Here is a 72,089-nt window from a genome sequence, read left to right as displayed (position 1 = left end):
AAAAAGAGGAGGAACCAACAACAGGGACCACTTCCTCCCCTTAGTGGACAACCTGATTCAATAATGGGACTTAATGGACTTCAAGCCAAAAAAAGGGCTATACACCTAGACAAACAACAGAATAGGGGAGGAGCATATCTTAGCCAGGCTGGATGGGTTTATTATCCAGAGTTCCTTCCTCTCCGAGAAGATGATCATTTCCACAAAAATTTTGCCAAAGTGGAACTCAAGCCATAAGCCCAGCCTCCTTTTGATGGAAGAAGAAGAAAACCAGGGACCAATCCCCTTCTGGTTCAGCCCACTATGGGCAAACAGGGAAGGGTTTTTTGACACAGTGAACAAGGCCTAGTCCACTCCTGTTCAAGGATCACCCAGCTATGTTTGGGAGCAAAATATAAAAGCCACCAAAACAGCCCTGAAGCAATGGATAAAAAATCCCACAGTCTCCCCCACTACCCAAAGAAAATAGAGCACCAAGCAGCTGCTAGATCTTCAAATGGGCCTGGAGACACAAGACATAACTAGAGCATATATTCATAGGGAGCAAGAACACCAAATCAACACCCTCCGAACATTTAGAGAAGAGGAAGAATACTTGAGGCTCAAGTCACGCAATCTCTGGCTTGAGTCTGGAGACAAGAATACAGCCTTCTTCCAAAAGAAAATTCATACCCGCCTCTCTAGAAACCACATTGCTGAAATCACCTCGTCAGACGAGACTGTTCTTAAAGACACATCTCGGATAAAAGAGGCGGCAACCTCTCATTTTCAGCTGTTGTTCAAAGAAGAAGGCGTGGAGGATAATGAGGAAGAGCATGACTTCCTCAAGCATGTTCCAAGAATGGTTAACGAGGAGGACAATGAAACTCCCCTGAAGCCATTCACTCAAGAAGAAATCAACAATGTCATATGGAAGATGGAACCAGACAAAGCCCTAGGACTAGATGGATTCTCAATACACTTTTATAGACTCTGTTGGGATATCATCAAGGCTGATTTGCACCGAATGATCAAAGGATTCCTTTGGAAATCTAAAGTGGAAGGAATCACAAATTCCACCTTCCTAGCCCTAATTCCCAAAGAAGCCAACCCAGAGACTTTCAACAGGTTCAGACCAATCTCGCTTTGCAACGCATCCTACAAAATTCTCACCACGCTGATGGCCAATATAATAAAACCTCTGCTGGACAAACTCATCTCTCCCAATCAAGGAGGGTTTGTCAAAGGAAGGCATATCCTGGACAATGTGATCCTGGTGCAGGAAATCATCCATTCCAGCGACCAGCGCAAAGAGAAAGGTATGCTCATCAAACTGGATATGGCGAATGCCTTCGATAGGGTAAGACATTCCTTCCTTCTCCATGTTCTTTAGGCTTGTGGTTTCAGTGCTGAATTTGTTAAATTGATTAAAGCATGCATTGGAGAACCTTGGATAGCCCCTCTAGTAAACGGTAGTCCTGCAAACTACTTCAAAACTACAAGGGGAATTAGGCAAGGTTGCCCTCTATCCCCCTTCCAGTATATTATGATGGTAGACTCTCTAAGCCGAAATCTTTCTGATGAGAAACTCAACGAGACTCTTCCTGGCATCAGGGTGATACCAAGAACAACCCCATACAATCATGCCTTGTTCGAAGATGACTATATCCTTATGGGAGGAGCCTCTATTAAAATAGCAAGAGCCTTCAACGGAGTAATCCAGAGCTTCTATAGAGTCTCTGGAGCTATGGTCAATAATAGAAAAAGTGTAGTGTACGGCTGGGCTGTAGACCAGCAATCTATTCACACAATTTCCCAAGCCCTAGGCTTCATCAGATATGTAAGTTGGGATAAATTCAAGTACCTTGGCATGCCTTTAACCTTGGGCACTACTAAGGCCCCTCACTGGATGGAAACTATCAGCAAAATCAAGGAAAAAATGGCTGCTTCTGGAGGCAGTGGCTCACCACAGCCGAGAAGCTTATCCTGGTCAAGTCAGTCCTCTCATCCCTTCCTATCTATTAGGCATCCTTCCTCTTAGCTCCAAAAATGATCACCGATCAGTTAGCAAAGTTGATCCAAAAAAATTTATGGCAAAGAGGAAAGGGGAACAAAAAAAAAATCCATATAGTAAGCTAGGACATAGTGAAAAGTCCAATACCTGAAGCTGGTCTTCAAGTTAGAGATCCTGTGTTGGCCATATCTGGAAATGGGAGGGAAGATCCTTTGGAAAATATTCTCAAACCAAAGCCACCCTGTAAGTCAAGTTCTAATTAAAAATCTCTGCACAAACTCTCGATAAAGAATATGGATGAAGGAGCTTCTCACAAAGGAACCACGCTGTGGAAGTTGTGTAGCCAAGGCTGGAATTTCTTCAAAGAACAACTTTATAGAATACTAGGAAATGGGAAAATAATTAGACTATGGGAGGATAAGATCATGGGTCTCCAACCCCTAAGCCTAGCATTAGATATAGCTGACTTGCATAACTGGCTCTCCCAAAATGTTATTCACAAACTTGCTGACATTTGTACATGGGACTCAGAAGGGAACTGGAGTAACTGGGACCTTCATCGCCCTCCTGAATGGATGCTCCCACAATTTCATCAATTATTAGATAAACTCACGGGACTGGCTCATGTGCACCTGCATTCGAGGGACAAGTGGGGCTGGGGGAAAACCAGAACTGACTCAGCACGGTTGGGCTTTGCAGCTCTCTAAGAACATCATCAGATCCATACTACAAAGCTCTGGAACCATATATCGAACCCATTTGGACTCCCAAAAATCAACTTCTTTAGCGACTCTAGGGATAGAGACTCTAGGGGTAGATTTGTAGGACGAGGAAGAATTTTAATTCCCACAAATCCACTCACTCCACCACGATTTCGAGATTCCACACCACATACTCAAACCCGAATTCCATTTAGAGGTCGACAAAGACTTCTTGAAGTCTCAAGATCAGAAATTCAATCCAGAACTTCACCTACTTCTTCTATTGAAGCTATAATTGAAGAAAATCCTACATCCCCAACCATAGGAGTAATCTTTCTATCCCCCACTAGTGAACAAATTTTAGGAGAAGAATTAGAAATTCCTAGTGAAGAAGAGGAATTAGAAACTTATTTTAAACAACCATTGATAGAGGAACCAGAAAGATTAGAAGAACACTATCCTAGCTTCGAAGAATCTATCATGGCTGAAGAAGGGGAAGGAGAAGTACACAATGTCCATGGCGAAGAAGATAGGATTGGAGGTAGAGGAAGAGGAAGAGGTAGAGGTAGAGGAGGGGGTAGAGGCAAAGGAAATCAAGATCCTTCAGGATTCCCTATTCTTGATGAAGATACAACCCTCACAATGAAAAATATATCACCCTCGATTCTTCCTAATTTCCACGGGAAAAGAAACGAAAATCCAGAGACCATTATCTTCAAATTTGAAGTATTATGCAGATCATATGACTATCTACATGATGCTCAAAAGTTGAAATTGTTTCCTGCCACATTAAAAGACCCAACGTTAAAATGGTTCATGAGCCTAGGAGTGCATTCCATAACAACATGGGCACAGATGAAAGAGGCTTTCTTAGGAAAGTATAGAGATTATTGTATGCCTAGTAACCTTAAAGATGAAGTCTTCAAAATGACACAAAAAGAAGATGAGAATCTTGAAGACTTGGTAGAAAGGTTTGTTTATAATGTTAAAAGAGAAAAAATGGATAATTTGGATGAAGAAACCTTAAAATCTCTTTTACTCAGAGCCGTTAAAGATGAATGGATCGATCTCCTTAACCTAACTGGAAAAGGAGATATTTCCCAACTACCATTTGCAGATATTTGTGATTTATGTGTACATATCTCAAGGGGCAAAGCAAGAGTTGGAAAGAGTCCTAGAGACCCTCTCTTATCAAGAATAAACAAGTCTGCAGCTGGGACAGTTAGTAGGGAAGAAATAGGAAATCTGCTTGACACCTTTAAAACAGATATTTTAGGGAGCTTAAGTGAACAAATAGACACCCTTAAAATACAAAACAAGCAAAATTTTGAAAATGTTGCATTATCTATCTTCTGTCCCAAATGTCGAAAGAAAAATTATCTGAGAGAATGTCCCTTAGACTCAAAAGCCATAGAAACCTGTGTCATATGTGCAGATAATCATGATACAAAGGAATGTCCATCCTTACCAGGTCTTAAGGTTGTATTCAATGATGAAGGAATCTCAAAACCAGTAGACCCTCTCTACTTTATAGCCAAAAGACCATGGCAAAACCCCCAACCAAATCAATCACAAGGATTTAGACCACAACAATTTGCCCAGTCTTCACAAAGTAATTGGAATTCAGCTTGGCAGCCTTGGGCTCTGCCACAATCACAACCTTGGAATCAAGGATGGCAAAATCCTTATGGAGCCTATGCTCAATATCAACAATACTCGCCATCCTACCTTCCACCACAATTCTTAACCCTGTCCAATCAAATTCCTCAAGCTAATCAATTGCCACAAGTCCCAGTACAGAATCAAAACCTGCAACTTTCCCTACCATTTCCACAAAAATCAAATCAACTACCCGCTCAACCACTTCCAAATCCTAATAATAAGATACCACAACAACCAATATACAACATGGAGGGTTAGAATCCTCAAACTTATGTGATAACCCCACTAGACCTAAACAATGTCCAATTAAGGTCTGGAAGAGTATTACCAAAAAACCCTCCTGTTGTCATTCAAAAAACAAAATCTGATCTTCAAAAAAATAAAAATCAATCAGTAGGAGGGGAGACTTCTCTCCCTTAAAAAGAAACTAAACAAACAAAATAAATTCCAATAGATGCTCCTATCATAGAACAACCTTCAATATCAGTTAAACCACCTTTCCCAGAAAGGTTGAAAATCGATGAAGGAGTAGAGAAACAAATTATCTTGCCTAATTACAATATGATGGATGAATTGAGAAATGTTTGTATTAAGATTCCTTTATTACAAACCATAAAAGAAATACCAATTTTTGCAAAAACAATTAAGGAATTAAGTACACAACGACTAGGGAGAAGAACAAAAGATATAAAAAGAATTCAGTTAGTCGGAAAAATTGCAGACATTATGATGGGGAAGACGACAATTCAAAAATATTTAGACCTAGGAAGCTCCATTGTAAAAATTCACATCAATGGAACTGAAATACCAAACACACTGATTGACCTAGGAGCAGCCATAAACATAATGAGCAAACAAGTTATGGACACACTTAGGCTTCCTAACCTTCAATACACACCAACCTTATTGCAATTAGCAGATAGATCTATTATTAAACTAGATGGTGTGTTAGAGGATGTTTGTGTATCTTTAGATTCTTGGGAATATCCTGTTGATTTCATGGTCTTAACACCCAAGAACAATCTAGGAGGACATCCATTAATTCTAGGAAGGCCTTGGTTGGCTACAACAGACGCTTTTATTGGTTGTAGGTCAGGTGATATGTTTATCTTAGATGGAAATTCTACAAAGAAATTTACATTATACCCCCCTGCAAGAACAACAATAGATATAGAAACTGAAGAATGGATAGAAGATGGAGAAGATATACAACCTATTTTTGTCACTGAACAAGTAAAAGAGGAAGACAAACTTTTAAATTTACTAGAAAATAATGAATCTTCCTCACATTATGAGCGTAGTCGAAATGAATATCTCTCCTCTAAACAAGTATCATTGTTGTCCATGGAAAAATTTGGGAATTCCTCGATAGAAATCTTTCCAGGAAAAACCTTAAATGTCAATGAAAACTTGGAAGACATGCAAAAGAAACAATTGATAGAAATTTTATAGAAACATTCTTCTGCTTTTGCATGGGAATACACTGACATGAGAGGGATTGATCCTAAAACTTGCATACGCCATATCTACATTGAACAAAATGCAAGACTAGTTAGACAACCTGTTACAGGGAAAAGTGTCTATTTAGAACTACTCTATCCCACTAAGGTGTGACAGCTGCCCTAGAAGCAAACAGAGAAAAACTACTTTTGTATTTCCTTTATGAATTATAGATAGAGAGGAATAGAAAGAACCAACCTGTGTCTTGCGCTAACTCTTTGATCCAATCCCTCTCTCCTTTGATAGTCTCCAGCTACCTGCTCCCTTGCATGCCCAGCTTCACAAAGTACCTGCAAGATCACAGAAGAAGAGCACTATACAAAGACATGGATCTATATTCATAAACAACTTAGGATCAGATTTAAGTTAACCATACAAATGTAACAAGCATCAATGATACAAAAGCATGGAGGAGAACTCAAATAGTTTTTATTGATAAACAAGAAAAGATCCAGGAGGAGTTACAACCAGTGGTTCCGACCCAGCATCAACCTCCCAGCAAAGAAGCCCCTCTTCACCTCAAGCAAAGCATAAATCACCCAACAATCTGATGTTTGTCTCTAGAAACCAACAACAATTCCTTACAATATGCAAAATTCCAGCCTCCAACCTCTGGATCTCTGGGATGAGAGATCTATATATAGATATTTGCAGAGGTGTGAGTCAGCTTTGGGTTTTTTATTAGTGTCTTCTCTCTGATAGTTCTTGATGCCACTTGGAGATCTCATTGATCTCTTACTCATCCTTGGGCGATTTTGAGAGGCAAGTGTCCCAGGAGAAGTTTCTCAAAGATTCCATGATCATCCACCTCGCAAACTGTCTCTGCCACTTGTCTTTTCCCGTCCATCGCACCCCACAGAAGGGCTTTTTGAAATGCAATGCACTTCCCGTGTGTACAAGGTGCGATGCATCGCACCCTGGCCATGGAGCAAGTGCATTGATCCAGTTTTGACCAGTTCTGAGTAGTTTTTCATGGAGAACTTCTGGGAGAAGCTGTAATCAGTTGACCTTGTTCCTTTAGGGGTTAGAACAACACTTTTAGGGACTTAGGAGCCCTTGGTTTATGGACATTTCATGCTTGGGGTTGTAGGGCCCAAAAATGTCTATAACACAACCTCAGTGAAGAATGAACCCAAATCTAAAAGAAATTGTTAAGGAAGAATTGCAAAAATTATTAAATGTAAATTTCATCTATCCAATATCTGACAGTCAGTGGGTTTCACCCCTAGTAATCGTCCCTAAAAAGAATGGAAAATGGAGAGTATGCATCGATTACAGGGAGTTGAATAAAGCAACATTAAAAGACCACTTTCTATTACCTTTCATAGACCAGGTCTTAGATACTTTAGCAAGGAAAAAATATTTTTCCTTCTTGGATGGGTTCAGTGGATACAACCAGATTCAGGTGGCCCCTGAAGATCAGGATAAAACCACATTCACTTGTCCATGGGGAACTTATGCTTACCGGGTACTTCCCTTTGGGTTATGTAATGCTCCAACAACATTCCAAAGGGCAGTCCTTGGCATTTTCTCTAACCTTATCCATGATTGTGTGGAAGTGTACATGGATGATTTCACAGTCTATGGGGATTATTTCAATGAAGCACTAGAAAACCTAGAGAAAGTCTTAATAAGATGTCAAGAAACAAACCTCTCATTAAGCCATGAAAAATGTTTCATGATGTTTAACGAAGGAATTGTTTTAGGTCACCATATTTCTGGAGATGGAATTAAGGTAGACTCATCTAAGGTGGAAGTCATTTCCAAGTTATCAATGCCAAGTTGTCAAAAGGATGTTAGAAGTTTTCTCGGTTTTACCGGATACTATAGAAGATTTATAGAAAACTTCACAAAAATTGCATCCCCACTCTTTAAATTACTCACCAAAGACTGTGAATTCAGTTGGGATTCTGAATGCCAAGTTGCCTTTGAAACATTGAAAAAGAGAATTTCTGAAGCACCCATCTTAAAAGTACCTAACTGGAAATTGCCTTTCCATATCTCAACAGATGCTTCAGATTCAGCCTTAGGAGTTGTTTTAGGAAAAAAAGATCTCACTCCTTATGCCATTTATTATACTAGTAAAAATTTAACCCCTGCAGAGTTAAATTATATTATAACCGAGAAGGAGTTCTTAGCTATAATTCATGCCATTAATAAATTCAGACATTATATAACTGGCTATGAAACCTTTGTCCACATAGACCATTCTGCCATTAGATACCTAATGAATAAACCAATCACTAATGGAAGAATAACTAGATGGCTCCTACTTTTACAAGAATTCAACATAACCATTCTAGATAGGCTAGGAAAATAGAACACAATTGCCGATTTTCTATCTAGAATACAAAATGAAAACAATGATCGACCCGTAGAAGATAAATTTCCTGATGAATATCTTTTTTCAGTATCTACTAAATCACCTTGGTATGTAGATATTGCTAACTATTTGGCCACAGGAAAAATGCCATTTCATTTATCTCCTAGAGAAAAAAGAAAAATAGTCCACAATAGCACATCCTACTCATGGATAAATGAGGAATTATATAAGACAGGACCAGACCTCATCATCAGAAGATGTGTTTGGGAGGACAAAATACCAGAGATACTAAAAGCTTGTCACGATGAGCCATGTGGAGGACATTTTTCTCACAAGAGAACTGGTTACAAAACACTGGTTTTAGGATATTATTGGCATTCCATTTTCAGGGACACCAAGGAATATGTTAAAAGATGTGACGGTTGTCAGAGAATGGGCAAACCTACTCTTTCAAATGAGATGCCACTGCAACCACAGGTACTTATCAAACCATTTGAAAAAGTATATTCTGGTATGTACTGATTATGTCACTAAATGGGTAGAAGCTAAAGCACTTCCTTTTGCTACTGAAAATACTGTAGTTTCATTTCTTTTTTAGGATATTTTTACTCGTTTTGGTGTTCCAAGAGAAATTGTAACAGATCAAGGGACACAGTTCACATCCAGACTAGTGCAAAAGCTTATGGACCAATACAAGATAAAACATCAGAAGTCAACTCCATACCATCCACAAGCCAATGGACAAGTTGAGTCCACAAATAAGGTGATCGAGGCTATCCTTACAAAGACTATACATCTACACAGGAAAGACTGGGTGGAAAAGCTTCTAGAAGCCTTATGGGCCTATAGGACTACATGGAGGAATACTACAAGACATACTCCCTATGAACTTGTTTATGGGAAGCAAGTCTTACTTCCAATAGAGTTCCAGATCCAAACCTATAAGACAACAGTCCAGTTAGATCTTGACTTGTCAGAAGCCCAAAAGCAAAGGATGACACAATTAAATGAGCTCGATGAAATTAGACAAGAGGCCTTCCAGAGGACCAGCTTAGTGCAACAACAAAGGTCAAGATGGCATGATAAGTACATTAAAGAAAGGAAGTTTCATCTGGGAGATTGGGCATTGCTCTTTGATTCAAAATTCAAAAATTTTCAAGGGAAATTCCAAACCCATTGGCTTGGACCTTATGAGGTTGAGAATGTCTTTGACAATGGTGTAGTTAGAATCAGGACTATTGACGAAGAAAGAACTCCTCTATTAGTAAATGGACATCGACTCAAGCTTTACCAGAAACCATTAACAAGAGAGGAATTTGTTAAAATATTTCAGGATAATTCAGAACTGAAGATGGTCAAGAAGAATTCTTCTTCTTTTCCACCTTAGAAATTTTCATTTAGTTTGTTCTTAATATATGTATATATATATATAAAATAAAAATATAATAAATAAATTATATGGGTATATCGGTATATATATATATATAATATGAAAAAAAAAATGTATAAACATGAAAACCAACATGTTGATGGCATGTTTATACGGAAAATTTAAAGTGAAAACCAATTTGTTGGCACTTCAAATTTTCTTTTCAAAAGAAAAAAACAACAAAGTTCGTCTACTAAAAGCTTTATTTCTCTTAAGTTGCAGAAACAACAACTTTCCACAGCTTGGACAACTTTTCGCAGCTAAACAAATTTCTACAGCCTAATAATTTTGGAGTCTACAAGGATGCTTTGTGAGTTGCTGCAAAGAAGACAATGGTTGCAGTTCATTGAGAAATTTTACGGCTTCCACAAGGAGGTAACCAAGACATTTGCACGCTCATTCGATGGAATGGAGGCCGAAATTGGGGACATAAAACTCACAATAACGGAGTCTATGATTGTTGAGGCCACTGAGTTGCCAAGACATGGAGAAAAATGGTTTAAAAACAGAGGGATTGACAGTGAGGACTGGAAGGTTTTCCTCAAGAATCTAAACATGGACACCATGGTCTACAAAAAAGGTATTCCAAGCTCTGCTCTTAAAAACAAATGGAGAAACTTATTACTTGTGCTTCAGAATTTTATCACTTGTGAGGGTAGGTTTGGACAAATGTATTTTTATCATGTTAGAATGATGATGCACTTCCTTGAGGATCATCAGATGAACCTCCCCTATTTTCTCTTGAATAGCCTCAGGAAAATGGCTACAAATGTTCAAAAGAAAATTCAATGCATAGAAAACACCATGTATCATCATGGTCTGGTAAAAATATTGGTCGAATTTCACCTCCAAAGTATAGGGGATGACTGGGAGAGTTTCCTAATAAGGAACCATTTTGAGGAAAAATCCCCAGAAAAACCAAGTAGCAGCAGGGCCCTCAGAGGGAGAAAGAGAACCATAGAAATGATAAAGGAATATGCACCTCAAACTCAGACAAAGGTAACAGAAGAAGAGTTGCCTATAGTAAAAATTTTGCAGAGAATGAAGAGGGGAAACCCTAGAAGAAATAAATCCAACCCGAGTAAAGAAGAATTCTCACAAACCAAAACCTCTCCTCTAGAGGAAAAATCAGAAAATAAGAGGAGGAAAATGCAGAAAACACAAACCCCAGGGTTGAGAAGGAGCACGATTCCAAAAACAACCTCAAAAACTATAGAATACATTAACCTTGAGGAAAATGAGCCAAATGAAAAGGAGCCAACTGAAGAGGAGCCAACAGAGAACACTCCAACAAAGATTGAGCCAACAGAGGATGAGCCAATTGAAAGCCCTGGGAATTCTCCAAAAGGTCACCAAGATCATCACCACAACCTTACAGCTCACCTCTAGGAAGCCCGATACATAGTCCGGGAATTGACCCTGCATAGCAGGAAATATATGACTACATAGAGTCACTGGAAAGGAAGGCGACAACAATAAAGGAAACAATACAGAGCCCTGGAGAAGGAAGCAACCAGGTGAATGAACAATTGGCCTCAAACATCTTGAAGCAGGAAATCTTTGAACTAGAAACACTAAATCGGTATCTTAAAAATGAAAATCAAGCCCTGAAGACACAAAGTGAGATATAGATTGCCAAGAGTGACAATCTGATCCTACATCTAAGCTTGTGGTATAAGAAAAACAAGAAGCTGAAGAAAGAGAACAGAATTATGCAGAAAGAGATAATCAGTTTAAAGTACAAAATTCTAATGAGGAAGCCTAGAATGCTAATCTCTGCCAAAAAGAAGAAAACAATGAAACAAGGAGATGACAAACAAGAGGCACAAGCAAAAGACAAGGAAGAAGTGTATGAGGACATACAACATCTCCAGTCCGGGGGAATGTAGATTCTGAAGATTTTCCTTCCTTTTTGCCTAATGATCCTCTCTTTTTCATATATATTTATCACTTAAATAAAGCCATATCTACCAGGTTTTGATGAAGGTATGCAATAGTATGTTTTCTTGTTCATATTTAACTGTATACCCTATTGTTTTATTAAAGTTGCAATTGGCTACCGAATCAGCTTGTTTCTGCAGCTAATCCAGGTTTCTATAGTTGTCTTCATTGTTCGCAAGGTTCCAGAGTTCTAGGTCAACAGCGAAAGGTGCGGATGGATAGAGGATGGCTCCCTCATGGATACCTTCCTATCCACTCGAAATTGTTTGCTAAAAGAAGCACAGGAGATCGCAGTCAAACTCCAAGTCAACCGTCGGATTAACGCAAAACAGAACCCGAGATTAGTTGAAACCTTATTGTTTTGCTTTCGGAATAGCAAAACGACAGTTTAACGATATAAGTTTAGATAGGTTAGAGATATTAGGCTTAAAATCTTCGTACAATTATGCCAAGAGACCTGTTATAAAGCTAATGGTCACACTGTTATTTATGTGTGCGCCAAATGATATGTTTATGAATAGTTTGTGCATTTCGTGTGAATAGAATTGGTTTTTGTGTGCAAATGTTGTATTGATTTGAAGCTCTAAACTGCTATGTGGAGGGCCCCCTACAAACAATGGCAATTTTTAATCAAATACAATCTGATTTCCTTTAATTCTTCGATTTCTCTGTTTTGTGTGACAATGCTGCATAATGATCTCGCCAGCAAATTGTTATCTGCATAAGAACTTTAATTTGCTTTATACCTAGCTTAGACTGTTATCTAATTTGCTTTATACCTGGTATTGCACAGTTCTTTCCTTTGCTTATTATCCAACATAATTGAAGTGTGTTCAATTCACAATATAGATGTTGCTTGGGTTACTTTGTTTGAGCAGAATTTGAACAAGCAAGAAGACCTCTCCTAAAACAAATGAGTTCAACAGTATTCCTTCATAGCTAATAGAATAGGTTTATTTTTGCACTTAGAGAATTAGGAGCTGCAACATAGAGATTTAAGATCAAAAATCCCAAACAATCTAACATAAGTAAAATCACTCTCACATCATCTACAAACTAATTGGATAGAGATTAATTCCTAGGAAAATTAATCAACGTCCCTAAGAATTACGACACTAATACAATTGACAAACACCGCCCCCATCTTAAGTTTGGATCTTAACAAATACATAACGACCTAATGAATAACTTCTAAGCACATATTGTGCACCTGTACTTCATCAGTCTGCACACCCCAATTGACAATTTATGATTGCAATTCAAGGACATTGAATTGACCAAACAATAAGCTTCTAGATGTGATTCTAGATAATCTTGGATGGATTGGATATCCATCGGATGGATGGGAGATAAAGATCCATCGGACATAAAATATTTGTGGGAGATAAATGCAAGCTTTTATGTGGAAAAGTGTCGTGGGAGATAAAGATGAGCTTTTCCATATAAGACATAGGCAAATGGAAAAATCCATAAAGCAGGATGCCGCTAATGGTAACTAAATCATGAAATAGGGTATCAAATACCCACTGCATCAATCAATTGAGGACAATTGATCCTTGGTAAGATGTTCAACTCGGGGGGAGTTAGAGGGGATTCATGGCTAGGTGGTGGTGCTCCTCCCTCCAAGTGAGATTTAGTTGGTATTATTTGCATGGAATGTTTGTATGTTGACTCTTACTCTCTCTGTATGTTATTGTTCCAATTTTCCTATGAGGAGGTCTCTTAGTTCTGAGAATAATTGAATGAATTATATATGCTTAAGTATTAATAGATTTAATGGTGTTTTCCTCTATTTTGATGAGATTCACTTGCATGGTATGGTGTTTATATTTATCCATACTTGTTATGAAGTCAAATCATTTAGCTCAGATATGCTGATGGTTGATTTCCTATCTTTATATTTATTTCCTATTGTTAGAATGGTTAAATTGTTCAGCTCAAGAGTATAGAAGTTGTGTAGTCAATGAATGTATGCATATAACTAATTATTTCAATTCAGATCACAATGAAGTAGTTGTTGAATCTAATCTTTGACCTCATTAAAGGCGCTCCAGGAAAATAGAGTGTCTCTAACTTATCTGATATTATTTATACCTTAAGACTTCGGTGCATGCAAACAATTATGGAGTAATGTTGGTAGTTGTATAATGAGGTAGTATTGTCTATGCCTTGCATGAGCTATATCAATTAGGCGCAATAGACTCACAGTAATATTATATTACATATTAATGAGGGTGTTGTCAAAGAGTTTAATGGTTGTAGGTTATGATTGTCCTTAAGAGTTAATCTAAATTATAACCTCTGACAACTGGATCTAAATGTTCTACTGGTTGGGGAATAATGTAGGTAATCTTGCATGTGCATATTAAACAATAGTAACTTTGCAAGCCCATGCTAGCAGGAAATGTGTTATTGTTGTTACTTGGAATATTGCATGAAGACACAAAAGTTATGGTAAGGGTTGCATATTAAGAGAGCAAGGGATATTACACATAGTATATGACTCATCACCTGGATCTCTTATAGCAGTTATGATCCTTGATTCACTGAACTAGTGACAACTGTGAAATCTAACCATAACTGATATAAAAATCAATAATTTTATGGGGTCTAAAGGTTATTTTCCTAGGTGGGCTAAGGAGGTTCGTTACACAACTCTTAAGAACATTGTGAAAGAAGAACTACAAAAACTACAAGATGCAGGGTTCATATACCCCATTTTAGATAGTGAGTGGGTGTCACCTCTTGTTTTAGTTCCCTAGAAGAATGGGAAATGGAGAATCTGTGTTGATCACCAGGAACTTAACAAGGCTACAAAGAAGGGCCATTTTCCTTTACTCTTCATTGCCCAAGTCCTAGATGGCCTTGCAGGGAAGGAATTCTTCTCCTTCCTAGATGGATTTACTGGATACAAACAAATCCAGATCAGCCATGAAGACCAAGATAAGACCACATTTACATGTCCTTGGGGTACCTTTACTTATAGAGTTCTTCCATTCAGCTTATGAAATGACCCTACTACTTTCTAGAGGGCAATTTTGAGTGTTTTTGCTGAACTTGTTCATGACTCTGTTGAAACATACATGGATGATTTCACTCCTTATGGATGTGACTTCTATGAAGCTCTCTCTAATCTGTGCAAGGTATTGAAGAAATGTATTGAAATGAATATCTCTTTGAGCCCTGAGAAATGTGAATTCTTGATGAATGAAGGGACTGTCCTTGGTTATTCCATATCCAAGGAAGGGATACAGGTTGACCCAAACAAAATTGCCATCATCAAAAGGGTCCCTACCCCTCAAAATCAAAGAGATGTCAGGAGTTTCTTAAGACTAGCTAGGTATTATAGGAGATTCATCAAAGACTTTAGTAAAGTGGCTTCACCTTTGTTTGGATTATTGGCCAAGGATTCATATTTCTGTTGGACAAGCAATTGTCAAGAGGCCCTTGAAGTGTTGAAAGAAAAATTGACCACTACACCCATCCTTAGGGGTCCCAACTAGGCATTTCCTTTCCATATCCATACTGATGCAAAGTTGTGGGGGGACCCTTAGGACAAGTAGAAGATAAATTGCCTTATGCCATCTATTTAATTAATAAGAATTTGTCTAAAGCTGAGTTGTATTACACTGTCACTGAAAAAAGAACTCTTAGTTGTAGTACATTCTTTAAACAAATTCAGGCATTATATCACTAAGTCTCAAACTTTTTTTCATATTGTTCACGCAACCATTAAATATTTGATGAATAAGCCTGATGTTAATGCCAGGATAATTAGATGGTTGTTATACAACAATTTTATTTGACTATTATTGACAAACCAAGGAAAGAAAATGTGGTTGCAAATTTTTTGTCCAGGCTAACCTTGCCTGCAAGTAATGAGGAGATAGTGGATGATCAACTTCTAGATGAACACTTCTTTGCCATCTCGGTGCTTTCTCCTTGGTTTGGTGACATAGCTAACTACTTGGTTGCTAGGAGATTCCCTCCTAATATATAGTCCAGAGAGAAAAGCAAGATTGTAAGGAAAAGCTTTCCTTTTACTTGGATTGGGGGAAATATTTTCAGATTGGGACCAGATTAAATCCCAAGGAGATGTGTAAGAGAAGAGGAGGTCTTTGACATCCTCTCAGCATGTCATGATGATCCTCGTGGGGGTCATTTTGCTGCTAAAATGACAACCTTTGAAGTTTTACAGATTGGTTACTATTGGCCCACTTTACATCAAGATGCAAGGAGATACACCACTAGGTGTGATCAGTGCCAGAGGATGGGAAAACCCACGCTGACGGGTGAAATTCCCCTACAACCTCAAGTTTCCTTAGAGTCGTTTGACAAGTGGGGCATGTATTTCATTCGGCCAATTGATCCACCATCAGGACATAAGAGGTACATCATTGTGTGCACTGATTACTTCACAAAGTGGGCTGAGACAAAGGCAGTCAAAGCAACAACTAAGCAGAAAGTGGTTGAGTTTTTAAGAGAAAACATCTTCTACAAGTTTGGGTATCCAAGGGAGGTAGTCACCGATCAAGGAGCACAATTCACATTAAATTTGATTGAAGATCTCATGAGGCAACACCATATCAAGCAAAATACATCCACTGCCTATCACCCTCAAGCAAATGGGCAAGTAGAGGTCACAAACATAGCATTGAAGATCATCCTCACCAAGGTTGTGAGCATCAATAGGAAATATTGGGCAGAAAGACTAGTAGAAGCCACTTAGGCCTACAAGACCACTTGGAAAACCACCATTGGGTTCACTCCATATGACTTGGTTTATGGGAAGAAGGCTTTGCTTTCTATTGAGTTTGAATATAACACTTTGAGAATGGAAGTTCAGTTGGACTTAGACTTCACTACAACACAATAAGAAAGGTTGCTCCAACTTAATGGCTTAGATGAGTTTAGAATGCAAGCTCTCCTACACACTGAAGTCATACAACTGCAAAGGAAGGTCTGGCATGACAAACATATCAAGGAAAAGACTTTTCAAGAAGGATATTGGGCCCTGTTATATGATTCTAGGTTCAAATATTTCAAAGGGAAGCTAATGACAAGATGGTTGGGTCCATACCTAGTAGAAAAGTGTCATGAAAATGGATTTGTCCAGATCAAAACCATTGATGAGGAAGGCATTCCCTTACTTGTAAATGGTTATAGGTTGAAGCTATATAGAAGACCTCTATCCAAGGAAGAATTTATAAGTTCAGTCAGTAATGATTGGGAGTTTCATAGCTTCTAGTACACAACATTCCTAGAAATTTGAAAAAAAATAAAAATAAAATAAAAATTCCTCGATGAAAACCTCTATGAGGCATCTGAGGCCAACTCCAGGGTTGAAAACCTCTCTGAGGTAGCCCATGAGCGAATAAAAATAAAAGAAAAAATAAATATCCCTAGGTTAAAACCTCATCTGAGGCACCTAGGGAAGGCATGCAGGTTGAAAACCTCCATAGAGACAGCCTTTTTGTCTAAAAGAGAAGAAGAAGAAAAAAACGAGGAAAAGAGGAACACAAGGAAGAAGCTTACACCATGCCTGCTAACCTTTATCTCCTTTTGCAGTATTGCACACAGTGGAAAATTTCATGGCTACAGGACAAAACCTACAAGTTCTCATCCATCCTCCCATCCATACACCTCATCTCCATACTCTCCACTCATATAATCATCTCTCTCCACCATCCAGTCAACTATAAATTTGAATTTCACTTCCTCATTGTGATGCTACAAGAAGGGCCTGTATTGCTATAGGAAGTTCTGTAATGTTATAGGAGGGGGATCCAATGAGGAGAACATCCCAAAATACCATGATGCCTCTAGGAAATGATAAAGAGGGCCCTCCAATGATCTACTCATCATCCATACATCACCCATCCACTGCATTTCACCAAAAAAATTCTCAAATTTTCCACTTTGTCCTACCTCTAAAAAAACACACAAGCCACCATTTTCTATTTCTACAGTGTTTGTACTACTCCCTCATGACTCTAACCCTGTCCTTGTGGCTTGTCATCATCTCCCTCAACACCATCAAACTAAAGACTTAAAGGGAGGATCAAAAGACTGCTACAGGAAGAAAACTCCTCCTGTAGGAGCCTGTGCAGTCACAACATAAGTCATTGATATTTTTTTCCCACCACCAGAAGGCATGATGGAGCCTTGTCTGCAACTAGGAAGAGACATGTCATCCTCACAAAGGCTTTCCACCACCACCAACAACTTGGACATTAGAAAGGCACCTGCACACACACAACAAAATAAACAGTCAAGGTGTCATCAAATATGAAGAAATGCACATGAAACATGTCAAAGAGTCAACTTCCTTGATCATAATGATTATATGGCCTAGCTCTAGCATGCGACCATTTGCAACAATTCGATCCACACATAGGCTCAGGTATGGAAACCCTCACCTCTTCCCTATGCATAAAATGACTAAAAATATGTAATGGTCAAGAGAGGTGTTTTAATAGGCTAGAGGTGGCAAGTGAACTTGGCCGCCCTCAGCTTGTAAACTTAAGTTTGAGTTAAGTCACCCATGCAACTTGGAAATGTCAACTCAAAATGAAGTGGTGTCCTCAAAGAGTGGGGTGATAATCACAACGAGAGAGAAGTGATTACAATGAGTGGGGACAACGGTCCAAAAGAGGAAACTCGTGTTAGTGCCATGTCACCAAACTACTCCAAGATTTTAACCCAAAGTGGATACTATGTACTGGGATCGACTTCATTTACACCATCACTCATTCCAAAAATAGGTAGAGGAAGGACGAGTTATTGTATCAGACAACCTAGGGTGCCACGAAGGAGTTTTGAACCATGTTTGCAAGTGCTACAGACAATCCTACAAGTGCTACAGGAGGGCCAAGAGGAGCTACAGGAGGAATTGGGAGGTGAAAAGGGAGTCACAATGGCTCAATATTGTCTCAAAACCTTCATGCATACACACAATTGTTTTGACAAGAAGTAAGTGACACCCTCCTTCTTCATTTATACATCCATTTGCCTAAGAAGTCTGCTTGAAAGTAAGAGTCTGTAACAGTCAATTGATCAGTAGGAGGTCTTTTTGAAAATTGTTGTAGTTAAAAGAGGAGAAAATAGTTTGGTGGATATCAATTTAAGCACCCTTCTCCCTCACCACTACCAAGAAATTTAACATTCTTTCACCACTGAGACCATTTGAATTTTTTTGAATTCCACACCTAAATAACACTAAGGAGGAATAGTAGAAGAAATGGGGGGAGGATTTAAAAGAAGATAACCCCCAGAAACTAAGAGGATTCACCAATGGTTGGGTTTCTTTGAGTTACTAAAGGTGTATGATGATGATCTTGCTCATGAATTTACCATGGCATTACATTCTCAAGAGGAAGACAATGCCACTACTATTGTCAGAGGGTTGGCCATCTCTCTCAGTCCTGAAACCATAAGCAAAGTGACCACCTTACCTCTAGGAATTAGGTGGAGTAAAGAAGACAAGCAAGTGAGTGTCACAACTAGGAAAAACTTCTTCCTTTCAAAGGAGAAGCCTGTAGAAGATAAGAATGGAGTAAGAAGAGAAAGTATACCTTACCCTTGGGATTAGGTAGCTCACCATATCCTCAAGTATATATCTTGTGAAGGAAGATTGAGTGTGATTTATGCCTAACACTTCAGATTGCTCCATGAGTTGAGATTCAAGGCATAATTGCCTCTCCCTCAAAGACTTAATGTTCCCCATTTCCTCTGACAGTCATTCATGGAGATGAGTTTGAAGGCGAGGGAAGGAAAGCACCAAAACTTAGCTCACCATGGCCTCATCAAGTTAATAGTGATGGATGCTTTGAGCCACTTGAGGATCGTTGTCCTATCGAATAAATTTGTGGAGATGGATAGGGAGACTTTCATAGAAACCTAAGCTAACACACCTGGAGAGACACCAAACTCTAGAACTAGAAGTAAATAAGGCAAAACAAAGGAAGAAAAAGGAGCAAGAATAGAGGAGGACGGGGCAACAAAAACAAAAGAGGAAGAGAGAAAAATAGAGGAAAAAGAGGCAACAAAGACAGAGGAAGGAGAAGCAAAAATCAAAGGAGAAGAGGGGGAGAAGCAAGTAGAAGGGAGAGTAAGCCCTGAGGAGACTTCTAAACCCCAATGAGAATAGGAACAACCACATAAAACAAGTATATCTCCATGGGATATTGAATAGGAAGTAGCTGCAACATTAGCTACATTGGACACTCTTGTCAAGCCCAAGAGGAAACAATCAAGATAAGGTCCCATGTATTTCAGAACCATGAAGAGAACCAAAATTAGAGAAAGAAACCATAGGCTCCTACAAAGGTCCCTATAATTATTAATGAATCACCAAGTAAAAAGGAAGAAATAGGACCTGGTGAAGGAAAGATTGATGAAGTCACTTCTACTAAAACCAAAACCAAGTCACCTATAACATATGGGTAGGCCCACCACTAGGTCAGTGACCTTCAAGAAGCCAAGGACACAAGCTGCATTTGAGAAAGTAGAAGAAGAGAAGCTACATGAGAGACAAGATTTGCTAAAGGAGGGGCAAAGTCTACTACAGGAAGAATAGGGGAAGCTACAGGAGCACAAAAAAGAGATTAAAAAAGAAGCAGCCACCTCAAAGTCAGTTGGAAAAGACCTACAAGAGCTCCAAGAGGTTGACCCACAAGCTATCTTGGAGTCCTACTACAAATTTGTTGAAGGAGGAAAGGTTATCCTTGAAAATTTTGCAATCCCACTCCTCTATGAGTTGGAGAGAGAGAGAGGCGAAACCAACAGGTGGATGCAAATTGCCAAATCCAAGAATGTGGAAGATGTTGGCCTCATGGAGGAGAAAGTCGTTGAAATGGCTAAGGAATTAAGTGATTTGAGACCGAGGGAGTTTATTATGAAGGAGCAGCTACAAGCATAAAGCACAAGGTTGAGAGAGAGGTTGTAGGAGAAAGAAACACAACTTGCCACCATGGAAAGTCTCTCTATGGAAGCCCTGCAATGCAGGAAACCATCAAAGTCTTATGCTCTCTTCCTCAAAGAACAGTGGTTGTAGTTCCAAATAAAAACTCTAGCACAATATGGGTCTCTACCTTTTTAGGACTACAGGTAGTTTATTGAGTTTTGTAACCAAACTAATATGGAAGATAAGGCAAAGTTAGCTAAATTCTATATGCATAATCTCACTTTGACAAATCTAAATTTTTGGGATCCCAATTCAAGATTGGGAGACATGCAGCTAATGGCTTTAGCATATTAGTTGAATCATGAGGAGACAAGGGCTGAGGAGGTGAAAAAGGTAATGACAAAGGAGGAGAAGGAACCCTTGTATATCAGAGTAGAGCTAGTGAGCCCTAAGGTTGTCATCAACAATCATAGCCTCATCTCTAATGATGCTACTTTGGCACACATATACATTGCTACCCAAGATCAAGCCATTCTAGACTTTGAAGACACCTTTAGAATGTTGGGAACAAAGAGTTTGCAAGCTTTCCAGAGAAGATGGCATGCCTTACCCCACAGTCTACAAGTCAGAGAATATCACTCTCCTGAAAGGCTAAGGAATGCCTTGGAGAGAACACCATTGTACAAGAGAATCATGTAGAGGATGAAAATCAGGTGGATAGGACTCAAACTCAGTCCACCCTTGTTGCTAGGCTTACAAGAAGGAAGAGATGAAACATAAGAGTAGAGGGAGTGGACTGAGATAGAAAGAAATGCAAGTTTTTACCCACAAGAGGGCACACCATCTGAGGAGCCTTGGGATGTCAGAGAGGCCACCAAGGCCATGAAAGAGCTTCACATGGATGACTAAGTTTCTTAGAGGATGAGCAAAACCTTCAGTAGGGGGTGATGATGAGTCCCATTAATAGGTATATTTTGAAGACCATCATGCCATCCTCCAACCTCAAAACTATCCTTCTCTCACATTAATTCACATTTTTTGTTATATTATGCTTAGTAAGAGGAATAAAAGGTGTTTGTCATAATATGTGGCCTAGCGTGGTTTAATTATAGGAAAAGAAGCATTTTTTAGGCAATTACTATGCAGAGGCTTGATGGAGACAACCTAGGAGAGAATCTATGGGGTTTGTTCACCTCCTTAACTCCCTAACTCAGCTTGGGATCACAACATCCTCTCTTACCAGTTCGAATTCATTGGTAGTCGAGTAACTGTTAGTCCAAGTGAAGCTCAAGAGGGACAAGATCCACCATTTCCGAGATCAAGGAGGGAATCACTCCTATTTTCAAGGGAGCTACTATCAACTACCCTTTTGTATAAATAAACAAGAATAAAAGCTCATTAGGATTCAAAGTTTTTATTCAAATAGGTGTAGCTATTGAGCTTGAAGCTTGACATTGTCATTTTGAACTTTTATGTGATGTATGAGACCTTTACTTTCTGATAATAAGAAGTTGGAGATTAAGCTGCATCTGAGTTAGTTTTAGAGGGTTGAGACCCTTGGGTTTGGGCCCAACCCAGAGGCTTTGTCCCTCCTTTTTGTACTTATGTTTTGTTCTTGATTCCAAGTAGTTCATAGTTTCTTTCATTTCAATAGAGATTAAGCTATAAAAACCTGTGGTTGCAAGCTTCTACATCACCTCTCTTGTGGGAGAATGAGTGGAAGGATTCACAACCTCAGTCCAAAAATATTGTGTTTATGATTTCTTGGAAATAGATGAATGTTAGTTGTTTTGCTTTACATTTTCTTTCTGTAGCTTAGAAGTCAGTTTAGTGATTAGATTAGTGTTATGGCATAAAATATATGTTATTTAAATTCAACTCATCTTTTCCATCATAAGTTATATCATTTTGTTAATGATCAATGGATGTATGCATGTGATTGATTACAAGGTTGTGTTGATCTGCAGGGAAGGGCACCTTTTCCACTTCCATCTTGGACTCCTCCATCTTCTCTTTCCACCCTCAATTCTGTCCCAAAACTCTGTTTCCATAAGTCACTTTGCCTAGTAAACTTAGGACATCGTGAGCATTTATCCTAGTGCAAGACAGACCTCTGAGAGGTCTTGGGCTTGGCTAGGGGCTCAACCCAACCTCCCTTCATTTTCTTTAACCTCCATCCACCTCTCCATACCCTCAAGACATCATTTTCACCCTCAAAAGCCTCTCGGAACCCCTCCTGTAGCATTACATGACCTCCTGTAGCAACCACCTATAGCAAGCCTGTAACACCACTTTTCTTCACCAATTTTGATCCCCACTTCAACTTTAGCTCAGTCAAGATGAATAATGACCCCTAACTATGATTTGATGATCAAGGGAAGCTCCTAGGCCACTCCAACCATTCCTTTTCCTCACTGCAAAACAAAGTAGAATTAGTTTTTTTATTTTTATTTTTATCACAAGTATGATGCAAGTAGGCTTCTGATTTTCAAGCAAGTGTGAAGTAGGTAGATGATACATGCAATTATGTTGGTAGTTTGATGAATTATGCAAGATAAAGTAGCTTCCTTTCTGTAAGTAGATTTGATAGTTTGATGAACTTTGCAAAACGAAATAGCTTTCTTTTTGCAAGTAGATTAGTCCTTGTCCTTTCATGAATTGATTAATTAACATCTACAAGTTGAGCAAATGACATTTCCACTTTCATAGCTAGAATTAGTTTTCAATTGCACTTTCATCAGCAAGCTTGCATTATAGTTCAATAGGAGGAATGGTCTCTGAGCACTTTGATCAAATGTCATGATTGAGGGTGTCATGAGTGGAATCCAATCTGATGTGCATATAACCTTGTCACCTCTAAGTTTGTACGAACCCCAGGCTAATAATTTGAGTTGAGGAGCCCTTGGGAGTTGCAATATTCTTGGTGCAATACCAAGGCTCACCAGATCCTAAGGTATCAAAGCTTTTCTAAAGACTAGCAAAGGTCCGAAGAGTAAGAGAGAACCTAAAGAGTTGGCTTCTAATGTTCAACTCCCCTTTATACCCTTTATACAAGGAACTAGGGATAAGATTGCTCGTGTTTTTAGGAAGAATGATGTTTCCTCCACTTTCAGATGCTTGAACACGATTTGTAGCTACTTGAGATCAGTCAAAGACCCGATGAATCTTGAAGACATGAAATGTGTGTATTTCATCCCTTGTTCATGTGGGACTACTTACATTGGAGAAACTGGTTGTTCCATTAATCAAAGGATTAAGGAACACACGGTTGACATAAAACACTGTAGAACTCACTCCTCAACCTTGGCTAAACATGCAGAGATGTCTAAGCACCACATTAGTATTGAGGACTCCCAAGTCATTGCCAAGATCGATCACTTCCATCACCATAAGTTGAGGAGGCCATTGAAATTGAAAAAAGGTCTAAGACACTTAAAGTTAAGCCGCTGTTGAATCCCCTCTCTCTCTTTTTTAGTAGCTCTCTCCCTTTTTGTGAGTAAGAGTTTGGGTATTGCCCCCCTTTGTTTAATTCTTTTTCAATAATGTTAGAAATTGTAAATATTGTTTTATAATTCTAATCCATTCATTTTATTAACTTATTCATCTTTTATTATTGTTATTATTATTATTATTTTTAATAATAAATTGACCATGTTTTTATTAGTTAAATCATTTCTCTCTCCTTATGTGGTAGTATTTTACCTTTGGTAATTCAGCCCCCCGTATTTTACCTTTGGTAAATTCTCCCCCAGCCCCCCTCTAAAATCCAATCACAAGTTTGATTGGTAACCCTTGGGTGTAATCCATATATACAATCAAAAAACCAGTTTAAATAACACAATCAAGATTTAGCCTCTAGTCTCTAAATTTTCCCTCTGATTTTGATACTTGAAAGTCCAAAAAGTGGCACTAAAGACAACTCCTATTAATTTTGACTTTAATATTTTAATATAAATTTCTTTTTGATTAATTAAACAAATATCACTCTTCTTGTATTTTATTTTATTAATTTTTAATTTCCATTTACTTTTTTATTCTTTAATATGTTCCGAATCTTTTAGGCTTTTTCTTTTATTTATTTTTTGGTTTTAATGTTTCTTTGATCAAATTATAGATAAATGAAGAAATAATTTAATAAAATATTGTGATTATCGAGGCTTGCCGTTTCAATTTCATGATTAAATAATAGATAATTGAATAAATTAATTAATAAAATATTTTCAGTTGGGATTAGCCATTGCATCTCTACTATATATTAATTTTTTACTTCAATTATCCATCTATGGCCTGATAAAGACAATAAGTGGTTCAAAACGGGTTGACTTAAAAATTTCTATATAATTTAATCTAGAAAATACTTAATAATAAATTTTAATTTTTTAAACAACTAATTTTAAATAACAAAAATTCGAAATCAATAAATTGTAAAATTTAATTAGGAAAAAAAAATCATATAATTTTGTAAATATTATAACTATAATTATTTTTATTTTTATTTTTAATTATTATTTAAAAAGATATTTACTCACTTAAAATTCAAGACAAATTGTTTTTATATAATTTTTAAATTAATAATATAAACTACTATATAATATATATAAATTGATTGTAAAAACATACAAATTTAAACTTAACCTTTATCCCTCAAAATGATGCGCCCATCAAAACAACAAACATAACATTTTCAAGATAGCAATACGTCACCATGAGAAAACTTATTTTATTTTTAAATAAATAGTATATAGAAATTAATAAATAAATTTAATTTAAATGGTTAATAATGAAAAGTGTGTTAATTTTTTTTTTTTTAAATGTTATATGTTCAGTTCTAAAGGAAATAAGGTGCGTTCATGTTTACACATTGTTTATTTTGTTTGTATGTCACTTGCTATAGATGTTAATTATTTTATTCTTATTTGTATGTTTAAGAAATATATATATATATATATTTTGGTATAATTTGAATTTTGTTTAATGATTAAGAATATAGGTTTTTTTCTCTCAAGTTACATGTTCAGTTCAGTGGAAGAGGGTATGTATATATGCAAGTTGCTATTTGAAAATATTTGTGTGGCATTAGAAAGGGATTGGCAAATTCTATTTTGGCTTATGGGTTAGAGAGAGATGAATTGTATTTCTCTAGCAAACTTTAGCGCCCAATTTTTTTAGGTAGGTGAGTTAGTTCAAGTGGTTGACTGCTATGAATTATAAGCGAGGGGCTACAGGGTCAAGTCCTTGAGCAAGTTGATTATGCGAATATGTGGTCCTCACTTGATATCCTTGTCAAGTGAAGTAGCCAAAACTAGAACCCATTGACTTACCTTGAGTACCATTATTGGAATGAGGAGAAGTGTCTAGTGGGTTTCCATAAATGTGCATTTCAACGAAAAAATAAGCAAATTCAAACCTTTTTTTGTTGAAATTATTTCACAAATTTAGTAGAATTTTATCAGAAGTACCATAGAAACCATTGGTTTACCTTGGGTACCATTGTTAGAATGAGGTAAAGTGCCTAGTGACCATGGGATATAGTCTAAAGAGGTTCATCCCAATTTAAAATGATCGAAATAATGGGATTAAAAAAAAATTAGAGCATAAGGTTGCTTGAAAATAGATGATTGAAAAGATTGACTTTGTCTACTTATCAATTCATGTAAAAAATTAAACACAACAATATATAACATAAGATAACACCACCAAAAAACACCTAGGATTAGCTTAATTGGTCGAGGTCTTGTTGCTAAAGCATCTCTCCATTGGGAGGTCATGAGGTCAATTCTCCTTCATGCCCTCAAGGTTAAATTCTCATTAATTTACATTAAGAATGATGTCTAAAACGAAATGTGTAAGAATATTAACTCTACATTGAAATTACAACACACATATTAAAATAATTACCATAATACAAAATATAACTAACATAATTTATTATAACTTAATAATAAGTTGTATTTTTACCATATAATATAACACATATTAAAATAATTACCATAATACAATATATAACTAACATCATTTATTTGAAATTACAACACACATATTAAAATAATTACCATAATACAAAATATAACTAACATAATTTATTATAACTTAAGAATGAAGTGTATTTTTACCATATAATATAACACATATTAAAATAATTACTATAATAAAATATATAACTAACATCATTTATTGTACTTTAAGAATGTGGTTTAAAACCAAATATGTAAGAATAATAATACTACATTGAAATTGCAACACACATATTAAAATAATTACCATAATACAATATATAACTAACATCATTTATTATGACTTAAAAATGAGATATACTTTTACCATATCATTTATTGTACTTAAGAATGAGGTTTAAAACCAAATATGTAAGAATAATAATACTACATTGAAATTACAACACATATTAAAATAATTACCATAATACAATGTATAACTAACTTCATTTTATATAACTTAAGAATAAGATGTATTTTTATCATATCATTTATTTTACCTTAAGAATGATATTTAAAACCAAATGTGTAAAAATAATAACACTACATTGAAATTACAACACACATATTAAAATAATTACCATAATACGATATATAACTAACCTCATTTATTGTAACTTAAAAATAAAATATATTTTTACCATATAATATAAATGAGTATAATAATATAAAAATGAGTATAATAATATAATTGGCCAAAAATTAAAATAATATTAATAATAATGAAATAAAAATAATAACATTTAAATAATTTTTGTAATGATATTCATTAACCTAACTATTTATATAATTATAATAAAATTTATTTCAATCAAAATATCTAATTAAAATAAAATAATATCCCGAGACGTTGGTGCATCGTAGAACTATTTATATAATTATAATAAAATTTATTTCAATCAAAATATCTAATTAAAATAAAATAATATCCCGAGACGTTGGTGCATCGTAGAAGGAATTTAAGTAGCGTTACCCACTTTTTCCCACCAAAGAGACCACTTCCTCTATTTTTAGCGGTGAATATCCAAATGAATATTCCTCCAATTAACAAATTTCCGACCTCATTATGACATTAATCGCAATGAATTCACGCTAAAATGCCTTTGTCCTGCTTTAAGTATTTCCCACGGACAAACAAATACACAACAAAGTTATTACATAAATAATAATAACAAAAATAGAGATATATATATAGACACTTTGGTCCATTCACTGCTTTTTCGGACACTGATGTTTTTCGTGGCTCGGCTCTTTGACTGTACAGAAGGGTTTACTGTTATAACTACAAATGCAGAAGCCACTCGCACCAGGATTCGATCTAGCAACCTGCTGATGCCCTCGATCCGTCGGCCGATCTGTTCGCAGCTCAACATGAGCTCAAGATGCGCGAATTTTGGCCAATGGGACCGTCGGCTAAGACTAAAAGGCGCTCAAGCAGCTCCTGGAGCGACTAAATCGAGCTCAATTGCCACGCGTTTTAAACGGGCACAGCTTCGGCCGTGACCTTAGGGAATCGGTCGAGGAGCTGCGCAGTTCGAGCTCGTCTGGTAGATATTTGTTTCATTTTTGTTCTTCGCATTTTTAGGGTTTCGATCTTGTCGTGAATAATTTTCAGTGTGCCAGGCATGCGACGGTCACTTGCTGCAGGGGTTGCTGTGCGCGAGGATAGAGGCCCAATTTTGGCATAAAGATCTCTGATTTTGGCGAGATTTCGTTTAATCTGGGTTTCAGGTTTGTTATTTTTAGAATTTGGAGTTTAAATTGAGGACCGGATGCAGCATTAAGTTTTCGAGGCAAAACAGGGTTGTTTTGCTGGACACGGTGGCATAGAAATGGGCTGTTTTCCTTGCTTTAGATCTGGAAAGAAGCCTACAAATCCGGTTAATAAGACCGAAAGCTCTAAGGAGGCGCAGTCAAATTCCTCAAATGGTTCCCATCTTACGGGTAAGCTAAGCTCTCGGGAAACCCTTAACGGATGCATTTTTTATTCAAGTGGGGATTGTATTGCTTTTTAAATCATTACAATGGAAATGTATATGGAATGAAGAAGAATTAGAATTGCCACGAAAAATGATATCTTGCTTCCAATTTTTGTTAAATTTGGCATTGAATGCAATAAAAATGTGAGATTTTATTTTTTGGGGGTAATTTATAGCTTTAGTTTGAATATCTTACTTCCAAATTTTGTTTAATTAACGCGATATAAATGCGGGATATTTATTCATTTTGGGGGTAATTTACAGAATATCTTACTTTAGAATTTTGTTAAATTTGGTATTGAATGCGATAAAAATGCTAGATATAAATTTTTTGGGGTAATTTATAGCTTTATTTTCGAATATACATGTTAATCAAGTCTGGCCGTTAAAAATAAATCTCTTACTTTTTATCTTCTGGTGTTTTGTTTATATTTTATCTTAATTGGTTTTTACTTGGTAGGGGTAATCTGCACCTTCATTTTTAATTACACGTTAGATGATTGACATGCGATGGAAAACAACCTTTATTATATATGCACAACATAGGTTTCAACTGTATGCAATTTATTTTTTTTCGCACCAAGGGAAGCGATTTAATGTGCTCTTTCAGCCCTGGGCGGAAGAGCTGCGTGCTAATAGTTGTAGTGAGAAGTGAATAATTGCACTGAGATTCTTATCTCCCGGGGTTGAAGGGATGTGTCATGTAAAAGTATGCAACGCTATTTAAGTAAGAAGGAAAAGAATGACATCAGAGTTTATGTAAAGAGAAGGTAAAAAAGGCTATTGAAAATAAATAAATAAAATAAACTAGCATAGATCAATCTTACACCTAGGTTTTTAATAGATATGAGTTTAGATGGATCTTAACTTTTATATGCCTGGGTATTAGGAGATTTTGAGTCTTGACAATACCTATGATATTTTTAAAATGTTGGCCGTAGTTGGAATCAGGTCTGATAGCAGTACCACGGAAAGCATCTCTGAAATTACCTATTTTGAAATACACAAAACAGCAAATGCTAGAGCAGTTGCAATTTTTTTAAAAATGTTTCTTATGAGTGCTAAAAAAATCAATATTTGTGTATGAAGTTCGAACATATTTAAAGAGACAAAAAGGGTTATAAAGGCAACTAGCGTAGGTACTCTCTTTGAGGTTATTAAAATTTCAAAATTTAAGGCAAACCTTTTCTAATTATCAAATATAGCAAAATGCAGCAAAGTGCCAAGATTACAAGTTAGAAATGACCAAGACTCCAAAAATTATGAACACCATCACATTTGATACAAAAAATTTAACAATAGGATCATCTAGACAAAAGATTACGTAGCTGTTGTGAACAACGCAGTGTTTGGGGAATCACTGTTGTTGCATGGTTTTCCCCATCCCTTGATTTGAGGCTCAGTTTCTTGCAGAGAGAGATTCAGATAAATTAATTAAACAAATGCACACTTCAGGTTTGTGATTCATTAATTGTAGAAAAAAGATAATAGTTACATGAATTTGTTTAAAATATATATGGAAATTAAACAAAACTGCTTGCTTCTCTTTTTGACGAGAAATAAAAAAATCAGATTGATATGGCCAGAAAACATTATTGTTGACTTTTGAAACATTTGAGATCTGGAAAATGGGGAATGCAGTTTCGTTGTCACCAGATTGATTTTTTTAGAATGATGGATTATAGTGCATTCAGTTGCTCCGAAAAGTAGACTTGCCTTCGTAACTTTCCTGTGCACTGTTCGAACATTAATGGTTATAGTTAAAAATATGAAGGGGTTGTGTGTCCAAGCTTCAATTTATATGGTGCTTCTGTGTTAAAATCTGGATCTTTCCCTTGTAGCATTCTTTTAGCATTTTGACCCTTTCTTATGTGTCAAAATGGTCTCTGCAGACTAGAGTTCTCTTATTGGAAGGAGTTTAATGTCATAAGTAGATGATACATTTCGTTCTGTATAGCTGCCACCCTTAATTACATGAATTAATTTTGCATACGGATAGACTACTTGTGCATTTGAATAGATATGATACCAAAACTAGGCATGACCACAATGCACTGAACTTGTTTATATTCTCTCTTATGCTGAATGCAGAAAAGCACAAGTCAAAAAATTCTGATAGCAAGAAGGAGGCTCCTAAAGAAGGAGCTCCACATATAGCTGCTCAAACTTTTACTTTTCGTGAGCTTGCTGCAGCTACAAAGAACTTCAGACCTGAATGCCTTTTAGGTGAAGGTGGCTTTGGCCGAGTGTACAAGGGGCGTTTAGAGAGTACAGGGCAGGCAAGTTACTCCTCATGATATTTGCATAGGCGACATGCACCTTCTAGTTTTCATTTAGTGTTTCAGCTGAAGGCAATGCTTAGAAACTTTATCTTTCTGCTGGGCTTTTTGTGGTGGCAGGTTGTTGCAGTTAAGCAGCTAGACAGAAATGGACTCCAAGGAAACAGGGAATTTCTTGTGGAAGTACTCATGCTTAGTCTTCTACACCATCCTAATTTAGTAAACTTGATAGGTTATTGCGCCGATGGTGATCAACGACTTCTTGTCTATGAGTATATGCCTATGGGATCTTTGGAAGATCATCTTCATGGTCAGTACACCTAACCTGTACTGCAATAAAATGCAGATTCAAAACATTTATGCTAAAGTGCATGCTTATGGGGCTGTTTAAGCATTAACATTTTGTACATGAGATAGTTGCAAACAGTAGAAGTCCATGCAGTGGATCCAAATTCATACCTTGTAAAACTCCATTTCTTAAATTATATGAATATTTGAGTTGGGTCCTATGTTTCATAACTCTAAATTCCCTGGCTTTTGTTTGCTGTTTTAGCACTCAACATAGTGGGTGGTCTTCTCTAACTGTCCATTTCCTGTCCTCTTTGTTCTTTGACCCCCTTCTTGTCCTTTTATCTGGTGAAGATCCTGCACTTTCTCAAGTGCTGCTTTATATAAATATTCTGTTTGCACCTCTTTCATAGCCTTGTCCTAACCTGAGATTGACCTTATATACTGTAGTAGCCTCTCATATTTTTTATCTACCCTACACTGATGTAATTTATCTCCCCATTATAAACCAAAATTTTGCTGTCCTAAGCAAAGATAATTACTTTCAGAACCAAATTGAAAAAATAAAATGTTTTGTAGAGTCATATACAGGAATCAAGATCCACTGATATCAGCATTATTGGACAGAGCATAGCTGTATAATGGTTACAAAGTAGGCCCTAATAAAGACAAATAATTATATGTTCTTGAATCTAGATTCTAAACTGAACAAGACATAATTATATGATCTACTAAGCTTCTGTAAGTCTCTTGCCACATGCAATTTCCAAGTTCTTCTCCCATAGCCTTTAAAGAGTGGTAGATAAAGATATGGATATTAGTCCCTATTGGTTGCCAAAGTTAGCAAATCTCCAAAGATGATGTAACAACTCTACTAGTCTGAAGATTGTCCCAATCTACAAGTGGCGTGCCACAAACTTTGCCTGAACGATAGGATGGGGATCTGTCCTCTTGCATATGGGGTGGGGAATTTGGCGGTGGCCTTGAAGAGTGGTAGGTAGGATTTGGATACTAGTCCCTGTTGGTTGCCAAGATAGCAAGTCTTTGAACATGATGTGACAACTCTACTAGTCTGAAAATGGTCTCAATCTAGAAGGCGTGTGCCATGAACTCTACTTGTAGAATATCATACCTTGTAGAATATCCATTTCTTAAATTATATATGAATATTTGAGTTGGAACCCATGATTCATAACTCTAAATTACTTGGCTTTTGTTTGTTGTTTTAGCACTTAGCATAGTGGGTGGGTGTCTCCAACTATCCATTTCCTGCCCTCTTTGTTATTTGTTCTCTTATCCCCCACTCATCCTTTGCATTTTGAATATTTGGTGAATATCTTGCACTTTCTCAAGTGGCTGCTCTATATAAATCTTTCGTTTGCACCTCTTTTGTATCCTTGCCATAACCTGAGATTGTCCTTATATACTGTAGTAGCCCCTTTTATTTTATGATCTATTAATTTCTCGTAAGCCTCTTGGCACTTGAAATTTCCAACTCATCCTTTGCATTTTGAATATTTGGTGAATATCTTGCACTTTCTCAAGTGGCTGCTCTATATAAATCTTTCGTTTGCACCTCTTTTGTATCCTTGCCATAACCTCAGATTGTCCTTATATACTGTAGTAGCCCCTTTTATTTTATGATCTATTAATTTCTCGTAAGCCTCTTGTCACTTGAAATTTCCAATTTCTTCTCATGTGGCCTTTGAAGTGTGGTAGGTAAAGATATGGATATTAGTCCCTGTCGTTTGCCAAAGTTAGGAAGTCTCCAAAGATGATTTAACAACTCTAATAGTCTTAAGATGGTCTTAATCTAGAAGGGGTGTGTCACAAACTTGCTTGAACGATAGGGTGAGGAACTTGCCTCTTGCATATGGGGTGTGGGGGGGGGGAATTGGGTGGTGACCTTGAAGAGTGGTAGGTAAGATTTGGGTATTAGTTCTTGTTGGTTCCCAAGTTAGCAAATCTCCGATAATGATGTAACAACTTTACTAGTTTGAAAATTGTCTCAATTTAGAAGGGGCATGCCACAAACTCATCTTGTAGAATATGATACCTTGTAGAATATCCATTAATTAAATTATATATGAATATTTGAGTTGGAACCCATGATTCATAACTCTAAATTCCTTGGCTTTTGTTTGCTGTTTTAGCACTTAGCATAGTGGGTGGCCTTCTCCAACTATCCATTTCCTGCTCTCTTTGTTCTTTGTTCTCTTGCCCCCTCTTGTCCTTTGTTGCATTGTGAATATTTGTTTAGATCCCACACTTTCTCTAGTGTTGCTCTATATAAATCTTCCGTTTGCACCTCTTTCATATCCTTGCCCTATCCTAAGATTGACCTTATATAATGTAGTAGCCCCTTCTATGTTTTTTTATCTACCCCACACTGTTGTAATTTATCTCCCATTACAAACCAACATTTTGTAGTCCTAAGCAAAGATAATTATTTTCAAAACCAAATTGAAAAAATATAGCGCTATGCAAAGTCATATACAAGAATCAAGATCCATTGATATCAGCATTATTGGACAGAGCATAATTATATAATGTTTACAAAATAGGTTTTAATAAAGACACATAATTATATGTTCTCGAATCTAGATTCTAAAGTGAATAAGACATACTTCACCTACTAAGCTTCCTTAAGCCTCTTGCCATGAGAAATTTCTAATTTCTTCTCCAATGGTCTTTGAAGTGTGGTAGGTAATGATATGGATATTAGTCCTTATTGGTTGCCAAGTTAACAAATCTCCAAAGATGATGTAACAACTCTACTAGTTTGAAGATGGTCTCAATCTAGAAGGGGTGTAGCACAAACGATAGGCTGGGGAACTATCCCCTTGCATACGGGGTGTGAGGGGGTGGGAGGGGGATTGGATGGTGGCCTTGAAGAGTGGCAAGTAAGACATGGATATTAGTCCTTGTTGCTTGCCAAGTTAGCAAATCTTCGAAGATGTTGTAACAACTCTAGTAGTTTGAAAATGGTCTTAATTTAGAAGGGGTGTGCCACAAATTCTACATGAACGATAGGCTAGGGAACCATCCTCTTGCATATGATAATATGGTGAAGCAAGAGTGTCTTAACTTTCTCGATACGTGGGCCCGATCTGATTCAAACATGCCAGTGCCCCACACCTTTGAACCATATGAAGTTGTGGGTTTGATGATTGAGTTCATCAGGGCTAATTTAGATGAGATGTCTTGGAAGTGTTGCTAGAAACACTATATTTCTATAAGGAGGAGGGATCCTCGACCTCCTCCTCCCTATAGTAGAAGTGATAATTTGGAAGTGTCTTCTTCAACCATTTGATGTCATAATCTTGGTTTTCCCAAAGTTGATTGTCAATTCTTGAAGGTCGTGAAAACTCAAAAGAGCAAACAACAATTTGTGTAGACCCTCAAGTGTGGAGGCAAAAAGGATCACGTCGTTAGTGAAAAGGAGTAAGCAGTTTAGGACATGGTGGAGGAGGTAACTATTGCCTAGTTGGATGTGCTTGTGTTAGAGCCTATAATGACTCTAGTTGGGTCTATCTACATCCTAAATAAGGTGAGTGAGGGTGCACACATGCTTCACCATAATGGTCCTTGTGATGAAGTTTGAGAACTCATGTGCCATATAAAGGTGACCAAGGATGATCTCATAGAGGTCCATAATAGCGATGATGATAATTATTGAGATACTAATGCCTTTGAGCCTTTGGAACATAATATCCTTTGGAACTGAGTCTAAGGTTTTTCAAAAGTCTACAAAATAGTAGAGGAATTTCAAAGGACAGTGTCTTGTCTCCTTAATAATGGTCTATAGGGTGAGGATATGATCCATTATTTAATACTTTTGTTTGAATCTTGCCTGCCCCCTACCCCAAAGGTCTCTTCTCTTGCATTGTTTAGATGGTTGCAAATAAAGAGCAGTGGCATAGAGCTTGGCGAATGTGTGTCACCATGTCTTGTAATTGTTTGGCTTTGCAATTGGAGCTTGATGCATGAATTGGGTGGATGGTATGTTGTAGGAGTAACCTTGTTCATCTCCTAGATTGATTTCCTAAAATGTGTATTATAATAGAACACAATTATTATAATAGAATGCGTGGCAAGAGGGCTATGGGGCGATAGGTGATTGAGAGAAGTGGGTTGTCTAAGGACATTGTAAAGGACAATGGTGTGAGTGAACATGGATTGTGGGTCAAGATCTGTGGGTAAGTTGGAGTGATAGGGAAAAATGGTGCCCCAAAAGGTTTTTAGGGAGTGGCAGAGTGAGGTGCACATAATTCATTCATGCCTCCTCTGTGCCATGAAGAGGTGTTTCTTACTGTGGAGAAAGAATTAGTAAGATCTTTTATGGGTGTGTGGGAGGTGGGCCTATGAAAGAAAGTGAAATGAAGATACTTATGGTAGGTTTTTTTGTACTCTTTATTGGACCACTTGTTCATGGGATAAAATTTGACTTAAAGGAGCAAGATGGGATGCTGGTGGTGTGAGGGTAAGAACTAAGGGCCACTTCTTGAATTGCTAAGGAAAGACAATCATTATTGGAGGAGGTTGCCCTGAGGGCCTAGAAATTGTTTGGCTAGGATGTAGTCTACCACAATGGCTCCCTTGATATGAGGGAAACACTTGAAATTATTGGAGTTGGGAAATAGGGGATACCATTCAGTTTCACCACATCACAAGAATTATTGGGATCTATGAGGTGTTTGTCATGCATTGAGAGGAGTCCCATAGTATCATTTAATAAATAGCCAAGGAACAACAATTAGCTAAGGAAAGACGTTCAGCTAAGGAAAGACGTTCATATTGGGGGGAGGTTGACTTGATGGCCTAGAAATTAGTTGGCTAGGATGTAGTCTATCATGGTGGCTCCCCTCATATGAGGGTAACACTTGAAATTATTGGAGTTAGGAAATAAGGGATACTATTCAGGCTCACTAAGTCATAGGAATTATTGAGATGCTAGAGGTGTTTGTCATGCAAGAGAAGAGTCTCGTAGTATCATTTGATAACTTGTGAAAATAGAAGCTGACTCGATCTCTTGGAGGCATAGAGCAATCCTTTGATTACTATGTAGGGGAATTTTTTGGACCTTGGTATGGAATTTATAGTCCCCTAGTAGAATGACCTCCTTGAGCACAAAGTAATGGATTATGTCAACATACAATGATACAACTCTTGGTATAGGTCTTAATATGAATCTTTGTGAAGGTCAAAGACTGAAAAGGAAGGTGGGAAACAACAAACCACAAAATAAATATCTTGAGGAATGGGGGATGCACTAATAACTTGGACCCAAATGAATTTGGAAAATTCATCTTAGGCGACCACTATAACTCTGCGTTGAAGGAAATCTCAATAAAGACAAGCTACACCTGTTGAACACCTGGTCTCGTGTATGGAGGGTGATAATTAGTGACATGTTGGATATTGGAGATAATCTTGATGAACCTTGCATGAGGCTAGGTCACTAAGAGAATATTCAAATGCTTGAGTGCGTCAAAGACTACTTTGGGGGAAGACTAAAATGTCTTGTCACAATTCCAATACCCAACTATAATCTCCGAAACCCCTTGTGCCCTCAACGACTCATCATTTAGGGCATGTGTTGTGCGTCCAGCCTAGAGGAGGGGAATCCTAAATGATTGCCTTGAGCTTTCTAATGAGTGCACATTTCAAAAGAAATTTCTTGGATTCTAAATTTGATAATCAATTGGTGTGGGAGTCAAACTTTGTAATTTATAATTCATCGGATCCATCTGTTCCATTTTCTTGATAATATCTTGTCCATATATTGAGCATGTTGGGGGACTTGTAGAGCTAAATTGTTTTCCATTAAGCCTTTTGACCTATCGAGTCACTATACATTTGTAGAGGGGTCCATTTATGGACAATGAATCATTTGAATTCTCATGAGGAATTACAATTCGTTGGACATTGGATAAACCAATGCTCCCCGTGTGTTTCACGACATGGACTAACCGCGTCTCTTGGATCCTTATCTTTGGTGTTGTGATCATTGTCTAACACATGTAGGTTTTGGTCTAATGACAATCGTGATTCCCAATAAGTGGTATCATAGCGTAGGTCACAAGTTTGATACACACTCAACTCGTGTTGGGGGGAGATTATCAGACATTTGATAAACCAATGCTCCCCGAGTGTTTCGTGACATGGACTAAGCACCTTGTGGATCCACTTATCTTTGGTGATGTGATTGTTGACTAAGACCTGCAAGTTTTGGTCTACCAGCAATCGTGATTCCCAACACAATTTTCATGGGCCAGAGAGGTTTTGCGGGGTTTGGTGGATATGGGTAGGCATGAGGATGCTAGGAGAAGCCAGAGAGTATGGGGATGAGGAGGAGGAATGGGTTGATGGTGACAAAAGAGGGCGGTGGAGTGTGGGGGTAGAGAATATGGAGATCAGGCATAAGAGGGAGGGGTTTAATGTGTGACAAAGGAGGGTAGCTAAAGGGGTGAAAAATGGAGATGTGTGGAGTAAGAATGAGAGGGGGGGTTAGGTAGGTGGATGGGCCTATAGTAAGCATATTTAGTTTGGAAATAGAAAGTGCAAATTCATACTTCCCTCCTTCATGCTCTCACTATGTGTGTCATATATGGGATATGTATGGATAAATTACAAATTTACATTCCCTTTATGTCTCCCAATCACAAAAGAATGTCCACATCATTAACCTCTTGGTTTCCATGTTGTTTATCATATAAGCTATCAAAGCACTTACAATTTCCTCATCCTTCAAGGATTTCTATACAAAATCTATCCTCTTGAAATCATGAAGGGATTCATCATTTTGAAAAGGAATGTAGCCCATCGAGCCATTATACTTGATGGAATCCATGATGATGGCTACGTTAATTCCCTCATGCAAATGTACATCATCATCCCAAGATGTTTCTTTCAGATCAAGATGGATTGTGCATAGTCTTCAATAGAATCTTCATTATCAATATTTTTTTTAAAGTGATGCAATAAGGTCTTGAATAACTTTACTGCACTTCTCTTCCTTGAGATTTGAAACCTCATGTACACGTGTCTCATATGATTAAAGGGAAAAATAGTCATCCAAATGAAACTCATTTCCAAACTTCTGCAGGTCTGGCCCATCGAACATTTCTTTGATTCTAGACCAAGGACATACATGCATCATATTTATCCGTGATTCTAGCTCATATAGCTAGTAACCAAACATCAGGATCTTGTGGGCTATTGGCCTATCTGCGTAGTAACCCCAACTCACTCTCTGTGCCTTTCATCAATTATCTATTTCATCATCCATGATACAATTTGAACAAATACACCATTATGATTGATTTTACACTTCTTGTAAATTGGTCTCTACCACGAGGCTTGCCAAGCCTTGTCCTTTCTCCAACTTGGTAGGCTTGATGTCCATGTGATAGTTTTGGATATTGGCTATCCATTTGCTCCTCTTACCATCATAATCACGCTGGCACAAGATTTCCTTTACTGCATGATGAACATATGTTATTATTTTGTAGCAGAGGATATAGTCTCTGAAAACTTTGAGAAATTTTACTAGGGGATATGATTTCCATGATACAATTTGACAATGCACCACTATGATTGAATTACACTTCTTGTAAATTTGGTCTCTACCATGAGGTTTGCCAAGACTCGTCCTTTCTCCAACTTGGTAGGCTTGATGACGATGGGATACTCTTGGATATTGGCCATTCATTTGCCCCTTTTACCATCATAAATATGTTATTATTTTGTAATGGAGGGACATAGTCTCAAAAAACATTGAGAAATTATACTAGGGGATATGATTGCATCTTTATGATTTTAGCTTAGCATCCCTAGATGCTGTGTTGAATACACTATAGGTGGATCAAAACCATGACCATTCTTCTGCAAGAGCACAAAAACCATGGTATGTTGAGATGAAAATGAGAAGGTGAGGAAATTCTTGTTGTAGTCAAGGAATACCAATACTAAAGCTTGCTCTAGGGACTCTTTGATGCCTTCAAATGCCATTCTTGCTTGTTTGCTTCCTCTGATTTCATTCCCTTTCTTCAACATGTTGGTGATTTCCTTGGCTATTATGGTGAAATTTTGGGTGAATCTCTTCAAGCAATTAGTCATTCCCAAAAGTGAGTGGAGAATTGTTTAATGCCTAGGAAGAACCATTACTTTTGTTGCTTCAACTCTTCCTCAATTTATTTTGACACCTGCCTTTGAAATAAGGTTCTCTAATAACTTTTCATTAATCATGTCAAATAATAATGTCATGTAAAAAACCCTCTTGAGGTGATCATGATGATAAGTTGTTATCTTGGAAAAAGTGGTCATATGATCAAAGTACTATGAATTTGTGTTTTTCCATCTACAAAGGAGTAATCCGTTTTTGGTAGGGCATAGTAGTCCTTCAAAGAGATCTTGTTGCCATGAAGTCCACACATACTCTAATTTCCCTATTATCGCTTAGATTCTCCCTACATGAAAAGTCCTAACCACTGCAAGTGGAAAACCCAAGTAAACTATCAGGGAAGCTACCCATTGTCACCTCAACAACTTTGCCACTGTCCACACAATCTAATTTGTTTGTTATCTCTGGGATTCTCCCTACATAAAAAGTCCTAACCTCTACAAAGTGAAAACCTAAGGAAACTATCATGCAAGCTACCCACTGTCACCTCAACAACCTTGCCACCCTCTTCTAGGTTTAGGGATGGTTTCCTATCCAAAGAGGGGATTACCTACCCTTAATCCCAAGCCTATTGTTTAATATGAGAGAGTATGACTTGATTAAATGTTAACTTATTTGGAAGGATATGACCCAATGTTGATTCTTCAAACAATTATTAGTGCAATTTTGTGCAGTGTTTAGAACATGTGAACCACATGATTTAGATAGTGCAAGATGCATCCATAATATATTAATTCAATCCAACAATAAAAATGTTAATGCTGACCAAATAACTCATATCATTTTTTTATGACTTTTTGGGCAAGAAATTGCTTATAGAAAAGGTATGTGTGGTGCTATAGCCCTCAAATGTAGCAACATGGGGCGAATACGAGAAGGTAATTTTCTTGAATGTTGTTTATGGTGCACTATAACAATCAAGTGGGTGAAAGGCTGGTTTTAGGAGACTTAGGGGGGTTTCAATATTATTCAAGGTACATGGAAGTGATGTTCGTGTTTGGTTTGTTTGAGGTAGTTCTACTTGAATGGGTGCCTAGACCTCCAACAAGGTGAGCCTTAAGCTTAATGAGTAGCCTTCTAAAGTCTCAGGTGTATTTGCGTGTATGCCTCCCAAACAACAATTTTATTTGAATAACGACAGACCCTATTGTTATCTATAAATGCCAAAACATATCTCTAACCTATATTTCTAGGGGGAATTTGTTGCTCGAAAGTATATGTGATCATGTTTAGCATAATTGTGTTTGTTAACTTAGAAGTAAATATCATTGTTGCAAGAAAATATTATTGCATCACCATTCATTGCATCACTTTGAATTTCTAAATGTTGGGGTTAGAACCTTAAAAGGTAAACATTATTGGACAAAAGAACTTTGAAATGGTGTAGTTGAAAGAATGAACAATATAATCTTAAATATGGTTCGTTCAATGACATTTTTAAAAATGTAATGTTGATGTTCAGGGTTGATGCAGTTCTACGTGCATTATATATTAAAAATGGATGTCCATCTCATGTTCTCAGAAGCAAGACTCCTTATGAAATGCGGTGTGGCCACTTTCCTTCGGTAAGGCATCTCATGACCTTTGGTTCCACTTGCTCTGCCTTGACCCCTAAGGAACAAAGAAACAAACTTGGTGCAAAGAGTTGAAAGTGTATTTTCTTGGGGTATTTCGATACCTCCAAAGCATATCGTCTCTACAATGAGGTAAATAAGAAGTTTATACTATCTAGAGATGTGATTTTTCTTGAATCTTCCAAGACTAACAATACTGTTGAGCGACAACTTGATTGTTTGGACAAATTCAATCATGAAAAAACTTTTCAAGAATTGCATAATGAGATTCCACATCTTGAAGGGGGATCCTTATTTTGGATCAATCTATGAAATCTCCTTTTGAAGCACTCTCACCCCCTCATGAGGTTCCAACCACTTCTTGAGATCAAGAAGACAATTTGAGTGATGTGATTGAGAGGATTGGAAGGCTAAATCTTGATGCAACCCCATCTCAGTCAACAGAGTAGCTCGAACCATCTCAAAAAGGTTCTCCAAAATGGCTCACTAAAACACTTGAAAGTGTTCATCCTGATGAAGTTGGAAAGATAGAACTAGAAGTTCCATTAGACAAAATGGAGGTGTTGTAGATGATTCTAATTCAATTGATGATATGGATGATTTGTCTACTGATTTTGAACCAACTTCCCTTAAAGAAGTTGCTTCTCATGATGAAGGGAAAGAAGCAATGTAAAAAGAGTATGATGCTCTCATAAAGAATGGAACCTGAAAGCTGGTGAATGTTGGAGAATCTACTAGGGCAACTATTAAAACAATTCTCCTTATCCTTGATAAAAGCTTGCGAACTTATATTATCTTTTTATTGTTCTTAGATTCTTTTCATCAAACAATTGTCAAGAGCATAAACCATGAAGATCTTAAAAGACAGTGGACACAAAATATAGGCTTTAAGCTAGGGAAAAACCCCTCCAAGAGGAAAACCCAAAAATAATCTCCTCTTCTTATAGAATAAGTTCAAATGAGAAATCCAACACCCTAAGACCAAAGCCAAGATCTCCTCCAAGCACCAAGTTAACCCTCTAATAAATGCTTCCTCAAATAAGCTCAAGTCAACAAGGTCATCGAAATTCAAACTTGGTCAAATTAGAGTTTCAACCCTTTATTTCAGACTTGCAAGTTCGGACTTGCGATTCTTGGCCTCTTGCAACTCGAACATGCAATTCTCAGCGGCTTGGAACTCTTTAGAAACCCTAATTTTGCACATGTGGGTAGAAAAGATCAAGTTTTTGTCTTCTACCTTCTCTTTGACTTTCTTATTTGCTTCTAGACTTCTTCGCTCTTCTTTTTTTTGCTTCCTTGTTGCAAATCGAATGTGTGTCAAATGAGGTCGAATTTGCTTCTATATATATGCCTTTCATGAGGTCGAATAACATCTTCTAGTCCGACTTCTCATTGTTAGGCCAACTTGTGCTTGGAGGCTTATTTTGACTTTCTAGACTCAATAAATTTTTTCTAGACCTTAGAAGCATGAAGAACATGCTTAACCTAGTCAATAAATCAAGAGAAGCATGAAACCCATGCTTGAAAATAATATTTTTCTTTCATCTTTTGCTTGATACATAAGATATACATGACATGAGTATAATGAGAATTATGAAGACCAAAACTAGTTATATTTTCCAACACTCCCTCTTAACTAGGGAGGTATTCATAATTGTGCCACTTTTTCTCAAATTGAAGAGTTCTCATAAGAAGAGTCGGATTGATAAGCCATCTTTAAGCATCAACATCATAACCAACATTGTCAACATAGTAAGGCCTTAACTTGACAAGCTCTATTTATATCAGAGCATAATGCTGGGAGGTTTTATGTGAGACACCACACTACCTCTTAAAGGTACATACCCCATTCGGATGTTCACTAGGTATGTCCTTTTAGGACTATTCTTATCTTGGATTCCCAATCCTCAAAGAATATCGGTCCTTTTTGACCACTCTTGTCTTGGATATTTGTTTAATCCTCAAAGAATGTCGGCCAACAAGACAACTTCCGATCTTGGATTCTATATCCTCAAGGAGTATTAATCTTAGATGCTTGTCTAATCCTCAATTCTCCCTCCTAGTGCCTTCACTAATACTTACATCTGTTAGCCCTGGTCTAGTGCATGACACATGGAGAATATGATGTCTTTAACATCATTTCCTCTCAAACTAGAGAAGAGATCCCCATTCCCTCTTGATTGGGGAATAGATTCTTGCTCCTCAAATATTTAAGGAGACTTCTTACTCCCTCTATAACATAGAGGATATGCTTATACTTCTTTTCAATTGGGAAGCTTTCTAGTGTGTCTTCATCAATACATCAACTACTTGTCCTTCATGGAGATCTTCAAGTAGCTACATCGCTCCTCTATTTTGTATCTTCATGAAATTGAGCTCTCATCTTCTTGAATGTATTGGAGCCAAATTGTGACAGGATTTGGGCCATCAACCTTTCAATTCACTTTCCTCTAGTCATCATCAACAAAGGCATTATATTTAGCCCAATCAAAACAGAGCTTGGTCATTGCTCCCCTTTAGACATGAAAGTGATCATCATGAACATCGGGTTATCTCTTTGTATTGCTACCTCTTGATTCCAAGATGATGTAAACATTTTGACCACACAATCCTTCAAGGATTACCAAAACCATCCAATCAATCCATGTATTCATTGAATTGAGTTCGAAATTAATAATTGTAGATATACTTGCGTCAACTGCCATTATGCAATTTTCTTCCAGGTAACAAAACATATATTGACCAGATAAGCAACATCAATATAAAAATTACCTCAATATCATGGCTTCTTTGGATTCTGCTTCCTTTTGAGATCAACATCCTTTCACATGGTCTATCTTCTTCTTTTACCAAATATCCTTCTCCATGCTAATCACTTGTAATTAAAGTGTCCATGGAACATACTAACCTGTAAGCTATAATTTCTTCTTCCTTGGAGTTGTCATTATCAACTCTCTTTCTTTCTTCAGGAAACCATATTCAATGTTGATCAATATCATCATGTCTAAGTCATGTCATCTTGTGGAAGAGTCTTGATCCTTAACCATTCCAAAGTATGCCAAACTTCTTCTTCCAAGCATTGAGTAACCATATGGAAGACTTACTGAGCACATTTTTATAACCAACTCCTTTTGCAAGATTCTTGTAGATATGAACCCTACCTTAGAGAAGAGTTACTTAAATACATGCATACTTTTGCTTCCATACTATTGAGAAATCTAGGGTAGTGAGATGAGATGGTTTCTTTTAGCTTGATCACTGTTTGTGATGTATTTTTTATTTTACTTCATTTACTTCTTGCTTATTATTATGTGTTCTCTTCATCAAACAACTACCAAAAACAATAAAGAACAATGAGACAAAGGACACAAGATATAGGCGATCAGCCAGGGCCAAAACCTCTCCAATCATGAGAGGAAAACCCACAAAATTCTTCTTCTTATAGAATCTTCAATTGACGAATTCCAAGACCTAGACCCTTGACCAAAACCCCCTCCAAGACCAAGTCAAAGTTTCTCCTTGATGAGCTTCTCTTCCTTGAAGTCAACGTTGGTCAAACTTATTCACTGCTTCAGATTTTGACCCCTTAACTTAGAATTTCAGTTAGCTGTTGCAGATTTGCAATTGCAACTTGTTTTGCAGAAACCCTATGTTACATAAGAGGCTTGGAGATTGACGGATTTCCCTTTTCTCTTCTTCGCTCTAATTGGCTTGCTGGAGAGACCTTTCTTAGCCCAAAATATAGCTCTTGAAGGTCATTGCAACTTTTTGCTTACTGCTGCAGAAACGATGCCCTAACACTTCGCACGTGTGGAGAAGGACCCAAAATAGACCTATAATTGCTTCGATCTTCCTTTCTCTTGCTTCTCCTTGATTAGGCTTCCTTATCTTCCTTGATCGAACTCCTCTATATGCTTGAGTGAGTGTGTCTTGAGTGAGGCCAAGTTCCTATTTATATAGTCTTTCTTGAGCCCTCAAATATGCCGACTTCACCTTCTAGAGAGGCCGACTGCTCCTTTGTAGGCTGACTTGATACTACAAGGTCTTGGAGGGGCATTTGACTTTCACTTTGACTGAAATAATTCTTCTTACAATATGTAACATGCCCAAGAAGGGTTACTCATACATGACAATGACTCTTTTGACTTTTACAGACTCAATGACAAATCCTAGAAGCTTTCAATGGGAGCTTGACTTAAAATAAATTTCCGTTGAGCATGAAACCCATGTCTCAAGAAAAATAATAATAAATTTGTTTTTCTCTTTTCATTGAATACATAAAATCAACATTAACATATGTTATTATGAAGACTAAACCTAGTTACATATTTCAACACATACAACCATCTAGCCTTACTTTCTTTGAATAAGCTTGGTTCCAAACTTATTGAAGAAAAGCTTTCCTTTAAGAGGAGAAAGACTTTAAACCTGCCCCTCAAACTACAACTTGACCATGCATACCTTTGTCCTGCAAGACTATTGTTTGCTTACTAGATGGAATACATACTAGTCATAATGATTCTTCCAAGAACCTTCCTAAATGATGGTTACTATTGGAAGATCTTGATGATCCTTCAACATTATGTTAGAACTGCTTGGATGAACTATAATGTGCAATATGGTCACTCTCCTCATTCTCATAAGCTAGATGATTCCTTCCAAAGCAACTTGATTTTGTAGACTCTAATTCTTCTACTATCATATGCTTCTTTCTATGATGCCATGCTTTACAAAAACCAAAACTCTTCTAGAGAATGCAACGATGCAAGCTACTCTACTTTCTATTTTCTAATAAAAGAAAGACAATTGCAAATGAACCTGATAGTGATGTAGCTTCCTTTATTAGTAAATATCTTTAGGATCTTCTCCTTCCGACTTCTTCTCCAGTTCTCCCTTTTCTTTAGCTATGTGAGCTTCACTCCCTTCCTTTCTTTGGTTGTTCTTCTTATTTGGACAATCCCTCTTAAAATGTCCATACTCATTGTATCCAAAGCATTGAATCTTGGACATATCTGGTTTTCCTTTAGACTTTTCAAACTTTCCTTTCTTCTTCTTCTTGGATTTTACAATAAAGGCTTGAGACTTCTCATTTGATTCGGTGTCATCCTTTGCCTTCACTCTTGTTTCTTCTAAGACACATTGAGCCCATAGTTCATCAAAATTAGTAGTATCCTTTCATGAGTAGACACTAGTTGCAAAATTGCTCCATTCTGGTGGCAAAGCATGTAGTACACAAGTAGTCATTTTTGAATCAGAAATGACTTACCCAAGCCCTTGCAACTCGTCCCTTATTTGTGAGATTTTCATAAGATAAGTGGCCATGTCTTCATCCTTTGACATATTTATTCTATGTGGTTGATAATTGATTCCTCAAGGATATCTTATGACTTGATGTACTTATAGAGTACAACTTCACCAACTTATCATAGATTGCTTTAGATGACTTCAAATCAACAACAAAGGGAATGCGATGATCTTTTATGGATTCAATAAGAATCCTTTGTGCCCTCACTTCTCCCTTCTTGTATTTTGCTAATTCTTGAGTCTTCTCTTTGTCTGGTTTTCACTTCGCCCATAACATATTCCATGACCTCATTTTTTGTGAGCACCAAATCAATCCTCTTCTTCCATGCTAAAAGTTTGTTGATCAACAAAGTTTATTGCTCTCCTTGCAAAATGTAGCCATTTGATTTGTAGATTGAGACATGGAACACAAGATAGTACTTGTCAAAAAGACTTCAAAGATGCCCTAAAATGATGACTTCTAGGATGCCTTCAACAATAGAGTCTTCAAGCGGCTTTAGAGAGTGGATGATGATCTCGGGATTCTTTGATGCTTCCTTTCCTTCAAGATGATGGAGTGCACTAGAGAACCTTCAACAAGAGTTTATCCTTCCTTCTGGTTCAATAGGTCTTCTTCTTTCTTGTGTCTTTTTACAAATGATTCCCCCTGACAAGCAATCCCTTCTTATGTGAACAAGATTATCTTCAAGCTGCCTTCTCTTTCTTCACCTTAGCTTTGATACCATATTGGAGAATCTACTAGGTTGGCTATTAAAACAATTCTCCTTATCCTTGGTAAAAGCTTGTGAACCTATATTATCTTCTTTTTGTTCTTAGTTAGATTCTTTTCATCAAACAATTATCAAGAGCACTAACCATGAAGATCATAAAAGATAGTGGACACAAAATAAAGGCTCCAAGCCAGGGCAATGCCCCTCCAAGGGGAAAACCCAAAAATAATCTCTTCACTTCTTATAGGATTAATTCAAATGAGAAATCCAAGACCCCAAGACCAAAGCCAAGACCTCCTCGAAGCACCAAGTCAACCCTCCAATAAATGTTTCCTCAAACAAGATCAAGTCAACAAGGTCATCGAAAGTCAACTTGGTCAAATTAGAGTTTCAACCCTCTATTTTAGACTTGCAAATCTCGGCCTCCTGCAACTTAGACCTGCAAATCTCGACCTCCTGCAACTCTTCAAAAACCCTAAATTTGCACGGTGGGCAGAAAAGATCAAATTTTTGTCTTCTACCTTCTCTTTGATTTTCTTCTTTGCTTTTAGACTTCTTTGCTCTTCTTTTTCTTGCTTCCTTGTCGCAAATCGATTGTGTGTCAAATGAGGTTGAATTTGCTTCTATATCCTTTCATGAGCTCAAATAACCTCTTCTAGGCCGACTTCTCACAGTTAGGGACGACTAGTGCTTGGAGGCTTATTTTGACTTTCTAGACTCAAAATAAATTCCTTTACATGTTACAACTTGTCGAAATGGGTCTTATATACGTAACAAAGACTCTTTTGACTTTCTTTACTCATGACGAACCCTAAAAGCATGAAGACCATGCTTAACCTAGTTGACCAATTAAGAGAAGCATGAAACGCATGCTTGAAAATAATATCTTTCTTTCTTCTTTTGCTTGATACATAAGATATACATAATGACATGAGTATAATGATAATTATGAAGACTGAAACTAGTTACATTTTCCAATATTGGACCCTCCATTTGGAACCAAACCAATTGGTTGCAAGTGGGTCTTCAAAACCAAGTATAAATCAAATGGCTCACTTGACGAACACAAAGCAAGGTCACTGGCAAAAGGGTTTGCACAAAAATAAGGGGTTAATTATGAGGAAACTTTTGCCCCCACAACAAAATGGGACACCATCCAAACTCTCTTTGCCTTGGCAGCTCAAAATGGATGGAAAGTCCATCAAATGGATGTAAAAAATGCTTTCTTGAATGGAGACCTGAAAGAAAATGTTTTTGTCTCAACCATAAGGTTTTGTTGTGAAGGGACAAGAACATAAAGTATGTAAACTCATCAAATCTTTGTATGGCCTAAAACAAGCACCACAAATTTATTGAAGAATGTAACTAGTGTCAGTCTTCATAATTATGTTTGAGTCATGATGTAATGTATTTGTCAAAAGAAAGAAAAATAAATTTATTTATTAAGCACGGGTTTCATGTTCTTATTATTTTATTTCTAGGTCAAAGCCACCATTGTAGGTTTCTAGGGTTTATGTCAAGAGTCCTTGTCCATGTCATCTTGTAATAGACACTTCTGGGCTTTTATATCATGTAAAGAAATTTATTTTTGAGTAAAACATAATTTTTTCCCTCCTCACCAAGTTGGCCCTATCCTCGAGAAGTCAGCCTAGTTAGAGGGATTTCATTCGTGTGGAAGCAATATATATAGAGGCAATTCGACTCATTTGAAACACACACTCAACAATTTCGAGCTACAAGTAAAAGAGGCAGAAAAAGAAGAGCAAAGTAAAGGAGAAGGAAGAAAGAAGTTGGGAAGGACAAAATCAAAGTTTTGGGCATCTCTTTCTCACACATGCAAAGTCTTTTAGGGTTTCTGGACGAGTTTTTGGGGGCCGAAATTTTGAAGTAGCTTGCAAGTCCAAAATTCTGAAGTTGCGAGGCCAAAATTTTGATTTGAAGCTGCATTTGGCATTTGAGGAGCTGACACTTCGGAAATTTGGTAGACTTTGTCGACAAGAAGGAAGGGATTACTTAGTGATTGGAGGAGGTCTTTGTTTAGGTCAAAAGGGTCTTGGATTGTCTCATCTTGATTTGAATCTACTAGTGGAAGAGTTTGACTGGGTTTTCCCCTTCATAGGGGTTTTAGCCCTGGCTGAGTGCCTATATCTGGTTTCATTGATCTTCATGCTTTATTTTGATGATTGCTTGATGAGAAGAAGATAAAAGAACATAAATAAAGTTAATAAGAATACAAGAATATCACAAGCAATTGTCAACATAAGAAAGTCTTTTTGCCTTTCTGATTTTCTAAGAGAATTTGGTATGAAAAATTAACTGAGCATCTTTTGAAATTAAATTTCAAACACTTCAATCTTGATGATGCAACTTTATTTGTCAAGAAAGTTGACAAAAATATTGTCTATCTTGTTGTATATATAGATGATCTGTTGATGACATGGAACAATGAAAACTATATTGCATCCATAAAGAAAGAATGATGAAAGGATTTGAGATGACAGATTTGGGACACTTGCATTACTACTTAGGCATTGAAGTGACTCAACAACTGAGATGTATATTTCTCTCTCAAAAGAAGTACATTGGAGAATTATTGAACAAGTTTGGCATGGCTATATGCAATCCTCTGCTCACTCCAATGGAACAAAATTTAAAGCTCACATCTAAAGGAGGAAATGAATTTTAGGATGCAGCCAAGTATATGCAGCTTGTAGGAAGTCTTATCTATCTCACCACTAGCAGGCCAAATCTTTCATTTACTGTTGGATTCCCTTCTAGGTTTTTGCAAAAGCCTCGTGAGGGACATTGTTTGTTGCAAAAAGAGTTCTAAAGTACTTGAAAGGAACTCAAGACTTTGGACTCAAATGTACACAGGCGGATGGTTTCAACTTGACTGGATATTTTGATTTAGACTTTTTTGATGGAGATAAGAAAATTGGAGTATCTACTTTAGGCTATGTTACGAGTCTTCGATCAGGGCCCGCCTCTTGGAGGTCACACAAGTAGTGAGTTCCAATAGATTCCACAATAGAGGCAAAATATGTGGCAACTACAAAAGCAACCAAAGAGATTGTGTGGCTTAGGAAAATTCTTGTAATTCATTTGATTCGACATCATGTTAAGGCTGAGACTATAAACCTATGACATTGTTCCCCAAATGAGCAAATTGTAGACATCTTCACCAAAGCACATGGAAGGGAAAAGTTTGAAAGATTCAAAATGATGATTGGACTCACAAACATCCCTTCAGATTAGGGGGTAATGTTAGACACCTAATCTTACGGGATTGGATGAAATTATGTAAATATGTAAATAAAAAACTTAGAGTAGGAAAAGTGTTAAAATTGGAAACTATGGCCAAAATTCGGTGACCTCGAATCCTACTGCAGCAACTGATTGAGGTTGTTTCTATTTGTCAAATTAATTGAACAAATTATTTGCAGTTTCCTATGACAAATATCAAAACTAATACATTGCAGCCTTCACAAAATAAATATTGCGGAAGAAATAAAAACACTGGAAGAATAGATGCACACACACAATAATATGCCGTTAGTTTTGGACTAATGTCCCGAAAAAACCCAACTTGGGAAAATCGGTGCAACAACTGGGGCTTTATTATTATGCAGTAGTAAATCTGAGTACAAACCTATGGAAGTTCAAATCTAGCTTTCCATACAAAGAAATAATTGACAAGAGATCTAGTGAGAAAAATCTCATTCCCACTGGTGATTTGACACTGACCTTGGCTCAAGATGAGCTGCCCTTGCTGCCTCTGCGTCACCTAGCTCAGAGCAATGTCTCTCTCACTAATTGATCAGCTGCTCCCTGGAAAATCGATCCTCTTGGCCTCTGAGCTCCCACTTCGACTTCTAGCACTGAATTTCGACTTCTCCTCAACAAAATACAAATCTCCCTCTAAAGCTTTGCACTGCCTCTTTGTGGCACTCACTACCTCTCCGTTATGCACTCATCGGACTGGAGAAACTTCCTTCCAGTCTTACTATCCCTGCCCTTCTTTTACTGCTTCGACTTTACTGAATCACCTCCGACAACTCACAACTGCTACTCTGGAAATCGATTTCCCAGCAAATTGAATTTCTGGTGGCTCCAAGTGTGTTCTCCAACCCAAATTGAATTTCTTCTTATAATCTCTCGTTGAGGCTTCAACGACGAAGATTAAAACATAATCGATGGCTAAGATTAACTAGAACTTGATCCACGTCTTCTTTTAGAAGATTTCACCTTGACTTAATTAATACCCTTTAATTAATCAATTTTCCTAAGTTTAGACTTATTCACCATTAAAAAAAAGTTAATTATTTTAATTAAGTCGTCTCTAGGTGGAATTCCAAAAATGATGTCATGGTTTTGGAGAATACATGTATTCTAGCCTCTTCACCAAATTTCGTGGCTAGAAGACATCCCATGCTACAAAAATCAACACTTCCTCTTAGTGAGGAATGTGTTCTAGCGCTGCAAACCATTGAAGCAACACCCTGTCTTTGTACCACCTCTTGTTACGCTGCTAATGTCTAGTTGTTGCCGCTCACCAATTACTGCGCAACTTTGATAAATGCTACATCCGTATTGCTGTCGGCCCTAATGAATTGCTGCTAACACTGCAACTCCCTCTCCATCTGCTGCTGCTGCAACAACTGCAATGGAAAGGCATCCAAAATACTGAACCAACTGTGGTCAGTATGATGCATCTGTCACCTGAGTCCTGACTGCTGCTAGACTTTGCGTTGTCACTGAAGCCTCTGTGCTGCTGCTGACTCTGCTCTGTGCCAACTGCACTGTTGCCAACTCTGCACTGCACTGCCCAACATCTGACTTGCTACTAGCTACTGCATCTGTCACCTGACTGCACCAACTACCACTGATCCATCCCACTACTATATGTTTTGGGCTCTCGTAGCAAGGCATTGATTCATGAGGTGGACCTCCTCATGAATCCTGCCCATACTGTAGCTCTCTGGGGCTACAAAACCAAATCACCCCACCTCACTCTTGGAGGTATTTCAATGATCATGGCAAACTCTTCCTCCAATCTAGAGGACAACCTCCCAATCTTTGCGGATGCAGCCTGCTGATCCTGCTTCTCCTCCTTGTCCTTCTTTCTGAGAGGACATTGAGTGTTGTAATGGCCAAGCTCACCACATATGAAGCATTTCACCTTGGAAATGTCGTTCTTCCTCCTGCACTGCTCCTGTTGCCCCTTTGATGTGAGGGCCACATCTTCCTCTTCCTTTACTTGCGTCGTCCCACTGTTGCTGTTGCTGCTAGTGATGGTGGTCTTCACCAAATCTTGCCTCATCTCTTCCTGTTGCAGATCAGTGCACATACGATCCCAGTCTGGCAACTTTTTTTTGCCTAGAATACTCTGGACGAAGACTTGCCACTCTTCGGAAACATTGTTTAGAGCAAACTGTACCAACTCAGTAGGCTGAGGCGTTGACCCTATTGCATGCAGTTGATCTCGAATATCCTAAAGCCTAGTAAGGAATGGGTCTCTGCGCTCCCCTTTCTGCATCCTAGTGCATCTCAAATTTTCCTAAAGATTCATCTTCTGCTACTCGGAAGATCCCTCGTATAGCGTAGCAAGTGGTTCCCACATTTGTCGAGCAGTATCTTTTCCAACTATGTGAGACACCACGTGATCTCGAACCCCATCGAGAATCAACCTCTTTACCTTCACCGTCTTCTTCTTGTAGGCCTTAAGCGGATCTACATTTGCGGGTACAACTACCATGCCATTGATATAAGCTTTGAGATCGTACTCATCTAAAAGACAATAAATTCTTTCCTTCTAGATTACGTAGTTGGAGGCTTTTTCTAACCGTTCTTGATCTCTCAGCTCGGCTAATGTCATCTTTGCAAAAATGTTGAATTTCTCCTCTTCTCCTCTGCGCAACTGCAGACTAGCTTTTTGCACTCCCTGCAGGAATGGGCAAATCTGCTAACAACTATTGTTGCTTTGCCAGGAAAATTCGAACTTTTGGGCTAGAAGTCCCCTAAGAAAGAATTCCCTCAGTGTGTGCTCTTCCTTCCTCCTGACGCTATTTTGCATTAGCAAACTATTGCAAAAATAAACACGTCCCAACGAAAGATCTTCTTTGCAAGGAAAATGTTGCTGCTGCCTCTGCCTCTGGTAACCTCTTATTTGGAAAATCTATTCTCTATTGACTCTCTCAGAGAAATAAATTTTCCTTTGAAACTGAACCTCCTGGCTGAAGGGACTATGTTGCTTCTAGAGGGTTTTGAACTGCTGCCTCTGAAGAGATTCAAAATTCTCTTCCCTTCTGCTATTGAGCTCTTCAGCTTACAATCTGTGCTCTGATACCATGTGAAAATTTGGTGCCCCCAAATCCTACTGCAGCCACTGATTGAGTTTCTTCTATTTGTTAAATTAACTTAACAAATTATTTGTAGCTTCCTACGGCAAATATCGAAACTAATACATTGCAAATATCGAAAATAAATACTATTGAAGAAATAGAAACATTGGAAGAATAGATGCACACACACAATAATACATCGTTATTTTTGGACTAATGTCCGCGGAAAAACCCAACTTGGGAAAACCGGTACAACAACTAAGGGTTTTATTATTATGTAGTAGTAAATCTGAGTACAAGTCTATGGAAACTCAAATCTAACTTTTCATATAGAGAAATAATTGACAGGAGATCTAGTGAGAAAAATCTCACTCTTGTCGGTGATTTGACATTGACCTTGGCTCAAGATGAGGTGCCCCTTGATGCCTCTGCGTCAGCCTACGTAGATTTGCGTCACCCAGCTTAGACTAGCATCTCTCTCGCTAACTAATCAACTGCTCCCTAGAAAATCGATCCTCCTGGCCTTCTGGCTCCCACTCCAGCTTCTGGCACTGAATTTTGACTTCTAATCGGCAAAATACAGGTCTCCCTCTGAAGCTCTGCATTGCCTCTCTGCTATGCAGTCACTGGACTAGAGAAACTTCCTTCCGACCTTACTATCCCTTCCACTCTCTCACTGCTTCGACTTTACTGAATCACCTCCGACAACTCACAACTGCTACTCTAGAAATCGATTTCCTAGCAAAATCGAATTTTTGGTGGCTCCAAGTGTGTTCTCTAACCCCCTTCGAATTTCTTCTTATAATCTCTCGTTGATTAAGGTTGACTTCAATGACCAAGATTAAAACATAATCGATGGCTAAGATTAACTAGAACTCGATCCTTGTCTTCTTCTAGAAGATTTCACCATGACTTAATTAATACTCTTTAATTAATCAGTTTTTCTAAGTTTAGACTTAGGTACCATTAAAAAAAGATTAATTATTTTAATTAAGTTGTCTCTAGTTGGAATTTCCAAAAACGATTTCTGGGTTTTAGGGAATACATGTATTTTAGCCTCTCCACCAAATTTCGTGGCTAGAACACATCCGATGATACAAAAATCAACATTAAATTCCACCTTGGGACAACTCATTTGATGGAGATGATTACATTAAATTCCTTTTTTCGAGAGGACCAAAATTGATATAAAGATCATCTAATTTGGACAAGCAAAAGTTTGTTTTTTAATTTATGCCCACACAGATGCAAATTGTTCAGGTCGCCACATCATCATGTAGGCTCATGAAGTCTAATAGACGTGACTCTTCACCCTCAATGACTTGTATAAATACAAGTGTCCTCTCACCTCATTTGGCATCATCATCGCACACATTTTTTCTCTCTCCTTCTCTTATTGGTTCGTACAACTATTGGGTAGATCTTCTCTCTTTCACATTTGTGGTAGAATGATGAATTTTCTAGGGAAATTGTAGGGCCGAATTTCAAGATTGTTGCAAGAGTTTGACTAGCGTTGATTGAGCACTTTGACTCATCTTTTGATTATGATTTTTGTGGAAAAATTTCGTTTTTGGCAGGCCATACAGTTTGGGACAGGGACCAAGAATTTATGGGCACTTTGACCGCAGGGTTGACTGTAGGGTTTACTATAGATCTGACTGTAGAGTTGACCACAAAGTTGACCAAGTTTGATCGCAATTTTCAGGACTATTTTGGGCTGAATTTGACCACCTTATTAGGCCGAATTTGACTGGGTTTGACAAAGTTTCAAGAGGATTGTTTGACTACTTTGTTGACCATATTTGACTTTTTGGTTAGGGCTAGGTTTGACTGTAGTTGACTGCATATTTGACAAGGTTGTTTTGAATTTGATTTGACAAGTCAATTTTGACTCTTGTACTCTCTCTCTTCACTGAACATTTGATATAATAATAAGAAGAATTGATCAAAGGATTTTTCCCCACATTGGGATTTTCCCTTGACATCCGCCAAATCTGGTGTTCTCTCGTCTTGGCATGTCTTTTACATTTTATTTTATGTTCTATCTATAGTTATTGCCAATATGATTTATGGTTAATGTGATTGCTGTTGGAAAACTAAATTGAAATTGTCATTGGGCTGCCAAAGAAACATTGAAGTAATTGTGCTAAGCATAGAACATACCATTGTTAACTAAAATTAACATGGTATCAGAGCCCAAGTGAAGACAAAGCCCAAGTAAGAGAGAGAAAAGCAATCACCAAGAAATGTTTATTAGAGAAGTTTCAATGGCTTCTTCATCTTACTTCAAGAATGAGGACAAGCTCAATGACAAATCTGACTATCATGCATGGAAAATGACTTTGGACCTAATTTTAGAGGAACATGAAGTATTGGACTATATGCAGGGAAGAGTGGTAGAGCCTCCTTCAAATGCACCTGTTGCTGCAAAGATGAAGTACAAGAAAGATGAGGTCAAAGCTAAAAGAATTATCATAGACTCCATTCAAAAGCATTTGGTTGCCTATATTTCTGATTTGGGAACATCTAAGGAGATGTATGATAAGCTGATTGGGATGTTCAATGTAAACAATGCAAATCAAATCCTCTTTCTCAAGAACGAGTTGAAGGACATCAAGACGGATAAAGGGGAGTCTATCCAATCCTACTTCATGAAGATCACACAAATCAAGAATGACCTTTTATCTATTGGAGAAGTTATCGCTGATAGAGAGCTCACTCTCATTGCACTTGGGGATCTTAGCTTCTATGAATTATTGGCTAGATGCACTCAAGAAGAGATGAGGATGATGGAGAGAGACAAGCCCGCCCTCAAATGGAAATGAACCTATTTCCTTCTTCGCTCATGCTAAGAGTAAGAATAACGTTGGTCCAAGGAGACAAGGTCAACGGTTCAAGCAGGGATTCAAAGAAGGAAGGAAAGGAAGGTGCCACAATTGTAACAGGTTTGCCACTATGCTAGAGAATGCCCTCACAAGAAGAATTCTTGAAGGGATGATGACAACAACAACCACAACAATTTGAAAGGCAATGGCAATCAAAGGAACAACAGGGTCAACAATAAAGGAAAGAGGAATGCTCTTGCTGCTCGATTTAGAAATGGTTGACCTTCCGAAAGGATGATAAATTCCAGGTATGAGGAAAGTAATGTTGTAGAAAAACAAAAGGAATTTTATCTTATTTTTTCTCTATCTACCGCCTCTCCTTCAGATACTTTGGATCATTGGATGATTGATAGTGGAGTCTCAAGGGACTTCACTGGGTACAAGGAGGCCCTCTCAAATTTGGTTGAAAAGAAGACTAATTTGGAGATCATACTTGGAGATAATGCCACCTATCCTGTGAAAGGAATAGGTACTATCATTCTTCATTTAAATCAAGGTCAAACCATTCATCTACAAGAAGTATTGTATGTACCCGATTTGAAGAAGACCCTGGTGTTTATTTTTGCGATGGAAAATAAAGGTTTTCAATGTAGCATTCATTGATGGAAATGTACGTATTTGGCAAAGAAACCCTAAAGATGCATTTACACTTGGATTTAGGGTTGAAGGTCTTTATCAAGTTGGAGAAAGTCCTTTGGGAGCCTTGACTTGCAATACTTCTCTTCAATTTGAATTATGGCACTGGAGATTTGCTCACGTCGATTACAAAGCCTTACCTGGGGTAAGGAAGACGGTCATAGGTATGCTTGAGTTCAATATAAATCATGAAGGAGTTTGTCAGGGTTGTGTAGTTGGGAAACTTACAAGGGGACCATTCCCTTCAAGTGAAAGCCAAACTATTGATATTCTTCAATTGGTCCATGTTGACCTATCTGGAATGTTGCCCGTAACATCATTGGGAGGATACTTATACTATGCAATTTTTGTGGATGACTTTTCTTGCAAAACATAGATCTATTTCTTGAAGAAGGATGAAGTGTTCAAATGGTTATGTTCTTTCAAAGCCTTGGTGGAAAATCAAACAGGGAAGAAGATCAAAATATTGAGGACCGACAATGGAACCAAATATGAATCAAATGAATTCAATGACTTTTGCAGAGAGGCTGGCATTAAGAGGGAGACAACTGTTCCATACACTCCTGAGCAAAATGGAGTTGCTGAAAGAAAGAATCGAACAATCATGGAAGCCACCCGTGCCATGCTCCATGATCAAGGTTTACCGAAGTTCTTATGGGGAGAAGCTGCAAACATTGCCGTATATGTTCAAAATAGGAGCTCGCATCAAGCACTGGATTTCAAGACACTCTAAAAAGTTTTCACTGGTAAGAAACTTGATATTTCTCATTTTAGAATATTTGGTTGTCCCTTGTATTTTGATGTGCCTAAAGAGAAAAGAAACAAGCTAGAAGCATATGGGAAGAAAGGTATATTTGTGGGCTACAGTGAAAATTCAAAGGCATATAGAATCTATGTGTTTGGACAAAGATGTGGAAGTTAGCCATGATGTCACCTTCGATGAATGCACTGCACTTGGGAAGGCAAAAGATATCCCCATTCCAACGAAAGATAATGATGATGCTGTAGAAAAGTTGGATGAACCTCCGACAGATGAGCTTATGCTTGATGTTGAAGGCCCGATGGATCCCATTTATCCACCTCTTGGTGATCCCTCTACCTCAAGAAAAAGACCCTTGTGGCTCAAAGATACTCTTGAAGTTGCTCAAAAACATGTTGCTCCAAGAGGGACATTTTGTGAAAGTAAGAAGCTGAACACGTATTAAGGGTACTTCGTTGCTATCAATACTATTGTTCAATCTGAGCCAGGTACGTTTGAAGAAGCCGTAAAACACCAAGTTTGGAAGGATGCGATGAATGAGGAATATGGATTTATCATGAAAAATGATGTTTGGGATGTGGTGCCTAGATTGAAGGACAAGTCTGTAGTCACCTCAAAATGGCTATACAAAATTAAACATGGAACTGATGGGAGTGCTGAAAAATATAAGGTCATGTTTGTTGCTCAAGGCTTCTCTCAAAAGGAAGGAGTGGACTATGACGAAATATTTGCACCGGTTGCTCGATATACCACTATTCGATCAATTATTGCTCTTGCTGCCTCTTAAGGATGGAGCCTACATCAAATGGACGTTAAGACTACTTTCTTGCATGGCTTGCTTAAGGAGGAAGTCTACTTGGAACAACCTCAGGGGTTCAAAGTACAAGATCGAAGGATACACGTGTGCAGGGTGAAGAAATCCCTCTATGGGTTTAAGCAAACCCTTATGGCTTGGTATGAGAGGATTGATAGCTATCTTATGAAGCTGGGATTTACAAGGAGCGAAGCTGATCCTAACTTTTACTTCAAGCTTGAAAAGGACATGCCTCTCATTTTGGTCCTTTATGTAGAACAGGTGCAAACCCTCTCATTTACCAATGCAAGAGGGAGTTAGCTTGTGAATTCGAAATGAAGGTCTGGTGATGCATTACTTCCTAGGCCTTGAGGTCTAGTAAAAGCCAGGTGAGATTTTCCTTTCTCAAGGAAAATACATTGTGAAGCTGCTCAAGAGATGTGGGATGGTGGATTGCAAGTCTGTGTCTACTTCGATGGAACTCAACTTTAAGAAACTATGTGGAGGTGCTGCTAGGCCCGAATTGGCAAATCCTTCAGAGTATCGACAACTTGTGGGGACCTTGATGTTCTTGGTAAACTCCTGACCGGATATATGCTTTGTTGTGAATAAGTTGAATCAATTAATGGTCGAGCCTCATCACGTACATTGGATTGGAAATTTGAGGCTACATGGATATACTAATTCTGTTTACGCTAGTAGTGTGGTGGATCGTAAGAGCACGTCTCGATGTTGCTTCTCATTGGGGCTTGCGTCAATTTCATGGATGAGCAGGAAGCAAAATTCGGTTGCTTTAAGCACCGCCAAGGCCGAAGACATTGTAGCTAGTATGGCCTGTTGTGAAGTTGTTTGGTTGAGGAAGCTATTTAGTGAGTTATTTGAGCATGTGCAGGATACCACCGTGATCTTCTGCGACAACCAGAGTGGGATTTGCCTTTCAGAGAATCCCGTGTTCCATGATCGCTCCAAGCACATATATATCAGGTACCACTTTATATGGGATATGTTAGAGCGGGGAGCAATAAGGCTCCAACACATCAGGATTGATGAGCAGGTTGCAAACATCTTTACGAAGCCCTTAGGGAAGGTCAAATTCTTAGCCTCCCATGAGGGCCCCGTTTGAGTTGGACATTGAGCTCTGGGAGCTCCTAGGATCTTGGGGTACCTCTTGGAGCTATGTGCGACCACAGGGTGAGTGGTTCACCTTCCACTATTGGTGTGCTATGTTCAAGGTGAGTGGTTCACCTTCTTCTGTGATACCCCATGATGGTTAACATGTGTGTAGGGTGAGTGGTTCACCTTCCCCTACGATTGATGAAACATGTGTGTAGGGTGAGTGGTTCACCTTCCCCTATGATTGACATATGCATAGGATGGTGGTTCACCTTCTCCTAGGGCATTTGATGAGGATGAGTGGTTCACCTTCTCCCGCTGATGCCCCAGCGTACATCCTACCCATGTAATTCGGAACTCATGGGAAGTACCTCTCATCTGGTCAATGAGTTGGGAAAAATAGTTAGGGACCATAACACTACTGATGGACGCATCGTGTACTACCGTACTCCCTATGACTAGGATGCATAATGTTCAACAACTTGATCTGGGATCAAGTTTGAATGAGGTTTTGCCTCTGGATTGACTTTTGTCAGTGGAGAGTGGTAAGGTCTTGTGACTCACTCTTGATCGATTCTTCTTCGTTATTCATATAAATGTTCAGTAGAGCAAAGATGAGATAAGATTCAGAAATGGTACATGACAACAAGGTGGCATGATGATCGATGATGATGGATGGATTAGCAGGTGGAATTCTCCCTAGTTGAGAGGGAGTGTTAAAATTGGCAACTAGGGCCAAATCCCACCTTGGGACAACTCATTTGATGGAGATGATGATTGCATTAAATTCCTCTTTTCGAGAGGGCCAAAATTGATATAAAGGTCATCTAATTTGGACAAGCAGAAGTGTGTTTTTGAATGTATGCCCACACATATGCAAATTGTTTAAGTCGGCCACAACATCATCTAGGCCCATGAATCCCAATAGACGTGACTATTCACCCTCAACGATTTGTACAAATACAAGTGCCCTCTCACCTCATTTGGCATCATCATCACATACATTTCTTCTCTCTTCTTCTCTCACTGCTCTGTACAACTATTGGGCAAATCTTCTCTCTCTCATACATGTGGCAGAGAGATGAATTTTTTGGGCAAATTATAGGGCCGAATTTCAGAACTGTTGCAGGAGTTTGACCAATGTTGACTGAGCACTTTGACTACGATTTTTGTGGGAAAATTTCATTTTTGGCAGGCCATACAGTTTGGCACAAGAACCAAGAATTTATGGGCCCTTTGTCCGCAATACTGATTGCAGGGTTGACCGCAAACCTGACCATAGAGTTGACCAAGTTTGATTGCAGTTTTTAGGATTGTTTTGGGTTGAATTTGACCACCTTATTTGGCTGAATTGTACTGGGTTTGATTGAGCTTGAAGAGGACTGCTTGACTATTGTGTTGACCATCTTTGACTTTCTGGTTAGGGTTGAGTTTGACTGCAGATTTGACAGGATGTTTTGACTTTGATTTGGCAAGTCAATTTTGACTTTTGTACTGCCTTTCTTTGATGAACATTTGATATAATAATAATAAGAATTGATCAAAGGGCTTTCCCCACATTGGGGTTTTTCCCTGACATCCGCCAAATCTGGTGTCCTCTCGTCTTGGCTTCTCTTCTGCATTTTATTTTATGTTCTATCTACAATTATTGTCAATGTGATTGCTATTGGAAAACTAAATTGAAATTGTCATTGGGCTGTGTTGTCGCACATAATGTCTAGGCATCGTGACAACTACTTAATTTAGGGATGTCAACCTGATCCCCAATCTTTCCGTTTAAGCTGTCTCCCAACAACAGACTAAGGTGGGTAGACCCCACGGAAATGGATGGAATAAGTACTAGTTGGGAACCAACCAATATGGGAGACACGGTTAAGCGACCAAATACTCGTTTTAGATTAAGCAAGATTTTAAAGGATTATATTAAATTTAAACGATTGATACCAGTGCCTTATGTAGTCAACTATCTCGTTGAGTAAATTTAGGACAAGTACTGGATGAATAATAGCTGCTTGAATGAAAAACTAACCTATATGAGATGCAGTGCCTAAAATTAATGTGAAATGCAGGATCTTGGTTAATTTTAATTATATGCCTATCCTAAGTAAGTCTTTTGATCTTTGTCTGTATTGAGTCTAAACTTGATGGCGAATGGTAGAGAGAAGTCAAGGTGAAACAAACGAGGGTGTGATTAATGATCCCTCTCCTTGAAATCTAACGTACCGGTGCCTCCTGCGCTGCGGAGGTTATGGCTTTGACGACTGCAAGGTCATTGTTTTAGACACTAAAAAGAATAGACTTCTCAAGAGAAGACACAAAGGTGTTCCTATCTTTCTTTAAACCAAGCTTATGCTTGGAGGTTGATTATTAAATGCAAGATTAATTTAGAATGTGGAATGCAAGGAGGATTTAGAAGATGTTTCAGTTTTAGTGAAGCGAGATGTTAAAGACTCAAAGCAGTTATATTATGATTTATTCTGTGTTAAACACCAAGTACTTAAGCAAAATTTAATAAAAAATCCCAATTATGCAGATGCTCAAAATACTCAATTTCAAGAACCGAAAGATATACAATTTTCCACAAGTTCACGAAAGAGTACTCAATAAAAATGCTGATCACAATTACTTGAAAAATCGCAAAACTAATTATTCAAGAAATATCCAATAATTCAAGTAAATAGATCCAAACTTAAAGTTAATTTCCCTTTTAGACAATGAGCGATTTCAATAGACATCAAGCATTAAAACCAAAGATCAATAATCACAAAACTTAGCTGAAGTATGCAAATAATGAAAGCCTAAGCACATAAAATTTCAATGATTTAATATTCAGGATATCAGTGAAATTCATATGTTAATTAATGCCAATTTAATGAACAAACACCTCTTCAAATAATTCTGGAACTTTAATTTTTCTAATGTCTCAAATCGAGAAAAATATCTTTTCTCCTATAGTCAAACTCAGAAATTTTAGAAATTATATTGCCTTGACTATATAAGAATTTAAAATTTTTGCCCCAAAAAAATATTTAAGGATTGAAGGCCCAAAAATCCCTTGTCGCAAAAAAAACTCGAAAAAGGAACTTGTTTTTTTATAAAATTGGTGTCACACTTTTATTATTATTTTTTTGAAGTTTTAATGTGATAATGATTATAATTTTTTTTTTTAAATTTTCTCAAAGGGCCAATGTGATAAGCGTTAGGGAGAAATAAAAATTTAAATTTTTTAAAGGGCCAATGGCCACTCTTAAAAAATTAAATCGAAATATGATGTGTTAAGGTCGATTAAGCCGCCGTGAGGAAAAGATGAGGAATGCAAGTCGAGGGAATGAGATGAGGGACGCGGGCTAGGAGGATCGATGAGCGAGGAGTTAGCAGTGAGGGAGTCGTGGGCTGAGAGGAAGGTGGAGGAGCCACAATGCAGAGAAATGGGAGCTACGAGCAGTAGGGAGGATAGGCGGAGGAGCTCACGCGGAGGAGAGGGAGTGGGATGCGTGAGGGATTAAGGGTGGAAGCAACATTTGGGCTTCAGGAATGGAGGAAAATGAGGGACCATAGAGCAGGAAAGGGAAGTTGTAGGCAAGGAATAACGCAGGGAAGAAGAGGGAGGCTGCTGGGCAGCAAAAAGAGCATGAGGAGACTGAGGGATGCATTGGCCGAGAGCAAAAAGCTGATTTTTGTAGGAGAATTTGTGAGGAATTGTATCCCCTTCGATTTTCCTCACGTTTTTGCTTTTTGGGGACATGGAGAAATGTCCCCCAGACATCCCCATGTCCCCGGAGCTCAAGGAAGTGCGGGGACGTGTTTCCCAGGTGGGGGGACACGTCCCCTTGGAACACTGCCCCCCATTGATAATGCCCCTTCTCTTTCATATCAAATAACAACTGAGCATAATTGCCCAAGGTAATACCCCGCTAGTCTTTGCATCCAGTTGTTGCATGAATAAATCCAGATCAACCATGTCACCATCTGAATTAGAATCACTTGCATTCTCAAACATTCTAAGTGGCACACCAACCAACCCCATCCGTGTCTCATCAAGTCCCTCCTCCATATCTACTTGCATCATCCTTTGGATCAACATCCCATTGTGTTGTGGACACATTTCTCAGGTGGGGGGAAGCGCGTCTTCGTGGAACACTAGCCCCCATTGATAATGCCCCCTCTTTAAATTTCATTAGGTTTGCCAATAATCCATTTGTTTGAAGTGGGAGTGCAACAACTTCAAATGTTGAGAGAAACATCATTTTAGCAAGACAATAGGCCCAAGAACTGAGATATCCCTTATGCTATAAGACATCAAGGGCCATGGAACAAGTTAAAGGGAGGTGGAAATGTCCTTTGGACATGCAACTTTTGTAGCCATCATTTCAAGAGCACCTATTTCCATGTGAAAGGGTATTTATTGGGCACATCTTGTGGAATTGGAACCTGTGTGAGTGCATCTAAGAGGAAAGAACTAGAAAGAAAGGCCAATGTTGGTGTTGTAATGGTGGTTGCAACATCTAATAAAAACAAGAATGAGGATCCCCTTGCATTCTTGAGTAAAAACAATTATCCAATTGGGAGTTATTGTGGGGGTGCATGTCAAGCAACAAAAAAGAGGGCACTTGTCCGATGGACATGATATTTGAGCAAGAGAAGCGAGAAGAGATTAATCTTACCTTTTTTTTTTCTATCTCAACTTCATATCATTTAATGTTGCATGATCACCTTATTTATTGAGATGTGTCGAGCTCTAGCTCAAGGGGCTCCATTGGGTTATGTGCCTCCTGTTTTAGAGAAGCTTAGAACCACATTATTGGTTAAGGCAAAGAAGTAGGTGGATAAAATGCTTGAGCCTATTAAATAAACATGGCCAACATCTTGGGTTAGCGTTGTTTCTGATGGATGGATAGATGCAACTATTCATCCACTCATTAACTTTGTGGTGTCTTTCTTGAATGGATCAATTCTCTTGAAAGAGATGGATGCTTTCGAAAAATACAAGGATGAACAATACATAGGTAAGTTGTTCATTAAAGTTATTGGAAATGTAAGTGTTGATTCTTGTTTGCAAATCATGATAGACAATGCACATGTTTGCAAGGCTATTGGCATGATTGTGGAAGCTAAACATCCACAAAATTTTGGACACCTTGCATTGTCTATTTCTTGAATTTATCCTTTAAATCTATTGCTTCTGATGTGCCATGAATTGGAAATATTAGTGAGGATGCACGACATATCTGCAATTTTGTACAAAATCATACCAAGGCTTTCACAATTTACAAAGAGTACACATGTCTATCATTGTTGAAGATTGCATATACACAGTTTGCCTCTGGATTCATTATGCTGAAGAGGTTGATTCATTATGCTGAAGAGGTCGAGGGAGGTTAAGATCGCTCTTGTGGTCATGGTTATTTCAGAGTTTTGGTCTTTTTGGAGAAAGGAAGATCAAGTGGCCTCAAAAAGAGTTAAGGGTACAATTTTAGATGATGTTTGGTGGGAGAGGGTAGATCTTACTATTCAGATCATGGACCCTATCATTGCTTTGTTACAATTTGAAGACACAAACCAACCTATCCTAGGAGAGGTTTATAAGAGATAGGATTCCATGTTTGAGTCTGTGAGGACCATTACTTTTCAGAATGAGTGCCCAGAGTATGAGATATCAAGAAAAGGGATACTACATGAGGACCATTACATGATATTCTTGTCAGCAAGTGGGACAGAGATTGCACACCTTTGCATTGCTTGGCTCACTCATTGAATCCAAAATACTACGAGTGGCTCAATGTAGACCTTCACACAGATTCCCTCCTTATGTGGATGGTGAGATTTCATAGGGGAGGAAGGATGCATTGAGACAAATATTTCAGGATAGAGCATCCCTTGATGAGGCGGAGGATGCCTTTACAGAGTTTTCCACTGGCACTGAGAGATTTGCAGCATATGATGTGATTAGAAAGAGGGGGCTAAGAAGCTCTATTCATGGTGGGCAAGTCATGGGATGACATGCCTTATTCTACAACAATTCGCCATGAAGCTCCTATGTCTCATCCTCTCGTTGAAAGAAGATTTGGAGCACAAATGGGAATTTGTATAGTTTGTAGAAGAGCAGGCTTGAGCAATGTAGGGCAAAGATAATGGTGTATGTGAACACCAACTTTTGTCTTATTTACAGGTAGAGGGATGAGTGGTTGACGGGAAAGAGAAATACGTGGGATGTTGTTCTTGATGATATGGGTTTGGACAACAGTGTTGAGTTGGCATTGGCCAACTTGGATCTTAATGAGCCAATGCTAGAGCTTGTCATTTTTGATGATGATGGTACTTATTGGCCAACTTGGATCTTAATGAGCCAATGCTAGAGCTTGTCATTTTTGATGATGATGGTACTTTTTGAGGGGTCATCCTACACATCATAGATGCAGAGATTACATTGGATATAGAGGAGGAGGACGCAAAAGAGAGCAGTGGTGGTAGTGATGCTGACTTTGATGTGGAGTATACAAAAGACAGCAGTGGTGGTAGTGATGCTGACTTTGATGTTGATGAGCTATAACATATGAGATTCTTCCATCTTGATCTATGATTCTAGTATCTACCCTGTTTAGTATTTGTTATTTGCCATTGGCATTCCCACATATAGTATCTGTGACTCAGTGAGTCGGGACTCATTATCTATGTAATACATTTCAATTTTGATGACTTAATGATAAAACTGCAATGTATGGTTAATTTCTTGTGTTCGTCAATTTAGCGTCATTGATGTAGTCGCAAGTACTAGTTATATCATTGATGAATCATGATCGTATCCATAATGTATGATTGAATTTGAATTATCTTCATGTGCATGTTTAGTTTCTAAATTGATTGAGAATCTGTGTAATATATATATATATAAACGTGTCCTTCGTGTCATACTCTGGGGGGTCATCGTGTCATGTGTTGGATATTTGTATTTTTGTGTCCTCCGCGTCCCTTGTGTAAGGTGACTTAGTATGGAGTTTACCTGCTTGTGCTTGCAGAGTTGCTTGAGTTCTCCCAACTGTTTTTTTGATGTAATTCATTTGTTCCAACCACGTATCTTTTGATCCTATCTGTCTCATCTTCCTTGGATTTCATGCAATGAGCACATATTGATGAAATTTTCAGTGCTCACCTTTTAGGAGAGATGAAGAGTTGCATATGTTTAAGAGTGATCACGATGTTGCATATCTTAAGAGTGATCACGATGTCTCTGGGCTGGGCCACATTACTCAGTTCTTGAAATTAAATCCAGACCTCCTTGTGGATGAAAAACATAGTAATATCACTTCATGTCTGCTTCTTGCCTGACTGTGCTGATGGTACCATGGCCTCTCTGGTTTTAGAAGACAGGCTGTAGCGGTGAATACAACAGTGCACAGTATCTGGATCTTGTCCAAAAGATGGCTTGAAGGAGGCATAGAGGAGAGTTGGTGGTCAGGTTTTTCCAAGCACTACCAGTAAAGGATAACCGGCCAACAACAAAAAACTGGACAGTTTGCCCCCCTAGAAGATGCCTATGGTGTTAAAATGGAAGTTCAATAATGTTGATCTTTTTGTTCGTGTATTTAAAAAACATTCGTTGCACATGTTTCTTCTACCTGACCTCAGTTCAAATTTTAACCTTGGATTTCACAAGGTACATGTTCAATCCATACATGTAATCGATGCTTCTCGATTTTGTTAAGAGAATTCAAGGAAAGATAAAGCTTTTGCATTTTTTGCATGTCAAACAGCTGCTTTAAGAAGTCGATTGTTTCTGTAGTGTTACTTACTTTGCAATAACTTCTTTCCTTTTTCAGATCCTCCACCTGACAAGGAGGCATTGGACTGGAACACAAGAATGAAGGTTGCAGCTGGTGCTGCTCGAGGACTGGAGCATCTACATGACAAAGCAAACCCGCCTGTTATTTATCGTGATTTTAAATCTTCTAATATTTTGCTAGACGAGAATTTTAATCCGAAATTATCTGACTTTGGCCTGGCCAAACTTGGTCCAGTTGGTGATAAGACACACGTCTCTACCAGAGTGATGGGGACATATGGATATTGTGCTCCAGAGTATGCTATGACAGGCCAGCTGACTTTGAAATCTGATGTGTACAGTTTTGGTGTGGTTTTGTTAGAGTTAATTACAGGGAGAAAGGCCATTGACAATTTCAGGGCTGCTGGAGAGCACAATCTTGTTGCTTGGGTAAATTTTATATGTTTTATCAGTCTTATACTATAACTTTAATTCTAGAGTAACAGCCTGGTTCAAAATAATAAATCTGTAAACTCTGATAACATAAAAACAGTCATATTGATAGCTTCTTCTGATATGTTTTATTGCGTCTGCCCTTAATTTGTGACCAAGTGCAGGCACGTCCTTTATTTAGGGATCGTAGAAAATTTCCTCAAATGGCTGATCCCCTGTTACAAGGTCGATATCCAATGCGTGGTTTGTATCAAGCTCTTGCTGTTGCCGCTATGTGTCTCCAGGAACAAGCTGCTACTCGCCCTCTTATTGGTGATGTTGTGACTGCTCTCACTTACCTGGCTTCTCAAACATATGAACCTGGACTGCAGTCCAATCTTAGCAATAGATTTGCTCCGGGTACACCTAGAGAGAAGAAAGATAAGGATAAGAGGTTGAGTGGTGTGACAGATTGCCAAGATGAATTGGTGCAGAAGGAACGGAGCCCCGGACAAGGTTCTGTCCGGTCACCATCTCATAATTCCTCTGATATCAACCAAAAAGATATTGGTAAACAGCATTCAGCAGGTGGTACTGAAATTTCCAGGGGTCAGGAAGGAGGATCTGGGCGAAGGGATTTGGATGGGTTGGAGAAACAAGAAGGGTCAAGGGAAAGTCCTAGCTATACTGGAAGGGCTAGAGAACGCCAAAAGAACTTTGCATCAAGCCGTGATCGTGAACGGGAGCGTGCTGTTGCTGAAGCCAAGGTATGGGGAGAAAATTGGAGAGAGAAAAGAAGAGCAAACCAACAAGGTGGGAGCTTTGATGGAGGTACGGGATAGAAACTGATTTTGTTGTTAGGGTGAAGATTGTTGACTCTATGTATGTGACTTGTTTAGCATGATCGTGCTTTGGTTCTTGAGTGGAGTCCCACTAATCATATTTAGTGGTGAGGAACCATCAGACCATAACCATCATTTTGACAGTCTGGTTGGGATAATGTTAGCATAGCTCTTACTAACGGAATCGTACAGTATATGGGGATGCATGTGGTGGATACATTACCTTGTTGGTTTGATTGCAGTTTCATTGGGATAATGCTTGCCTAGCTCTGGCTGACGGAATTATACAGAAGTTTCAGATGCAGAAGAGTGGATAATTTTATCAGCCCACCTATTTATCAACGCTAATGAACTAGCATTTCAAGGATTTGGGAACGAGGTTGATAGTTCATGGACAACAAAGAACATTTGTATTGCACAAAATAGAAAAATGCATCTTTGCCTTTTTGAGACCGTCGACAGCAGTTCAGCCGGACTGTTAGTGTGAAGCAAGTTCATACCCATACTTCTCGTGGACGGTATTCGAAGGAAAGCTTGGATAGGTCAATGATGGTGTTTAATTTCTGATTATCTTTTCCCCATGAAGTTGGTGTGCCTGTGTAGTGTCCACCGGCCATTTGCATGTTATACCGAATTCTTCCATAGCCAGGTTTCAATTTGGGAAACAAGGCAGCAAATTCAAGCTTGAATTCTGACAGTTGGCCTATTTTCGTGCGTGGTTCCTCCATTGTTTAGAATTTATAAGGATTTCATCTGTTTTTGGTCATAATTATTTCAGGAGGCTCCGCTTAGTGGATATCTCCTGCATTCCAGCTAGTGGGACAATCGCATGTATATTCCACCACTTGTTTCGTTTATTTCCACTATTGGATAGTACTGTGTAAGTATTAAAACATTTAATATATATTATGTTTTCCTGTTCACGTGTATTGTGTTTGTTACCGACACAGTCGATGGGATTAGACTAATGTATATTCTACCACTTGTTTCGTTTATTTCCACTATTTGATGGTACTGTGCAAGTATTAAAACATTTAATATATATTATGTTTTCCTGTTCACGTGTATTGTTTTTGTTATCGACACACTTGATGGGATTGGACTATGTTTAGGTTATTACATTGAAAACTGCTATTCTGAATTCAACAATGGTTTAGGTGAATTTTATTGTTAAAAACATGCATTTTCTTTTCTAAGTTGTTACACTTCTAAATTCTCAGATGGGTAGAGTACGTACACTTCTATAAAATAAATTTTGTCAGTTAAATCTCTATGCAGAGATAGTTAAATCTCTGTGCAGAGATACTTCTCTTGTTAGTACAGATAAAAATAATTTCATGTACTAATTTATTGTCCAACTTAAACATGATTTTAAAATTAAATTATTTATTATTATTTTACTCAAAAGTTAGTACCCTACAAAAATTTTACAGCTTTCTAATTGATATGAATACATTAGATTGATTCATGCCATGGTATAAATTTTTTTAGGTCATCAATACCTGGTTTTATTTCCTCAGGTATAAATTAGTTGTTTTGTGTGAGATTTTGTTTCCATTAAGTTTTGAGTTCAAATCTAGTGGAAAAGACTTAAGAGTGGGAGTCAATTATAGAGATAAAGTGCTTCAAGGTATTGAGCCTTGATGGAGTCTCACACAAACATGGTAAACAGCATTTCATAGTTGAGTAGTATCATTCTTCCATCAAACATTGCAACGTTGCTCTAGCTCAACTAAAAAACAAATTCAATTTACCAAAAGAAAATACTATTATGATAAAGACTTAAATATATAAAAGTAAAAATAACGTTTAAAATATCCACATAACCAGTTAAAGCAATGACAAACATCGAAAACTTTGTTTTCAAATCATAAAGCTATGTTGATTAATGCAGCTTCATACTCACTTTTAAAATATCCGCAGTTCGAGTTGAACCAATGATAAACCTCTTAAACTTTGTTTTCAATTCATGTAGTCATGTAGCTATCTTTATTAATGCAGCTTTAGACATTCAGTTCAATTAGAATGAAGTTGAGATTTAAATTATTTTTCTTCTCCACAAGTTTGCTTCTTGAAATTTATTTTCGTCGCCAGCGGGTTTGTTTTTTTTTGCTTCTGTTTAGTCTAATGAGGCGGAGGAGTTGCTTCGAAAGTTATGGAAATTCTGGTCATATTTAGAGAAAATCTGGCAAGGATTTTTGCAAATCTAAGTTATAATTGTTAAACTTCAAAATTTGAGGTGTTTTAGACGTTTTTGATGATGCTGAATCCATTTCCAACATCAAAAACATGATTCAAAGACTGTCTTTACAAGATTTTTTAAATTATTTTGTCTGGATTCCGGTCACTTTTGGCTGTCCGGGCAATTCTTCTGCCTCGTTAGATGACTCTTTTTTTTCGCTTTCAATAGGAAGCATTTAAAAAAACTTAGTTAAAAAATAACTTTATAGAATATAGATTTTTTAAAGTAAAAAATATATATTAAAAGATTGCATTAGCATTTGTTTGAAAAGTGCATTCATTTTTTTTTCTCTTCAATTGGAAGTATTTAAAAAAACTGAAAGTTAAATAAGAAGCATTTAAAAAGACTGAAAGTTAAAAAATAGCTTTATAGAATAGAGATTTTTGAAAGTAAAAAAGATATATTAAAGGATTGCATTAGCATGTGTTTGAAAAGTGTAATTCATTTTTTTGAGATGAATTTACCATATGAGGGGTGGGGTTATGGGGAGATAATATGTAGGGGTGGGGAAATAATATTCATATTATCTCTCTTTACTTATTTTCTATTTTCTCTCCCAACTCCACACTTATATGAGGGTTTGGTTGCGAGGATTATTTTTTTATAGAAGAGATTTTTGAAAGTAAAAAATATATATTAAAGGATTGCATTAGCATGTGTTTGAAAAGTGTACTTCATTTTTTTTGAGATGAATATGCAATATGAGGGGTGGGGTTATGGGGAGAGAATATCTAGATTTTTTCTCCTAACTCCACAATTATACGAGGGTTGTCGGAAGCCCAAATGAGGTGCTCTTTCCAATATGATTGTTTTTGGCTTTGCTCGTTGCTAGGATTATTTTTTATAGAATCCAGATTTTTGAAAGTAAAAAAGATATATTAAAGTGTTGACACCTAATCATCAGGATTGGGTGAATAACTGAAATTGATGTAAATAAATAATGGAGAATATGAATAGTCACTGGGAGATGAAATGAACAATGTCTTCCTCGTGTATACAATAAACACCAATCTAAATGAAATCAATGAATTGTTTTGAGGAGTTACTGCTTGGCCTGACATGGTATCAGAGGCAGTTCCATTTTTGGCATCTCTTTCTAGTCTAACTCCCTTATGCCATTCTTTTGCAGTCTGTCCACTGCCCCCTCCACAGTCGCTGCCCATTAAATGCTGCCACTGTTTAAACGCTGCAAATCTCTGACATTATTCTCCGCCTTCTGTTGTCTGTGTGAAAGATTATGGAGCATTGAACAGGTGCAGTGAACGGGTGGTATTGTTGGAACTGTGCTAGTGTACAGAGAAGGGTGCGTATTACCGTTGAAGCACTGGCGTCGCTTGAAGGACTATTATCCGAACCATGGTTGAAGATTGAAACTTCATTAACTGGTATGCAGAATATGCGTTGAGTTCTATGCTTGTAGGTTTTTTAATATAACTCGTGTGAAGGAAAACTCCGTGTTTGAAGAAGGCCATTAGAGCCCATCTACTCCATGGTGGTGGCAGTGGAAACGTCTACAGGAA

At 37.8% G+C, this 72,089-nt stretch overlaps 1 protein-coding gene across 5 annotated transcripts; it reads left to right on the top strand.

Moving 5' to 3' along the window:
- The first annotated feature begins 27,648 nt into the window (after positions 1 to 27,648).
- Positions 27,649 to 69,250, top strand: LOC149200048 (putative serine/threonine-protein kinase PBL7). Of its 5 annotated transcripts, none has more exons than XM_089402582.1 (7): positions 27,649 to 27,994; positions 28,179 to 28,391; positions 30,518 to 30,705; positions 30,826 to 31,015; positions 67,112 to 67,503; positions 67,671 to 68,316; positions 68,570 to 69,250. In XM_089402582.1, the coding sequence occupies exons 2-7, from the start codon at positions 28,280 to 28,282 to the stop codon at positions 68,581 to 68,583; spliced, it is 1,542 nt and encodes a 513-aa protein (XP_089258708.1). In that variant the 5' UTR covers positions 27,649 to 27,994; positions 28,179 to 28,279; the 3' UTR covers positions 68,584 to 69,250. The 5 variants fall into 5 exon arrangements, with proteins under 5 accessions (XP_089258708.1, XP_089258706.1, XP_089258705.1 ...); XM_089402580.1 differs by having other exon boundaries at positions 28,095 to 28,391; XM_089402579.1 differs by having other exon boundaries at positions 28,071 to 28,391.
- The last annotated feature ends 2,839 nt before the right edge of the window (positions 69,251 to 72,089 follow it).

The sequence above is a fragment of the Pinus tabuliformis genome, chromosome 2_1 (genome assembly GCF_031772625.1).
Source record: "Pinus tabuliformis cultivar Carrire ecotype Pingquan chromosome 2_1, CPIR1, whole genome shotgun sequence".
NCBI lineage: Eukaryota > Viridiplantae > Streptophyta > Pinopsida > Pinales > Pinaceae > Pinus > Pinus tabuliformis.
The sequence above is the reverse complement of the archived record's forward strand: the minus strand, read 5'-3'. Positions and strand labels throughout refer to the sequence as shown.

Coding starts and splice junctions, on each gene's coding strand:
- LOC149200048 (XM_089402582.1), top strand. CDS start 28,280: ATGGGCTGTTTTCCTTGCTTTAGATCTGGAAAGAAGCCTACAAATCCG. Junction 28,392..30,517: donor AAATGGTTCCCATCTTACGG/GTAAGCTAAGCT, acceptor TGCTGAATGCAG/AAAAGCACAAGTCAAAAAAT. Junction 67,504..67,670: donor AGCACAATCTTGTTGCTTGG/GTAAATTTTATA, acceptor GACCAAGTGCAG/GCACGTCCTTTATTTAGGGA.